Source organism: Tupaia chinensis, unplaced genomic scaffold (assembly GCF_000334495.1).
Source record: "Tupaia chinensis unplaced genomic scaffold, TupChi_1.0 Scaffold146650_1, whole genome shotgun sequence".
NCBI lineage: Eukaryota > Metazoa > Chordata > Mammalia > Scandentia > Tupaiidae > Tupaia > Tupaia belangeri.
The window spans coordinates 1,277,732-1,349,235 of record NW_006206507.1 but is presented as its reverse complement, the minus strand read 5'-3'; the positions used below and the strand labels follow the sequence as shown (position 1 = coordinate 1,349,235).

Genomic DNA, 71,504 nt, shown 5'->3' with positions numbered 1-71,504 from the left:
AAAAAAAAAAAAAAACTTCATGCTTGGGATGGATTTTCATAATACTTATTTTCTGTGAGCTCTTTGAGGACCCTTGTACTACCTAACTAATCATTATATCCCAAACAAGCCATCTAACTAAGCAATTATGTTTTCTAAGCCATGCATTATTTTTATTAAAATCTTCATAAGCAGCATGTGTTCATCATCATCCCAAAATGATCATTATGTTACCATCATATTCTCATTCATTGTCCCAGACTTTATATCTGAGTTGTGTCATCCAACAGCTCACCCTTACTTCCTGTCACCTGACCCCATTCTAAAATCTCTTCCTCTTAATTCAGCTTTACCTTTGCAGTTAGGTGTCCATTTTCAGTAATTTACTTGTGAATCACTACATGTCTTTCTCCAAGAGAACATATAATCTCCCCCCCCACTAGTTTATAAAATAGTATCTTTATTTCACATTTTTCTGAAATTTTCCCATTTATTGGCATATAATACAAAGGGCACTCAATAAACATTCTTAGTTTATTTCTATTTCCTATCTCTGTTCTTCCCTTCACTTCAGAAGTTTTGCCGTCTTGGGGTCAGCAGGTGGCTTGGTGGTTAAAGGCGCTGGATTCCCACATGGCTGACCATGGTCGAGTCCCGGATCTGGCGGCTTGCTCTCTCACTTTACCTTTCTCGCTTGCTCTGTCGGTCAAATTAAATAATAGTAACAAATGGAATTAAATAAATAAATAATTTTTTTAAAAAAAGAAGTTTCGCCGTCTGTATGCCAGTCATACCCCTCAAACCTTTCAGAACTCCAGTGTTACTTGTGAAGAATTTTTGGTTTAATCAGGACAGTAACCTATTCATCCCCCAGATTTCCTACTTTTCAATCAATTAGAAGCCATTCTGTCACCCTTGTTTTTATCCCATGTCTCCTTTATACAGCAGATTTCTCCAGGAAATACAGCCATCATCACTCCGCACAGAACCCAGAAGAACACTCACTCATAACAGGGATATGTTGACTGACTAATGCTGAATGAATATCTACAAAAAGAATTATTTTTCAAGTCATTGACTTTCTGACTCATTATAATGAAAGACATTAATTTAAAACATGTACAATTGCAATTGCCTCTAGTAAACCTTAATAACTATATATTTATCAAAGTGTGATTCAATGACCTTGGGGAAAAAGAGAGCAGGAAATGAAGTTGAAACAAATAAGCATGCTGCAGAAAAAACAAGCTCTCGTTGACTGCTGACTAATTGAAGGGAAAGAAGACATTATTTTTCAGGAACACAGGAGACAAAGATGAACAAAATACTGTCTCTGAAGCAGGAGAAAGAAAAAGGTTTATGAGAGAAGCTGAGAGAAGATCATTAGTCTTTACCCCTTCTAGAAAGGATCATTAGTGGATTTATTTTTTACTGTTCAAGAACAAGAACTAAAACTTTATCTTACAATGTGGAAACTGAAATACAAAAGGTATATAAACATTATATATTCCAGGATCCTCATTTTATTTCTGTGCATTTTTTATTGATTACTCCAGGAATTATAATATATATCCTAAGTTTTTCACAGATTACTTCAACAGAGATAAATATTGAATCAATTCATGTAAAATGTAGAAATCTTGCAAGGTATGAGTCCATTTACCTATTTTTCTATCCTTTTTACCATAGTTATCAATAAAGATTAGAGATAAAAAGTGAATCTGAGGACCAACAGTTGGCGTAATGGCTATGTGGCTGAACTTCCATGTAGTCGACTGTGGTTCAAGTCCTGGACCTGGTGGCTTAACCTCACGCCGGGCACGTGTGCATGCGTGCCCAAGATCCTGTGAAGAGAATGGAGGAGAAGGGATTGTAGTGTGGCCATCCCCCCTGGGGAGTGACTTCTCACTTTCTGTCTCTCTGTCTCTCTATCTTTCTGGCAAGCGCATGTGCCCTATAGCATAAACCTCTCTGGGGGAAAAAACAAAAGTGAATCTGTTATGCAGGCCTATGGTGTGGTTGAGGTAGCTGGATCCCACATGACTGACTGGTTTAGGCCCCAAATCCAGCAACTTGAAAAATATGCCAAGTTTATGTATGTCTGTGCCCAAAATCCCTAGAGAAAAATGGAGGAGAGGAATTGCAGCATGGCTAACCCCCTGGGGGTTGCGCGATCTCTCTCTCTCTCTCTGTCTTTCTCTAGTAAGTGTACCCACCCTATAGCAAAAACTAAAACAAACAAACAACAACAAAATGAAAAAACCTCATGGAACTGAAAAAGCTGTGGGGGAGGGAGGCTGGGTTCTGCCCTATGTGAATAAGATGAGCCAGAATGTCAGTAACAACACGTGCACATACACACACTCATATGCACATGTGAAAAAAGAAGTAATAAAGAGCCCACATCAACCTTCAGAGCATAATGGCTGTTGATTCTCCCTTCAACTCTCACACAAACTTCTCTAATGGTTAACTCTAAATTGAAACTACCATAGGGAAGGACATTCTGGGAACCATAGTTACAGCTAAAGTATTTTCTATTATTTTATGCTTCTCCACTTGTTCTGAAACATTACCATAGTCATGAGCTTCACCAAATATACCATGAGAAAAGTAGTAGTGACTTACCCTAATGCTAACCATGACCCTATTGAAAAGGACAAGGAGCAAGGTTGAATGTATTTAAGGCCTTTAGGGATGATAGGATAAAATAATTCAGTAATCTATTTTCTGGTTCTGACCACCCAATAACATACCTGAAATTCTCAGATATTATTATTGTATGTTATGCCATCTGCTGGTCCTAAAACAATTTTTATGAACTCAGGCTACTAGTTTTAATACAATGCTGGGATGGATGGATCATATCTTTCATTCACTGGTAGGTTCTATGTGGCTGTATAATAAAATGAGCCAAAATTACTCAATTTTATGTCCTATCTAGTTTTCCTTTGGCCTTTTATATCTAGCCTTATGATAATGTTTTATAAGTAGTCTTTATTTCCTTTCATGTTGTAACACTTTCATATCTTAGAAGAAAGTAATGTGAAATTGATGTAGTTATTGGTTTTTATTCTCTGTGAACTATAAGTAATTTCCATAGGTTACAAATTCATCTTAATAAAAAGAGTGTCCATCAACTAATAAGGCACAATGTTTTCTTTGATAAAAAAGAAAAACTACCTTTCATCTATGAGAGAATTTTCTATCAGGAGTCTTACATGGCAAGGTTTACCTGGCATTTTTTTCTAAGATAACATTTCATGTGAAAGATGATTTCCTCAAATGAACAGATGTAATCATTGCTGGTAGAGAGAAAATTTACACCATATGTAGAGTGAAGTCCATGTTTTAAATTAATCTCAGACAGGAGATCAGTTCTCACACAGAAGATCAATTCTAACAGTCCAAGATCAGTCCTTAGAAGTTTACTTGGAGCGTTATTACTTTCTTTACATTTCATAAGGGGGAAAAAGGATAAAAGAGATGGGAAATATCATTTCCAAATAAATATTAGTTATTGAATCTGAGAAAATGGAAGAAATTCATAATAGCACCTTCTCCAGCTCTCCATACCAAATTATCAATTAACTAAAAAAAATGACAAGTTTCAGAACATGCAGAGAAGCAGAAAAGAATAGAACATAATATATTTATATTTCTTAAACTCACCCCCACCCTCCAATTTTATATTCCTCAAAAAGGAAATACATCGAGACATTGAATGACAAGTTCTGACACATCAAGATGAAGTAGTGCTTCATACCAAAGTAAAATATCGAATCCAAACTCTTGATTTTTAAAAGAAATCAACACAACAGTCTGAGACCTCTTAACTCCTCCACTCCCAAAGGGGAAGGAGTAGCATTGGATGGACAGGGTCTCCAACAAGCCTACTGAATTTACTATCTTATCCCTGTAGTGTGAGGTAGTGTAGTGTAAAGACTGTAGTCTATCTCCTATCCAGAGAATTCAAGAGGCAGAAAGATTTGCTCACCAACTACTTTAGTGATAAAGGAGGAGAGTTTCTATTGCTCTTTAGATTGGCCTGCACTACCAAATTTGCTCAGTGTCATAGTTTGAAAATGATTTGTCCCCAAAGTTTCATGCTTTGGAATTTGAAATTGGGAGGTGGTGAGGTCTAGTGGGTGAGATTGGATCAAGGCGATTGTACCATGGAGGCAACACTCTTGTTAATAGACTAATGATGTCTTAAAATACCCAGTGAGTTCTACCTCTCATGAGAAGGGATTAGTTCTCAAGGAGTTGGTCGTTAGAGAGAGAATTGTCTGTAGCTTGCTCTCTTTCTGCATGTGCCTGCTATATCCTCTGCGTTTCTACCAATTATGCTATAGGGAAGCCTCATTATAGGCCTACACCTTTGAGCTTTCTAGCCACCAGAATTGTGAGGTGAGACAATGAACTTTTCTCTTTTCTTTTCTTTCTTTCTTTCTTTTTTTTTTTTTTTTTTTTTTTAGATTTTTTTTGGCTACAGGACTATAGTGAGGATGGCCATACTGCAATCCCTTCTCCGCTAGTATCCTCTCAGGATTTTGGGCATACACACACACACGTGCTCAGTGTTATAAGTCACTGGGTCTGGGACTCAAACTGTAGTCAACTACGTGGAAGTCCGGCAACGCCAGCAACATAATCGTTATGCCATCTGCTGGTCCTAAAACAATGAGCTTCTGTTTCTTTATAACTCCTGTAGTCTTGGGTGTTTCTGTTAGCAATACAATAATGGACTTTCAAACCCACATAAAGTTCACATGAGAATTTCCATGGCCTGAATGTGGGTGGTAATGAAATTAGAGCCCCCTTGAATTCAATTCAGTAAAGGCTATTGAAAAGGGTCAAGGGGCTAGTGAGGCTACTGAAAGTGATCTAGGTGGATTTGATTTCTTTGTAGAGATTATAACAGCATAAAAAGTTTAAAGCCACCATTCAAATAGATATCTGTCCATGAGGAAACCAGAGGTGAGAGGCCAAAGTGATGGGGCTCTTCTAAGAACCCACAAAAGCACCCATGAGAGACTTAACCCTAAATATCTGCCAATGTCAGAAACTCAAATCTAGCCCACCAAAAACAAGTTTAAATAAGAATGTTATGAGGCCAGCAAGTGGTGTGGTGGTTGGGTGCTGGACTCCCACATGGCTGACCGCGGTTCAAGTCCTAGATCTGGCAACTTACTTTCTCACTTTGCTTTTTTCTCTCTCTAGTAAAATTTTAAAAAATAATAATGGTAATAAAATAAATACATTTTTATAAAAGAATTTTTATTATCTTTCTCTTCTTCCCTCTCATGCTTTAATCTGGAATGTCCTGAACCTAACTAGTAAGTGGGCACTGGAATATAGCACTAGCTGGGGGAGTGGAAAAACATATAACTTTACATTAAATTCAGAGTTTTGATTATTATAGCATTTTTTCCCCTGTTAACATTCAGTTTGTTCAACAAAAATGGGGCAGATGCTGTAACTCCAATGGCCTCAGAAACAGACATGTCCAGTTCAGATAAGATATGGGCTGATAAAAGGACCTGATAATTGCTATCTTAGTAAAATAGTAAGAACAGAAATAGTTTTCATGGTTTGAAGAGTGAATGGAAGATAAGGAATAGCTATATGAAATGAATTACAAAATTCCTGGGAGTTACATAGTAATCAAATGAGCAATTCAGTGTGCCATAAGAACTAGATTGAATTGAATAAATGGATTTAAAGATCAAATAAAATGATCACATATCTAATTTTTAAAATTTCATTAAGTGCTCATGGAATTTAAAGGTTGTTTTAACCTTTAAAAAAATTTATTCTTAATCTACACATTTTGAGACCAGCAGATGGCATAATGGTCACGTTGCTGGATTCCCATATGTCTGATTGTGGTTTGAGTCCCGGGCCTGGAGGTTTGAAACTCACACCAGGCGTGTGTGTAAGCATGTCCCAAATCCTGAGAGGAGTATGGAGGAGAAGGGATTGTAGCATGGCCATTCCCCCTGGGGGGTGATTTCTTACTTTCTGTCTCTCTGTCTCTTTGGCAAGCACACATGCCCTATGGCAAAAATCTCTCTCAAAAAACCACACACACACACATTTTATATTCTATATCATTCCCAAACAAAATGAGTTTTCAGTAATCCTCATTTCTGCTTACCCAACTATGTCCTCTAATAAGTTGTGTGCTCAGTACCTTCTCAGAGTATACGCTCTGCCATGTATCTGTGTAGGCCATGCAAATAGTACAAAGTGCACAGATGTTATTCTGCCCCAAAGCTATAGCTTATCATGTATAGAATGATAGTCTACCATACATGCACAAGACAATAAATAATGTATCCTCACGATGACTTCTTTTAAAAAAATTCCTTTTTTAAAAAGTTTGTTTTAAGGCACATGCACTTATAGGAGAGAGAGAAACTGAGAAAACATCTCTCATAGGGGATAGCCATGTTGCAATTACTTCTCCATTTCTCCCTCCTTTGGGATTTTGGGCATGCATGCATACATGCCTGGTATGTTTTTCAAGCTATTGAGTCTGATGCTTGAACTGTGCAGTTGGTCACGTGGGATCCAGTTGCCTTAATCACCATGCCACTGGCTGACCCTAAAGGGAATATTGTAGCTGATTAATTTATGATGTGTGGTAATTAAATTAGTGATTACAATAATAGATGAATATGCTAATATAAACATTATTTCCTTATTTTTGTTTTAATTCAACTAATCTAAAAATTCTTTTTTATTGTTAGTGTTCATTGCCTTATGAAATCTCAGTAACAAGCAACAAAGAAAATGAGCTAGGTAAATGAGAATCCTGAGTACACTACCAACTTTCTGCTGTACAGAGTACTCTCATTTTGGACAAGAAGGAAGCATCATTATGAAAAGTCCTTTTGATAATTCCACTGCCATTCTTAAACCTGTTGATGATTGAAAGAAAATATAAAAAAGAAAGTTATCTATGACTAATAATATAGTAGAAGCCCTTAAAATACTTTTATCTAGTGGTTGACAATGGGGGTACTGAAATCATGATTCAGCTAATTCTTAGGACCTGTAAGTACTTCTAAGTAAGTAATCTTCAAAGATACCCTTCAAATAAAAAACAAGGTACATTAAGAGTAAAGCAAAATCATGTTCAATTATGAACACATTTTTTCTACTCACTATGAATTTAAATATCTGAATGATTAATATTTGCTTTATTCTACCATTAACACAGCCAGTCTGTTTGATTATTATCTCTTAGTTATTCTAGTACCTATTGTAGTGTTCTAGCACATAGTTGAGTGTGTATCTGATGAGTCCAAGGCCTGAGCCTGTCAGGTCTTGGAAAAGCAGACCTCAAATCATGTTAGACAAAAGGTGAGAATCTAAGGGCTGGTGAGATGATGATACAAGATCATCTGAGATAATCTTCAAAGCAGAGAATAAATTCAGAAATTAAATTTTACTCTGTTGACAAAATTAGACAATGCAACATCATAATGTTAGATTCGTTCATTATATTTGTCCAGTTTCTATCCCAAAGAGTACCTGCTGGGGCCAGCACGTGGCATAGTGGTTAAGATACTGGACTCCCCCGTGGTTTACTGCAGTTTGAGTCCTGGATCTGGTGGCCTGAAACTCATGCCAGGTGTGTATGTATGCATGTCCAAAATGCTGAGAGGAGAATGGAGGACAAGGGACTGCAACAGGGCCATCCCCATAAGGGAATGATTTCTCACTGTCTGTTTTTCAGTCCCTCTCTCTCCAACAAGAGCACACTCCCCATGGCAAATAATCTCTCCAAAAAAAAAAAATATCTATGCTAATATATTAGATTAAATGCATTGTGGTCTCCAGTATTAGATTCTGGAACACAGAAAAGTCATAGTTTAAAAACTAATGAGAGGGACCAGCAGTTAGCATAATGGCTATGTCGCTGGACTCCCACATAGTCGACTGCAGTTCAAGTCCTGGACCCGGTGGCTTAAACTCACGCCAGGCACGTGTGCGTGCATGCCCAAGATCCCAAGAGGAGAATGGAGGAGAAGGGATTGCTGTGTGGTCATCCCCCCGGGGGGAGTGTTTTCTCGCTTTCTGTCTCTGTCTCTCTCTTTCTGGCGAGCGCACGTGCCCTATAGCAAAAACCTCTCCAAAAAAAGAAAAAAAAAAAAAAAAAAAAAGAAAGGAAAGGGAAACACAAAAAAAGCAAACTAATGAGAGCAAGGGAAACTATGCTCTAAACTCCATCTTTTAGGCTCTTGAAATATTCAGACAAGAAGCCATTTCAAAGCTGAGGTGTGTCCTGGTGTGTTCAGGGAAGCTATGCTCTAAGCTCCATCTTCTAGGCTCCCAAAATATTCAGACAAGGTAGGTCGACCTCGGTCTTCTCCGTCTCTAGCTGTCCGCCTCTCTGTCTCATACTCTCTCTCTCTTTAAATTTTATTTTATACATTTTTAAATTTTTCAACCACTTCTCCTCACCTTGGGCCTTTTCTTTCACTTGCTAATTTCAGAAGCCATTTTTAAAGCTGAGGTGTGTCCTGGCTAGCAGACCATGCAGTTTTTATTTTTTAATCTTTTTTGGTAGTATTTTTCTAAATTTTTTTGCTTATATTTTTTACCCTTACTTTCCTAAAAGAGCTTCACTCTCCACACACTGAATGTCTAGACAGGCATAGGTACATAGTAGCCAAGCATCTGAATATTTTTAGAGTCATTGAAATCCTCAATGCTTATTGAACCTCCTGCTTTAATGAAGAAATTCATTTTTATAAATATGAACTCCTAATCTGTCGGTGGATACCACAATGGGAAGCACAGTCGAGGAGAGATTTTGTCACAGAATGATCAGAAACAACCACAGAGGCACAAGAAACATGAGAAATCAAGAAACTACCTTTCCCCTAAGGGAAAAGAACAATCCCTCATCATCCACAGACAGTACAGTAGAACTCATGGAAATGTCTGACAGAGAATTCAGACTATTCATAGTGACAAAACTAAACGAGATGCAAGAGCTGAGAGATAATGAACTCCAGAAGATGCCAGAGAAAAAGAGACAATGAGTTCCAGGAGGAGTTGAAGTTCTGCCATGATCTGAAAGAGGGAATACACACCATATAAAAGAATCAAATGGACTTATTAGAGATAAAGGCTGCCATTCAGGAAATCAAAACCTCCCTTGAAAAGTATTAAAAGCAAATTAGTCTGTGCAGAAAATTGAATCTCAGATGTGGAAGGCAAAACCTCTAATCTAGAAAAAATAACCAAAAAAAAAAATTGCCCCAAAATTAGAATACTATACGAGAAACACTAGACAGCATTAAGTGCCCAAACATCCAGATAATCGATATCCCAGAAGGTGAGGAAACTAAGGGCATTGAAAATCTATTCCATGAAATCTTGGAAGAAAACTTTCCAAATCTAGGAAGCATTCAAATATCCAGACCCAAGAAATATAAAGGACCCCTAATAGAATCAATCCAAGATCTTCTCCAAGGCACATCATAGCCAGACTGGTCAAATCTACAGACAAAGACAAGATACTAAAATTGGCAAGAGAGAAACATCAGTTTACTTATAAAGGTTATCCAGTCAGGCTAACCTCAGACTCCTCATCAGAAACAATGCAAGCAAGGAAAGAATGAGAAAATATATTCAAAGTGTTAAGTGAAAAACAGTTTCAACCAAGAATACTATACCCAGTATTATCTTTCATATGGAAAGAAACGATAAACAGACCTGAAAGAATTTGCCAGTAGCAGACCCACTCTTCAAGAAATTTTGAAAGGAGTGCTGTACCAGGAAAATTAAAGACACATGCAGAAATAAGAGAACAAAAGGCAACAAAGAAAATGACCAATTTAATACTAGGGACAAGAAATATCAATAATAATGTTAAATGTTAACTTCCAGGGTTTAAACAGAAAGATCTGACCACAGTAACACTGCTTATTCAATAGAGAGAGTTTGAACATAAGACTGAACTGATGAAGTAGAATTTTATGACTTTTGAGTAAAACATTACTGATTTCTTTTTTCTTTTCTTTTCTTTTTTTACTATGCTTTGTTTTCACAATTTAAACATTTTACTTTCTTTGAGTTGTTGATAGGTTTGGCAATTTTCTTGTTTGTTTCTTTAAATGGAAACAAACTTTTCTTCCTTCCTGAACCCTCTTGAATTGGAAATATTTGGGAGTATTCTTAATATGTGGGTGAAGGGTTATTTGCATAAATTCAATAATGCTTGTTGCATTGAATCAGAAATTAGAAATACTTATTATTGGACAGGGCTTTGACTGGAATGTCATATCTGAAGATTTATTAGAAAACTATCGAACTAAGGTGGATCTCGAGTAAGCCAACAGAAGCTCTTAGAAAGATAGCCTGGCAGAGATGATTAGAGAAGATATTTAAAAGAATTTATAACAGGGGCCAGCAAGTGGCATGGTGGTTAAAGGTTCTGGACTCCACATGGCAGACCTCGGTTCGAGTCCTGGACCTGGCAGCTTGCTTTCTCACTTTCTCTCTCTCTCACTCTGTCCCTCTCTGGTCAAATTAAAATAAATAAATAAATAAATAAAGATAAATAAAATAATTCTTTAAGAAAAAAACAAATTTATAACATAAAATAACCTGGACTTTTCCAGCCCGGCATTGTAATCAGTAGAGATTGCAAAAGAGCAACCACACCAGAGGATTATCTAGAGAAAGACTTTGAAGGAAGAAAAAGAGACTGATCTTTGCTAGCAGATGGTATGTCACAGAATACTTGGTAGGCAGGGCTGAATTAAGACGGTTTATGTGTGACTAGTGTGCTGGGCATTTGCTTTTCAACCATTTGAGTAGTTGACATGTAAATATTTTCTCAAAATACTTAAAACCATACCGTTTCTGTTGTTATAGAGGCAAATCAAGAACTATGGAGTATGGGACCAGCAGTTAGCATAATGGCTATGTTGCTGGACTCTCATGTAGTCGACTGCAGTTCGAATCCTGGAGCCGGTGGCTTAAACTCACACCGGGCACATGTGCATGCGTGCCCAAGATCCCAAGAGGAGAATGGAGGAGAAGGGATTGCAGCATGGACATCCCCATGTCTTTCTGTCTCTCTGTCTTTCTCTGTCTTTCTCGCGAGCACACACACCCTATAGCAAAAACTTCTTTAAAAAAAAAACAACTATGGAGTATGAGCAAAAATTTTTGATATGTGAAGTGTGGAAAAATGTAAAAATAAATGGAAAAAAATGAGATAAAATACAGTCTGTAGTTTAGCTAATAATATTGTGCCAATATTAATTTCCTAGTTTTGACAAGTGGTTACATAACATGTTACCATTGGGGCAAACTAAGTAAAGAATATATGGGAACTTTTGGGCTATCTTTCTAACTTACCTGTAAATTAAAAATGATTGCAAAATAAAATGTTTAAAATCTTTAATACAATACTATTTATATTGAAACATTTTAAAAATCAGTTGTGAGTTATGCCAAAGGCTCATTTAAACTGTAATGCTAAAGTGTAAGATCCTCTAGTGTCACTGAGTTTACCATTAGTCCTGTTTTCCCAATGGCAGAAGTAGTAGTGGTTAGTTCTAGTAATGACTTCTTCTGCATCAGGTCGGGATCATATTCTGGGGTCATTCTGCCTCAAATGGTTTAAGCTGTGCGCTTAAGAGTATTTACTTATTCCTTGAGAGAGTGAAACAGATGAGTAGAAAGAGACAGAGAGAGGTTCCACAACAGTCTTCATGCCATGATCCACCCCTAGTCTCAGTCAGACTGATTAGCAGGCACCCAGAGTATGCAGGGGAGATCCTGGGACCTTTCCATATGGGTCCAGCATTAAAAAGTGTTGTGTTACCATTGTGCCAGTGCAGATTAAAAGACAGTTAGAAGCTTTATTGTTTGGTGGTGAAGAGGGAGGTAACAGCAAAGGAATCAAGACCAAGAGGGATAGCTTTTACATTGTGTATTTCCAAATAATTGCTGTCCTATGTGAAGCATAGAAGACTGTCATTTTGAGATAAGGAAAGGAATTTTAGAAACTATTATGGTCTTAGTGGTTAAAAGAGACTTTTAAGGAGACAACAGGTGGCATGGTGGTTAAGGCACTGGACTCCCACATGGTTGATGGTGGTTCATGTCCCAGACCTGGCTGAGTTTCTCACCTTCTCTCTTCCTATCGCTCTCTCTCGTGAGCACATGTGCCCCATAGGAAAATTTAAAATAATAATAATAAAAATGAAATTAAATAAATTCTTTTTAAAAATTTTAAGATTGGTATGTAGTGAAAGTCATTTAGTATGGCTGTGTACATCTTTCACAGATTGAGGGCGTGAAGAGAGGAGGTGAATGGGGGGGCCTAAGATCCAGCCACTCTGCTCTCCTGCCCAGGCCTAGAAGAGCTAATCTCTTTCTAATTCTAACAAAAGCCCGCTTCAAATGGCAGTTGGATATAAAACTCTTAGCTACGAGACTCCAAGAATCTACCGCCAGAGAGCTGAAGACAAGCTTGTCTTCAACTGCACGTGAGTCTTCTTAAATCACAGATCTTGACATAATTTTCAGTAATACTTTTGAGCCACAGTATTAACATTATTGTTTTCCAGAAGCTTTGGTTAGTGATTACTGAACTCGTCATTGACCTAACAAAATTTCCCCCCAGTTGCGTATTCGCGTTTGATGTCAGTCTGTTGAAGATTTTTTTCAAGTAATGACTCTCGTACTTTTCAGCTTCAATTAGCAAAAATAAATTCCTTCAAGGCATTCACTCTGTACCCTACTGTCCCTTTGCGTCGCATCTTGACAGGATCTCAGTGATTTACTGTTTTACGCCCCCAAGACATAACACCTTTGCTCTTTACCTCCTGCGTCCGACCCTGCGGAAACGCACTATACGACGCATGCGCTTATCCACCCGCCGGTGCAGAAAAAACGCGCGTCGCTTCTGCGCTGACGCAAAAAGGCTGCGCCGGACTCCTGTTGCGGCTGTTTCCGCGAGTTGGACTCCGGTGGCATCGCAGGCATGGTGCATTGCAGTTGCGTGTTGTTCAGAAAGGTCCGTGCGCTGTACCTCAGGCTCAACTGAGTGCTCTGGGTCTCTCTCGTACCCCTTTCTCCTCGCTATTTTCTTTGTTGGAGCCTTTTTCGTACTCGAATTTTTCCATAGCCCTCTTCTCCCTACCTCTCCAAGGAGTTGGGCTTTGTCAGTAAGGTCGGAGAAGGATACCTGACGAGGTTCGGGCTTTTGTTTGGGGGCCAGGTTTGAGATTCATGGCAATTGTGTGCTCTTTGATGAGGAACTGGGGTACCTACTTGTCATTTAGACACACACTGTTTTATGTGTTGTGTAAGGGGACTTTCGAAGGCCTAAATATTGCTTTGTTATTTTCTTTCTAAGTAATGGCCATAGCGTATTACATATTTCCCCCCCACTGGAGTTTTTAAATCTTTCTACTTAAGGCTTTATCTGGAAGCAGAATGTAAGTGACATGCCTTCCTGCAAAACACTTTGATCAGTTGTTTGTAAGGGCTGGTCTCGGGATCTTTTCAGTGAAAAGTTACAGCAGCTCCACAATTTTATAAACCTTATAAGGGCCTTATTAGTCATTTGTTTTGAATACCTGCCTGCATTGTATTTTGGCCATTACGTTATTACTCATGATCAGAGTGAGATTTTCCTTTAAAGTGAGGCTCCTAAATCTGTGAATCTGTTGAATCTAGAGTAGTAAAAAAAAAAAGCCCCATATTGAATGGAACTTCTAAAACTCCTACTCAGAGAAGTATATCAGAGTGGTTAGTATTTCAATATTTTTTAAAAAAAATTTTTTTTCAGACGTTTCTGATATTTAACAACTATCATATGTATCTAAATATGAAAAAAATACGAATTTAAGAAATTGTAAGGTATTTTGATAGCCTGGGAGGTTAATACACAAGATCTGTTCCTACAAGATTTTGAGATAGTGAGGGAAACAGGTGAGCACTAACTGAAGTTTAAGATTTCACAGTGTGCAGTAATAGCGATATAACCAAGTTGCTGAGAGGCCAGTAAAGTCAGGATAAGAGTGGATTCGAGGAATTAAGAAAAGTATCGGGAAAATAAATCCAGGTGGGCTTATGATAGAAAAGAAAATGTGACATTCTAAGTAGAGACATCATGAGCAGAGCAGCATGGAGAGATGGCAGTACCTCATGTAATACAGAGCAAGGAGGAGATAGGAAGAGTTGAACAAATAAAAATGCCATTGGGAGGGTAGATGTTAGAAATTCTAGACCGTTTCATAAACAGTTAAAAAAAAAAAGATTACTTTTAAGTAGGGAAGGACCGTGATTAGAGATCAGATTCATTTCAGAAAAAGCTCAGGAAACAAGAGGAAGGTTCATGAAGAGAATGACTAGAGAAAGAACATTTACTAGGTAAAGTATTGGTCAAGGTACTAGGATAGTGGTACTGGAAAGATAAGAGCTGGCTTCCGGAAAAGAAGCAAGTGTACTCGCAAGATTTTCTTTTGTGCAGTCTCAGTGAATGGGTGAACTATGATTCCATTAATTGAAAGCTTATCAAAGAACAGATTTTGCCTGGGGAAAAGTTTGATTTTATAATGTTAACATTTTGTTTTTGACATGACCATTAATACATTCAACTGATAATCTACAAACTTATTTAAGGAATTTCAAGTATAAATTTAATACAGGTCCTGCTCTTTTGCTTTAAACTGTTAAAAGTGTATATTCCTGGTGGAGCTGCTCAACAGATTGGACATAGAAGATATTTCACTCAGGGTGTAGTTATTGACTAAGAGCCTCCAGAGAAGAAAGTGTAGAGTGAAAGGCTCTGGTCAGAGACCCAGAAGGTAGATGGGACAATAACTGATAATGGGGAGCGGGATGGAGCATCTTAAGAGAGATAATCAAATGGAAAAGGGAGGTCAGACTGGAGATGAGCTAAAAAAAAAAAAGCTGTAGAATTGTAGTACAGAAAGCCATAAGTAATTTTTAAAAATAACTGTTTATTTAATTCCATTTGTTATTATTATTCTTTAATTTGAGCAGAGAAAGAGAGAGGGAAAGTGAGAAAGCCAGTCGCCAGGTCCGAGACTCCAACAGCAGTTGGCCATGTGGGAATCTAGCACCTTTAACCACCACGCCACCTGCCAGCTCCCAACCATAAGTAATTTTTAAAAATAAATTTTAGTGGAACTAGGAAGTACTAAGCTGATAAACACATTTGGTATACACATGTTTTCTCTCTTTTTTTTTAAGTATGGAAATTTCATCGATAACCTGAGACTCTTCACCAAAGGAGGCAGTGGTGGAATGGGTTATCCGCGTTTAGGTGGAGAAGGTGGAAAAGGTGGTGATGTCTGGGTTGTAGCCCATAAAAAAATGACTTTAAAACAACTTAAAGACAAATATCCTCAGAAACGGTTTGTGGCTGGAGTGGGAGCAAACAGTCGGTAAGTACTTAATGGACGACTTTAATCTTTACAAATCATAACCTCCTGGAGGACAAAAAAATGCATAAGATAACACCTTAGTTGATAATTTAAAGTAAATTACAAATACCTGTGTTTGTAGCTGAACAAAAGTCTGAAATATTTCAACTCATAAATGTCTAGTACAAGAATACTTCAGTTTTTAAACTTTTTTTATTTAAAAAAATAAGTTTTTTATTTAAACTTATTTTTCCTTGTCTCAATATCTATCTGTATTTTTGGTACTTCCTCTGTAAAAATAGAAATAATCAGAATCTCCACTGTTTTCTTTTTTTATTATTCTTATTTTTATTTATTTATTTTAAACATTGGAGTGCTATACATCATTTGGCTTGTAAAGAGAATTTACCAAACATGAAATGCTTCTCAGACCAATCCAGTGGAGAATACTATACACATTATCATTAACAGGTAATAAACCATTTCTTTGTCCCACGAATGTCATGCCTCTCTGTTTGTCCTCTTGCTATCCTTCTCTATACTCTTCCCTTCTCCTGCCCCACTCCATATTGTCTTCAGCATCCATAACTATTTTCACTGCTTTTATGTCCTCCAATATTTCAGACTCTATCATAAAGTGCAGATAGTTGGTATATATTAAGTGAATACATAAAATTTCTTTCTTTCATAGCCTGGCTTGCTTCACTCAGCAATAAATCTTTCATATTCAACCACTTTCAATCAAATGCCAGGGTCTTGTTTTTTATGACTGAGTAGTATTCCATAGAGTACATGTGCCACACTTTTTCAATCCATTCATCTGTTCATGGACATTTGGATTAGTTCCATGTCTTAGCAATCATAAATAATGCTGCAATAAACATAGATGCACAAGCACTTTCCTGACTGAGCATTCTCCTGTCCTTTGAATAGATACCCAAGAGTGGAATTGTTGGATCACATGGTAGTTCTATTTGTAGGTCTTTGAGGAACCCCCATATTGTTCTCAGTGACTGGACCAATTTATATTCCCACCAACAGTGTAGGAGAGTTCTCCTTTCACCACAGCCCCACCAGCACTTGCCATTTTTTGTTTCCTTAATCTTTGCCATTCTGATAAAGGTTAGGTGGTATCTCATTGTGGTTTTGATCTGCATCTCCATTATGATGAGGGATGTTGTGCATTTTTTCATATGCTTTTTGGTTGTTCATATGTCTTCCTTAGAGAGTTGTTTGTTCAGCTCATTTTCCTATCTATTATTTGGGTTAGTTTCTCCCCCCCCCTCCCTCAGGTAAACTGCTTGAGTTCCCTGTGTATTCTGGTTATCAGTCATACTTTTATCTGAGGCATAGTTAGACTTCCTTAGTTAGATACCTAGGGAGGTATCTTATACATTTTTGGCTATGGTAAAAGAGATTCCTTTCTTCAGATCTACCTTGTTCAACTTGTTGTTCGTATATAGAAATGCTATAGATTTTTGGATGTTGATTTTGTATCCTGACACTTTACTGTATTCATTTATTACTTTGAAAAGTTTTTTCATGGAAACTTTTGGGTCTTCTAAGTATTCCATCATGTGATCTGCAAATAAAGAGATTTTCAACTCTTTGCTTATTTGAATGCCTCTTATATTATTCTCTTTTCTGATTGCATTGACTGAGACTTCAAGCACCTTATTGAAGAGGAGAGGAGAAAGTGGGCATCCTTGTCTATGTCAGTGACATAGCTATTACGCTAACTGCTGGTCCCTTGATTTTGTTCATCTTTTTGAACAACCAGTTTTTGCTTTCATTTATGTTCTAAATAGTTCATTTGTTTTCTATTTCATTTATTTCTGCTCAAATCTTTCTTTCTTTTCTCCTGGCATTTTTGTTGTTATTTTTGTGGTTGTTGTTTTTCCAATTCCCTGAGACATGATGTTAGGTTGTCTATTTGCCACCTTTACATTTTTTTCTTATGTGCACTAATTTCTATGAATTTCCCTCTTATTACTGCTTTTGCTGTGTCCCACACAAATTATGGATTCTCATGTACTCGTTATCATTTGTGTCCATAATTTTTTTTTAATTTTAGACTTAATTTCTTTGCTAGTTAAGATGCCATTCAGAAGTAGGTTGTTTAGGTTCTGTGTGTTTGTGTATTTTTGAGGATTTTTCTTCAAAATAATGTCAAGTTTAATTCCATCATGGTTAGAGAAGGTGCTGGATATAGTTTCATTGCCTTTGAATCTGTAAAGGCTTGATTCATGTCCTCTCATATGGTCAATCTTTGAAAAGGTTCCATACAAGGGTAAGAAAAATATATATTTTGTGGTCTTAAGGTGCAAAGTTTATAGATGTCAAGCCCGTTTGATTTATAGTATCGTTTCGGTCTTTCATCTCTCTGCTTATTTTTTTGTATAGAAGATCTGTCTAAAGGAGATAATGGGATGTTGAGATCCCCAACAATTATAGTGTTGCAATCTATCTCTCCTTTTATAAGTGTTATGTCTTCTTGATGAATTAGCCCATTTACTACTATATAATAATGCCCTTCTTTGTCTCTTACAGTTTTTTGTTTTGTTTTGTTTTGTTTTTTTGGAGAGGTTTTTGCTATAGGGTGCGTGCGCTCACCAGAGACATAGAGACAGAAAGTGAGAAATCACCCCCCAGGGGGGATGGTCACGCCGCAGTCCCTTCTCCTCCATTCTCCTCTCGGGATCTTGGGCATGCACACACACGCGTCCGGCATGATTTCTAAGCCACCGGGTCCGGGACACGAACCATGGTCGACTACATGGGAGTCCAGCGACATAGCCATTATGCTAACTGCTGGTTCTCTCTCTTACAGTTTTTGTCTTAAAGCTCATTTTGTCTGAAATCAGTATCGCAACTCCAGCCCTTTTTTTCTCTTTTTTGGACACACGCACATGTGCCCAGAGTGATTTTTTTTTTTTTTGGAGAAGTTTTTGCTATAGGGTGTGTGCGCTCGCCAGACAGCGAGAGAGACAGAGAGACAGAAAGCAAGAAATCACCCCCCAGGGGGGATGGCCATGCCGCAATTCCTTCTCCTCCGTACTCCTCTCAGGATCTTGGGCACACACGCACACACGCCCGGCGTGAGTTTTAAGCCACTGGGTCTGGGACGCGAACCGCGGTCAACTACATGGGAGTCCAGCAACATAGCCATTACGCTAACTGCTGGTCCCACTCCAGCCTTTTTTTGATTTCCGTTTTCATGGAGTATCTTTTTTCACCCCTTTACTTTTAGTCTATGTATGTCTTAGAGGGTTTCTGATTTTTTATCCATTTGGCCAGACTGTGTCTCTTGATTGGAGAATTTAATAGACTAACATTCAGTGTTGTTATCAATATTTCCAGACATGTTCCAATCATTAAGTGAGCCACTTTCTTGTTTTTTCTTTTTTTTTTCCTGTTACATTTGTCTATCTGACTTTTTAGTTTTCCTGACATAGCACTCCCTTCAGAACTTCTTGAAGAGCTGGTCTGGAGTTGGTAAATTCTTTCAGGTTTTGTTTATCTGAGAATGTTTTTTTATCTTTTTCTCCCATGTGAAGTATAATTTTGCTGGGTATCGTATTCTTGGTTGAAACTGTTTTTCATTTAACACTTTAACTATATTTCCCCATTTCTTCCTTGCTTGCATTGTTTCTGGTGAGAGGTCCAATGTTAGCCTGATGGGATAACTTTTCTAAGTGACTTGGTGTTTCTCTCTTGCAATTTTATTATCTTGTCTGTGTCTGTGGTTTTGGTCAATCTGACTATGATGTGCCTTAGAGAAGATCTTGGGGGTGATTCTGTTTTGGGTCTTATACATTTCTTATGTCTGGATATTGAGTACCTCTCTAGGTTTGGAAAGTTTTCTTCCAGGAATAAATTATCAATGCCCTTATGATTGTCTTCCTCTTCTGGGATACCAGTTATCTGGATGTTTGGGCACTTGATTCTGTCTAGTAGTTCTCATATATTATCCTCATTTTTCTTGGTTGTTTTCTCATTCTTTTTGATAATTTTTTATAAGTCAGAGGCTTTGTCTTCTACGAATTTGAGATTTGATCTTCTACATGATCTAATCTACTTTTAATACTTTCAAGGGAAGTTTTAATTTCATGTATCACATTCTTCACCCTAACAACTGTTTGATTTTTTTTTTTTTTTATGGTGTCTATTTCTTTCACATTGTGAAGGAACTTTCTCATCTCTTGGAGCTCGCTGTCTCTTTTCTCTTATATCTCATTTAGTTTGGTCACTGTAAATATTCTGAATTGTTTATCCCTAATTTCCCTGAATTCCACTGTGTTGTCTGTGGGTGACAAGGAATTGATGTTTTTCCTTAGGAGAGAGACATTTTGTGGATTGCTCATATTTCTTTGCCTCTGCAATAGTTTGTAGTCATCTGGTGATCTATATGTTCCTTCCTAAAGTCTTCAAGGTATCTCTGAGCATTCAAAGGCCTGCAGGAGTAGGTCATTTGCGATCTCTCTTCTACTCTACCTCCCCATTGTTCACCAGCACCTTGCACTGTTGTCACTGGTCCCAGGTAACCCAAAGTCCTCCCTGATCCTAGAGAACAGGTACGCCTGAAACTGAGGTGCTGAGTTTCAGTTCAGAAACAATAAAGAGATCACACAACATGTATTGTGCTCCATGTGCTATAGAAAACTCTGAAGTCCTGAGAGTTCAAAAGTGAGTAGGGGAGGGGGGTGAGCCATGGGTCCCAGTTGTAAAGCCTTGTAGTCGCAGGTTGCCTGCCATATGGCAAGGCCCTTTGCTGGGATAGGTATCTAGATGGGGCTGGGAGGGGCATAAGATCATCTCAAAGTCCCAAGCAAGGAACCTTAGAGTTCCTCACTTTTTTCTCCTAAAATTATCTTTGGTAGTCTTTTGGAAACATTTCTCAAATCTCAATCATGCTTCTCTACCACACCACCATCCAGAATCAATTACAGAGGCCCAGCTGTGGTAGCATGTACTTGTAGATACTGCCACTAAGCAGGCTAAGGCCACATGGGATTCCAGAGCTCAGTTCTTGGGCCACCTTAAAAGCAGGGTTGGTGGTGTGTACCTATAGTATCAACTACTTGGAAGACTGAAGCAGGAGGATTGCAGCATAGTGAGACTGTCTTTAATAAGTTAGGCTCAGCCTCAGTGGTACAGATTGTCACATACTGAACTGCAATACTGGAAGCTACATGGTGACAGTAAGTTCCGATCCTGAGTTGATCTGAAAATACATTGGATGTGTCTGTGTGTGCCCTAAAGAACTGGAGGGTTAGGAAAGAAGATTGCAGGAGACTGTAGAGAACACCTGCTTAGGGTGTTCCACCCTGAATAAAAAAACTTTAAAAAAAAAAGTGAACTACCTATAATTTTTCCCCCTAAATATAACCACTATTAACTTTTTCTTGATTTTTCTGGCTTTCTGTGTGTTTACACAAATAATTCTGTATATGTATATAAAATTTGGAGATAAAAAATGAGAGCACATATTTACAACCTTCTCTTTTAACTTTACATTTTTTCATGTCAGAAAATTATTCAGAATGGCTTCATAATATATTATCAGAAATAACGGTTTATTTTGCCATTTGTCTACTTGAGTTATGGTTAATTTGTTAATTTTTTTTCCTGTTAGAACCACAGTGCAGCATCCATGTGTAGATATTATTTTGCATGGTTACTCAATTTTTTAAATTTATTTTTAAACTTATCTTTCTACTATTTAAATGTTTATTTATTTATGCCAGAGTGCACATGAAAGAGAGATCACTCTCCCAACAGAGCCTGGTTATGTCAGTCTCTTTTTCTCTCCAACTTGCTATCCTGTCAGGATTCTGGGTTTACATATACACACACCCAGCATGCTTTTAAAAATTTAGTGCATTTTTCTTATTTTAATTTAGCCTTTTTTTTTTTGGTAGAGTTAGTGCACTAAAAGGCTCCAAAGGAAAAGACTGTGAAATCCCTGTACCTGTGGGTATTTCAATAACTGATGAAAACGGTAAAATTATAGGTGAGTATACTCTAATTTCTAAAGTTATGAAAAATGTGAACATTTGATAAAATTGTTTAGAAATTTTGTGGAATAGGTTCTCTTGAATTTCAGGAGAAATTTTTTTAACATTAACGATTTCATTTTCTGATTTACCAAAAAAACTTTCTGAAACATATAAAAGTTGTTGAAATTACTAAATTTAAGATTATGTTAAAGATACAAGAGTAATGTTTTAAAACATATATCTAGGTACCTTTCAGCTGCTTAGAATATATTTTTCTAGGGTCAAACTTTTTTTTTTAAGATTTAGTATATCTAACTTTACTTATTTTTATTTATTTATTTATTATGTATTTATTTTGATTTGACCAGAGAAGGACAGAGTGAGAGGTAGGGTGCCGGAGAATAAGAAAGCCAGCTGCCAGGTCCTGGACTAGAACTATGGTTGGCCATGTGCAAATCTGACGCCCTTAACCACCATGCCACCTGATGGCCCCTAGGGTCAGACTTTAAATGGCAACTTAATCTTGCTTTTTAACCCTTTAGATTTTTGAATTGCAACTTCTTGGCATCTATTTCTGAAAGAAAAATGATTATATTAGTGATTTCACTTAGTAATCATTGCTGTAATTCTCTGGTTCTTTTTAAGGAGAACTCAATAAAGAGGAAGACAGAATTTTAGTCGCTGAAGGAGGTCTTGGTGGTAAACTGCTTACAAATTTTTTACCATTGAAAGGCCAGAAACGAATAATTCACCTTGATCTAAAACTTATAGCTGATATAGGCCTAGTTGGGTAAGTATCATTCATATTTTTACTATTATATTTTCAAAGAGACAATTCATGAATAGAAAATAAATGTAAATGATAAATTATTTCTAGTTTAGTAGGTTATATATTTTATATTGTAGTTTAAGTATATGCCATTAGATACAGTTATTTTCAGATTGTCAACAGAGTCTCATAGTTATTGAAAAGAAGATTAGAATAATATATAGGTCATAGAATATTAGAGAATGAAAAAAGAAAGAAAATTCAATGAATTGCAATATTATATGAAGGTTAAAGAACCTTGCTACATGGGAGTCCAGCATCTTAACAACCACACCACCTGCTGACCTCTATTTATTTTTTTTAGTTTTGCTATAGGACTTGTGTTTGCTGAAGAGAGACAGAAGGAGAGAGGGAAAATGAGAAATCACCCCATATTGGGGTGGCCACGCCACAATCCTTTCTCCTCCATTCTTTTGGAATTTTGGGCATGCATGCACACATGCCCAGCATGATTTTTCAAGCCCTCAGGTCTAAGACTCAAAGTATACAGTTGGCCATGTGGCACTCGGCTGCCTTAACCTCTGCACCACTTACTGGTATATTGTCCTCCTACCTCAGCCTCCCAGCTTGGACTACAGATATATGCCACTGTGTCTAGATTTTAGGTTAGGCCAGGAATCAAGCCCAAGCATCTCATCTGGCCCCAGCCTATGGAACATAGCATCTTAGCAGTACATGCCACTGTGGCTAGGCCTAAACATATGTTTTAATGTGCTATTTCCTCATCTAGAGGAAATCTACACTAATAAAGAGATTTAAGATGTATACAAAAGTTCAAGTATAGTTACAGTATTTTTTTAAAGATTTTAGGAAGACATTAGATGAATATTATTTACTAAGAAAAAATAATAGTTGTCTATTAATCCCACTATTCAGAGATGACTGGTAACAGTATGTCTTTCTAGCTATAGACATATTTTTGTAATGTTATTTATGGGGGTGAAAAATTAGAAAATAAGAAATTGGTTAAGTAAATAAATAACATTTCACATTTCATGAAAGGTGTTCAACTTGGTTAAAATAGGCCAACTTAGTATGAAGTAGGCTTTAAAAGAAAAAAGTCAGACCTGAATGTGATCAGGATTTTACAATTATCAAGTTACAGAAAATCCAGGTTAAGAAAGCATGTTAAGTGATACTATGTAGATGTCAGTAGAAAAAACTACTGTGGAAAAGAAATCTAGGACAAATGACTCAATTTCTTTAAAATAAAATTAGAGGGGCCTGACAGGTGACATGGTGGTTAAGGTGCTGGACTCCCACATGGCCAACCACGGTTTGAGTCCCAGACCTGGTGGCTTGCTTTCTTACTTTTCTCTTCTCTCACTCTCTCTTTGTCTCTTTGGTCAAATTAAAAAATAATAGTAACAATAAATAAAATTAAATAATTTTAAATAAATAAAAATAAAATTGGAAAAGAGAAACAAGATGGAAAGGGAATTACAGCAAGAGATATAAGGGACATATCCAGTTGTAATATACAGACCTTATTTGGTTCCCTGTTCAAACAAACTGAAATTTTAAAAATGTTTCGGCCATGTATTAGTATTTGTTGAAGTCAGGTAATAATTAAATGGAATTCACTACTCCTGTCTACTTTTGTATGTTTGAAATGTCCAGAAAATGTTTTTGTTCCATTTTTTAAAACTTGCTAGAGAGTATGTACACTCACCTGTGAGAGAGACACACAGAAAGAATGAGAAAGCATCCCAATGGAGCACAATCAAACCACAGTCCCTTCTACCCCTATTTCTCTTTTCTAGATTTTGGGCATGTATACATACACACTGCCAAGTTTTTCAGCCCACTGAGGACAGAACTCAGTACAATTTGTCATGTGGAATCCAGCTACCTAACCACCTTGCTGCCAGCTGGCCCTATTATTTATTTATTTATGTTTTAAATTTATTTATTCTAACCCCAATGAGTTTCAACACCACTATCTATACCAGTTTCTAGCCAGCCCTGGATCATGGGCAAGCTTGTACCTGGCATACTTAGGGTGGTCTCCTGACTTGAACCAGGAAACTTATATGGGATTGCCTCTCAAGAGTGTTGAATTTTACCGGTGTGTCATTGTCTGACCCAGAATTTTTTTTTTATTTTTTAAGTAAAAAAATCAATTCACAAAATAATATTTTGGCAGCATTTGACTATAGATAATGGATTGTACTTATTTTTTCTCCTTTTAAATTAGTTCCTTTTTTCAATGATTTCCATTTTTTTTAATAATCAGAATAACAATTATTTTATTCTCTCAGTACTGAAGTATCTTTAATGTCCAGCATGAATTATCTTTGCCTTTTTAATAAATAGCTTTGGTTCTTAAAATTTTCAAACTTATTTACTACTACTAATTTTATTATTTCTAAATAAATATTCAAAAGTCTGCTTCTTGAATTGTGAGGAACTCAGGAAGATAAGTAATAATATTGATATTTGTTGTAATGTATAATTTAATATTCTCATTTTAGATTCCCAAATGCTGGAAAATCTTCTTTGCTAAGTCGAGTTTCTCATGCAAAACCTGAAATTGCAGATTATGCATGTAAGTATAATTTGATTATTTATTTATTTAAATTTATTTATTTACAATAATTCTGTACATTTATTTACAATAATACTGTACATCATTACAGTATACAAAATGAGATTTTCCTTCCAGAATACACTGTATATTGGCTCAATCAATTGCCATGTATGTTATTGTCAACAAGTAAATGTTTCCTATATATTTTACTTTTCTTTTCCCCTTGATTCCCTACCTCTCACCTGCTGCCATTACCCACCTTCACAAACTGTCAGTTGCCTTACATTTCCCTTTTTTCCCCCTCATTTTATTGATTCACAAAAGATCATAATTAACCTAAATACTTTCAATAGGAAGTACAACTGATATATACATATCTGTGAACATATGTCTGACTTCAGGCATAAACCTCAGTGAGTAGAACAAATATACTATAAAGTGGTACCTAGCTGGGGCTATATAGGACTATGTAGCTTACTGTAGTCATTAAATAGGGTTTTTTTCTAATGAATTTTTTAATTTCAAGAAAAACAGTTTTAGTTTTAATAGATCAAAATAAAAAATTGTTAAGAGAAATTTCCTTAAGACATAAAGTCAGGGGACCAGCATTTAGTGTAATGGCTATGTCTCTGGACTCCCATGTAGTCGACCATGGTTCGAGTCCCAGACCCGGTGGCTTAAACTCACGCTGGGCGGGTGATATCTTGCTTTCTGTCTCTGTTTCTCTGTCTTTCTGGCAAACTCACATGCCCTATAGCAAAAATCTCTCCAAAAAAAAAAAAGTCAGGAAAAAGGTTAGGATTCAGTTCAAGCAGTAGGTAGAAGAACCTATCAATAGTTTAAGAGAAGACAAAAATCCTTAAATCTGGAAAACAAATATAGAAAACCAGTAATGTAGGACCAGCAGTTTGCATAATGGCTATGTCGCCGGACTCCCAAGTAGTCAACCTTGGTTCGAGTCCTAGACTTAGTGGCTTAAACTCACACTGAGTGCATGTGCGTGTGCATGCATGCCCAACATCCCAAGAGGAGAATGGAGGAGAAGGAACTGAGGCTTGGCCAACCCTCCAGGCGGTGATTTCTCACTTTGTCTCTCTGTCTCTCTGTCTCTCTCTCTGTGTTTCTGTCAAGCGCACACCCCCTATAGCAAAAATCTCTCCAAAAAAGAAAAAAGAAAATCAGTAATGTTTTAGTCAAAACTCCTAAAATTCTATTTCACCAATTCAATCTCATGTAATTAATCTCTCTTCTGTTGAATTTACAGTGTTTCTGTGGTCCTTTTCATTTAAATTTTGGAAGTTACCATTCAAAGTTATTATTGATCTTTCCAGACTTATCCCTACCATTAAGTTGGCCATTCTCTTGGTTGTTTTTTGTACTCTTATTTCTCTGTGTCTGACTTTAGTTCTCCTGGGATAGCACTCCCTTCAGAACTTCTTGAAGAGCTGGTCTGATATTGGTAAAGTATTTCAGATTTTGTTTATCTGAGAATGTTCTTATCTTTTCTTCCCATATGAAGGATAATCTTGCCAGGTGCAGTATTCTTGGTTGAAAGTGCTTTTCCCTTATCACTTAGAATATATTTTCCCATTCTTTCTTCGCTCATATTGTTTCCGATGAGAGATCTCCTATTAGCCTGATGGTATATCCTTTGTAGGTAGCTTGCTGTTTCTCTCTTGCCAATCTCAGTATCTTGTCTTTGTCTGTAATTTTGATCATATGGCTATAATGTGCCTTGGAGAAGATCTTCTTGGGTTGATTCTATGTGGGGTCCTTTGTATTTCTTGAGTCTGGATATTTGAGTGCCTCTCTAAGTTTGGAAAGTTTTCTTCCAGGATTTCATGGAATAGATGATCAATGCCCTTAATAGTTTCTTTACCTTCTGGGATACCAATTATCTGGATGTTTGGGCATTTAATGGCATCTAGTATTACTTCTGTATTATTCTCATTTTGGGGAGTTATTTTCTCAGTCTTTTTGGTGAATTTTTCTAGGTCAGAGGTTCTGTCTTCTACATCTGAAATTTGATCTTCTGTAAGATCTAGTCTGCTTTTAATAGTTTCAGGAGAGGTTTTGATTTCCTGTATTACAGCCTTCATCTCTAACAATTCCATTTGTTTTTTATGGTGTGTATTTCCTTTTTCAGATTGTGCAAGAACTACCTCACCTTGTGGAACTTGTGTGTTTTCTTCTGCATCTTCTGGAGTTCATTGTCTCCCTTCTCTTGCATTTCTATTAGCTTTATCACTATGAATATTCTAAATTATTTATCTGATATTTCCATGAGTTCCATTGTATTGTCTGTGGAGGATGAGGAGTTACTCTTTTCCCTTGGAGATGATGACTGTGGTCATCTAATGAATTATACTTCTTTTCTAATTTTTGGAGTTAGCTCTGAGCCTTCAGAGGCATACAGGAGGAGGTGATCTGCAGTCTCTTTGCAGTACCATTTTTCTCCCTTTGTGCAGCAGGTTCTATGGTAATTGAGGATTATAGTGATCCTAAAAGTATTCAGATATTTGGCTGCTGTGCACTTCTAAAAACTCAGTGTGTGGAGGCTGAGCAGAAAAGTGAGAAAGGGAAAAGAAAAAGGAAAAGAAAACAAATAAAAAACAAGACAAAAAAATTAAATAAAAAAATTTTTTAAAGCAATAAATGAAAGGGGCCACTCAGAGCTCAAATGGTGGTTGGCCTATATCCTATGTGGGAGGGGGAAACGTGAGAATTAGGAAGATAAAGGAGTCAAACCTAAGAAGAAGTTTAAAAATTAAAAAAAAAAAAAAAATACAGAGAATACAGAGGTGCTCTACTGGCTAGATCTTAGGGTTAGGAGGGTGAAGTCTGTGCAGAAAATCTTCAGTTGTCCTAAACCCTGAAAGAGACCTCTGAGAACTCAAGTGTAGATGGCTTGTGATTGACCTGTCCTGGCTAGAACTTGGGGTCAGGAGGATGAAATCTGGGCAGAAAATCTTCTGTTGTCCTGATTGTGTATTTTAATGTGTGGAAGTAAACTTTAAAGACTAATTTTCCCTGAGTATGTATAAAATGACAACTCAGTTTGAAAATTTGGTAAAATACTTACTTTTCCTTCTTTCTTTCTTCTTCTCTCTTTTTTTTTTTTTTTTTTAGAGGTTTTTGACATAGGGCGCATGTGCTCTCCAGAAAGACAGACAGAAAGCCAGAAGTCATCCTCCAGGGGGGATGGCCACACCACAGTCCCTTTTTCTCCATTCTCTCGGAATCTTGGGCACGTACACATACACACCTGGTGTGAGTTTAAGCCACCAGGTCTGGGACTGGAACCATGGTAGATTACATGGGAGTCCAGCAACATAGCCATTAAGCCAACTGCTGTTCCCACTTGCTTTTCCTATTAATCTTTTAGACTTCTGTATCCCTAACCAAAGTTTCTTGTACTTGTGAGATACTTATATTTTTGCATTCAGTTTAATAATCATTTATTTGACTTAGTTAGAATTTTATAGCCATCCATCCTTTATGAAGAGGATCAGAATCAATACTTTCACTCATTAAGCAAACATTTATTTCTAGGATCTACATTAGTTCTGGGGTTACAAAGACTAGTAAGCAGAAACAGCTACTGTTCTGACTTGTATTGAGCTTTCAGAATAGTGAGGAAGGCATATGTCACTAAAAAATATAAGGGAATTCAAAAGGGTTCTATGAAAGTTTTCATTGAACTATGGAGAATAATTATGAGTTAATAGCAGAGGGATTGTGTAGTGTGTGTGTCTAGAGAACATGAAGTAAGGGGAAGGGAAGTGAGATGAAGCTGGAGATGTAATTAGAGACTATATTACATAGACCACACAGGCCATATTTGATCTTTATATCTTAAGAGCAATTGGAAGCACTTAAACAAAGGTACAGTAATTAGATTTACTTTTCAAAAAAATTCTCTGCCTATAGTGTAGAAAATGAATTGTTGTGGGTAGGACATCAATGGATCTGAGACCAATTAGTACATTATTGCAGTAGCTAGAGGAGCCATAAAGGAAGCTTAGGTTAAGAGTTAATGAGTGGAGGGACCAGCAGTTAGCGTAATGGCTATGTCGCTGGACTCCCACGTAGTCGACTGTGGTTTGAGTCCCGGACCAGTGGCTTAAAACTCACGCCAGGCACGTGTGCGTGCGTGCCCAAGATCCCGAGAGGAGAATGGAGGAGAAGGGATTGTGGCGTGGCCATCCCCCCTGGGGAGTGATTTCTCGCTTTCTGTCTCTCTGTCTCTCTCTGTCTGTCTGGCGAGCGCACACACCCTATAGCAGAAACCTCTCCAAAAAAAAAAAAAAAGAGTTAATGAGTGGATATAATAGTATCTCTGCCATCCTAAAAGAAAGTCACAAAATGGCAATACAAAACAAAGTCAAGCCATTCTAAACTTAGACTCCAATGAAGTAAATTTTGGACTAATTGCTCTAAATGACATCGCAAATTTTACATAGGAGTCTTGGGAATGAAAAGAAAACAAGCAGAAAGTCTTATGAAAGAGGCCATTGGGACCAGCAGTTGGCATAATGATTATGTCGCTGGATTCCCATGTGGTCGACCACGGTTCAGGTCCTGGACCCGGTGGCTTAAAAACTCACGCTGGCCATGGTGGTTGGCCTATATCCTATGTGGGAGGGGGAAAGGTGAGAATTAGGAAGATAAAAGAGTCAAACCTAAGAAGAAGTTTAAAAATTAAAAAAAAAAAAAATACAGAGAAATACAGAGAATCCTTTCTCCCGAGAGGAGAAGGGATTGCCGCATGGCATCCTCCCTGGGGTGTGGGGGTGATTTCTTGCTTTCTGTCTCTCTGTCTCTCTGTGTCTTTCTGCTATAGACTCTATAGCAAAAACCTCTCCCCCCCACCAAAAAAAAAGAAAGGGACCATTGTAGAATTGGTAAGACTTAACTAGTCAGGGATGACTAGAAACATTTCATTCACAGACCCCTTGATAGAAATCTATAGATTTTGAGCTCCCCAGACATCATTACCATGTTTCTTAACTTGCAACAGAGGAACTTAGAGGCTCAATAAAGCAATTAAGCCTATGCCTAATTGTAAATCATAAGTAGATTATAAATACCTTTGTCCTTTTCCAAGTAAATTGTAAATATTGAAGATAATCATAGCTTTGATTTCAACAAATTAGAACTAAATCTGAATTAAACTATTCACAAAACAAATGGTATACTGTGTGTTATCTTAACACAATTTTTTGAGTACCAATCTTTATTTTAGCTTTTTTACTGTTTTTCCTTTAGTTACAACACTAAAGCCTGAACTTGGAAAGATTATATACAATGATTTCAAACAGGTGGGTATTTTTTAATTAAAGCACTTGATTAGAAGTGCAAGTAATTGGTTTTACTACTTTTTTTTTTTATAATATTTGCCTATTTTGGTGGTGTTAAAGGAAGAAAAGCAACAAGATTTTGTTTTATACTAAGTGAAACTGGGATCAGTTTTACTGTCATGGTAAAACATGTAAGAATTCACTTTCTTGTTCTTCCAAAGATTAAATCTAGATTATTCCTATGACATCCTGTCTTCCTTATCTCTTTAATCTGTTTCTTCTCATTGCAAGTCCATATTTTACTACTATATTTGATTATTAGTATTCCTTTATTAAATATTTTTTATTCTTAGTACATTATTGTACTGTAACGGTATCTTGCCTTTTCAAAAATGTATTGATGGGGCCAACAGGTGGCATGGTGGTTAAGGGTGCTAGACTCCCACATGGCCAACCATGGTTTGTGTCCTAGATCTGGTGGCTTGCTTTCTCACTTTCCCTCTTTCTCTTTCTTGCTCTGTCCCTCTCAGGTCTGAGTGAATGAATGGATGAATGAATCAATCAATCTATCAATGTCATTAAAAAATGTATTGGTAGTCATAAATTAAGAGCTGTTTATATTTTGAAATATTGTGAAAATTTTTTAATGTAACTAAACTTGTAGTTTTCATATATTTTTGTTTTTAATCAGTCCATTTAACTTTGTATTAGATATCAGTAGCTGATCTTCCAGGTTTAATAGAAGGAGCACATATGAACAAAGGAATGGGCCACAAATTCCTTAAGCATGTCGAAAGAACTAGACAACTCCTTTTTGTTGTAAGTTATATGCATGCTAATGTAATGTTGCAATGAATGTGACAATCAATTAATTTAATTTTTCTAAAAAATTTTTATAAGTAAGATTTAAAGATAAAGTGGTAGCATATATTGTACTGCCCTCTGTTCACATGTTGGCCAAATACAGTAAATATAATGTGGGGATGGAAATAGCACTGTTTACTATAAGAGATGTAAGTTTGGCCATACTTGTCAAGTTTTAATTCCTTAAGATTTCTGATGTAGGGAGCAGGAGGTGACTTTATGGTAAGGTGTTGGACTCCTACGTGGCTGACTGTGGTTTGAATCCTGGGCCTGGTGGCTTGAAAATCACACTGATTGTGGGTGTGTGCATGCCCAAAATCCTAGGAGGAGAATGGCGGAGAAGAGACTGTGACATGGCCATCCCCCCGGGAGGGGATGATTTCTCACTTTCCTTCTCACTGTCTTTTTCTTGTCTGGTGAGCACACGCAACCTGTGGGAAAAACCTTAAAAAAATAAAAGAAAAGAAAATCTATAACAGTATTTTCTATTAAAATTTTTAAATTAAATGTACTTTTATTATTATTACTACTAATAATAATTTGCTATACAGTACATGTGCTCCAATTCAAATTTAACATTATAGAAAAAGAAATTATTTCTGATATACTATTATGTAGTATTTCTTTCATACTTTATTGATGGTGCTAAACTTATATATGAGATTGTCTGTATTATTAAAAATTATCTGTACTAGTTTCTGATTTTTTTAATGACTATCATTTGAACAGAACAATTATAGTTACCTTGGCACCTCAATTTTTGTTACGTATTTTGAATTACTAAATTATCTATAGAGTATAGATTGAGAAATTGCTTTTAGCATGAGAGAATAAAACATTTCCAAACAGAAATATCTAACCTTTTTATATTAAAGACTTTCTCTTTCCTCCTCCTTTTTTTTTTTTTTTTAGGTTGATATTTCTGGATTTCAGCTTTCTTCAAAAACTCATTATAGAACTGCTTTTGAAACCATAATACTGCTTACAAAAGTAGGTCTTCTGTTTTACTGTGTTCTGTATTTGGACTAATATACATGTGGGACTATATAAAATAACATACTAATTACAGTAAATACATCCTCCACCTTACTTTTAAAAAGAAATGATCAGTTTTACTGTCATGGTAAAACATGTAAGAATTCACTTTCTTGTTCTTCCAAAGATTAAATCTAGATTATTCCTATGACATCCTGTCTTCCTTATCTCTTTAATCTGTTTCTTCTCATTGCAAGTCCATATTTTACTACTATATTTGATTATTAGTATTCCTTTATTAAATATTTTTTATTCTTAGTACATTATTGTACTGTAACGGTATCTTGCCTTTTCAAAAATGTATTGATGGGGCCAACAGGTGGCATGGTGGTTAAGGGTGCTAGACTCCCACATGGCCAACCATGGTTTGTGTCCTAGATCTGGTGGCTTGCTTTCTCACTTTCCCTCTTTCTCTTTCTTGCTCTGTCCCTCTCAGGTCTGAGTGAATGAATGGATGAATGAATCAATCAATCTATCAATGTCATTAAAAAATGTATTGGTAGTCATAAATTAAGAGCTGTTTATATTTTGAAATATTGTGAAAATTTTTTAATGTAACTAAACTTGTAGTTTTCATATATTTTTGTTTTTAATCAGTCCATTTAACTTTGTATTAGATATCAGTAGCTGATCTTCCAGGTTTAATAGAAGGAGCACATATGAACAAAGGAATGGGCCACAAATTCCTTAAGCATGTCGAAAGAACTAGACAACTCCTTTTTGTTGTAAGTTATATGCATGCTAATGTAATGTTGCAATGAATGTGACAATCAATTAATTTAATTTTTCTAAAAAATTTTTATAAGTAAGATTTAAAGATAAAGTGGTAGCATATATTGTACTGCCCTCTGTTCACATGTTGGCCAAATACAGTAAATATAATGTGGGGATGGAAATAGCACTGTTTACTATAAGAGATGTAAGTTTGGCCATACTTGTCAAGTTTTAATTCCTTAAGATTTCTGATGTAGGGAGCAGGAGGTGACTTTATGGTAAGGTGTTGGACTCCTACGTGGCTGACTGTGGTTTGAATCCTGGGCCTGGTGGCTTGAAAATCACACTGATTGTGGGTGTGTGCATGCCCAAAATCCTAGGAGGAGAATGGCGGAGAAGAGACTGTGACATGGCCATCCCCCCGGGAGGGGATGATTTCTCACTTTCCTTCTCACTGTCTTTTTCTTGTCTGGTGAGCACACGCAACCTGTGGGAAAAACCTTAAAAAAATAAAAGAAAAGAAAATCTATAACAGTATTTTCTATTAAAATTTTTAAATTAAATGTACTTTTATTATTATTACTACTAATAATAATTTGCTATACAGTACATGTGCTCAGTGGAGAGAGAGGGAAAGTGAGAAAGCAAGCTGCTAGGTCTGGGGCTTAAACCACAGTTGACTATGTGGGAGTCCAGTGCCTTAGCTACCATGCCACCTGCCAGCCCTCCAATTCAAATTTAACATTATAGAAAAAGAAATTATTTCTGATATACTATTATGTAGTATTTCTTTCATACTTTATTGATGGTGCTAAACTTATATATGAGATTGTCTGTATTATTAAAAATTATCTGTACTAGTTTCTGATTTTTTTAATGACTATCATTTGAACAGAACAATTATAGTTACCTTGGCACCTCAATTTTTGTTACGTATTTTGAATTACTAAATTATCTATAGAGTATAGATTGAGAAATTGCTTTTAGCATGAGAGAATAAAACATTTCCAAACAGAAATATCTAACCTTTTTATATTAAAGACTTTCTCTTTCCTCCTCCTTCCTCCTCCTTTTTTTTTTTTTTGTAGGTTGATATTTCTGGATTTCAGCTTTCTTCAAAAACTCATTATAGAACTGCTTTTGAAACCATAATACTGCTTACAAAAGTAGGTCTTCTGTTTTACTGTGTTCTGTATTTGGACTAATATACATGTGGGACTATATAAAATAACATACTAATTACAGTAAATACATCCTCCACCTTACTTTTAAAAAAAAATAATTATTTATTTTAATTTCATTTATTTATTATAATTTGACCAGAGAGAGATACACAGAGAGAGAGAAAGTGAGAAAGCAAGCCACCAGGTCTGAGACTCAAACTGCAGTTGGCCATGTGGGAGTGTCTAACACCTTAACCACCACACCACCTTCTAGTCCCTCCACCTTACTTTTTAAACCTTTGATATTAAAGAATTTTTATTTTCTCTCTCTTTTTTTTTTTTAAGAGGTTTTTGCTATAGGGTGAGTACGCTTACCAGAAAGACAGAGAGAGACAGAGAGACAGAAAGTGAGAAATCACCCCCCAGGGGGGATGGTCACACCACAATGCCTTCTCCTCCATTCTCCTCTCGGGATCTTGAGCACACACCCAAAAACCCACCCCCGGCCTGAGTTTAAGCCACCAGATCCGGGACTTGAACCACCGTCAACTACGTGGGAGTCCAGCAACATAGCCATTATGCTAACTGCTGGTCCCATCTTACTTAAACTTTGACACATTTTTTTTCTCAACTCATTTTTCATCCTTAGCTTCATGAATCATAGTCTCCTTGTTTCCTTCCTACTTAAGATGTTTCTCAGGACCAGCAGGTGCATAATGGTTATGTCTCTGGACTTTCACATGGTCACTTGCACTTGGAGTCTGTGAACCGGCAGTTTAAAACCCATGCCAGGCACGTGTGCGTACACACTCAATATTCCGAGAGGAGATTGGAGGAGAGGGGATTGCGGCATGGCCATGTGGGGGTGTGGGTAGTGATTTCTTGCTTTCTGTCTTTCTTTCTTTGCCTCTCTGGCAAGCACATGCACCCTATAGCAAAAATCTCTTTCTAAAAAAAAGTTTCTCAATTTCCTCTTAGGCTTTCAACTCATCCTTTAAATACTTTCATTCATAGTTCTTTTCTAACCCTTTGTACAATCTTTTTTTTGAGAGGTTTTTGCTATAGGGCGCATGCACTCACCAGAAAGACAGAGAGAGAGAAAGCGAGAAATCACCCCCAGGGGGGATGGCCACGCTGCAATCCCTTTTCCTCCATTCTCCTCTTGGGATCTTGGGCATGCATGCACCCACGCCTGGCGGGAGTGTAAGCCACTAGGTCCTGGACTCGAACCACAGTCAGCTACATGGGAGTTCAGCGACATAGCCATTATGCCAATTGCTGGTCCCAAGCTTTGTGTAATCTTAATCCATTTCTGTTGCTTTAGTTATAGTTAGTATACTCCGCTAGATCCATATCTGATACCCACCTTGATTGATTATGCTTTATGCCAGATACCTGTTTGTGTTCAACATCTTTGCTTGGATGTCCTATTAGTGACTCAGACTTCATATGTGTAAAGCTGAACTCTTGGGCCACTGGTGGCATGGTGGTTAAGGTGGCTGGATCCCACATGGTAACATTTTTTTTATGGAGAGGTTTTTTTTGATATAGGGCGCGTGCACTCACCAGACAGAGAGAGACATAGAGACAGAAAGCAAGAAATCACTCCCCGGGGGGATGGTCACGCCGCAATCCCTTCTCCTCCATTCTCCTTTTGGGATCTTGGGCACGCACGCACATGCGCCCAGTATGAGTTTTAAGCCACTGGGTCTGGGACGCGAACCGCGGTCGACTACGTGGGAGTCCAGTGACATAGCCATTATGCTAACTGCTGGTTCCCTACATGGTAACATTTTGAGGAGGATAGCTCCATGGCCTTGTGTTTAAGGAAGTCAGATCCCACATAGCCAATCCAATAGACCTGGTGGCTTGAGAAACACATTGGGCATGTGTGTGTGCACACCCCAAATCCCAAAAGGAGTGCAAAATGGAGCACAAGGGATTGTAGTGTGACCACATTCCATATCTCTTCTTACTGTCTCTTCTGTCTCTGTCTGGCAAGAACTTATATCCATGGGCAGAGTTTAAAAAAACAGTTTTTTTAAGAACTGCCCAGCTGTTTTCCAAATTGACTGCACCACTGTATCATTTATAATCCCACCAGCAACATATGAGGGTCCCACTTTTTCACATCAATGCCAACACTTGTTTTTGCCTGTTATTATTCTTTTTCTATCCTAGTAGAAATGCCATGGTACTTCATTATGGTTTTTATTTGCATTTCTCTTATGAGTACTGATGGTGAGCATCTTTTTGTGTCTGTAGTAGCAATTTACATGTCTTTTGGGAAATGTCTATTAGATTCTATCCCCATTTTAAAATTGTACTTGTCTTTATTAAAGGTTGAGTTGTGAGAGTTTTTTATATTTTTGAATATAGGTCCCTTATCAGATACACGATTTTAAAATATTTTCATTCTTTCTGTGAGTTGTACTTATAGTTTTTGTTTTTTTTTTATGGTATCTTTGGAGCACAAAACTTTCTGCTTTTTTGTTTACTGCCCCAGTTTTATTACGGTATAATTGACAAAAGGTATATATATTTGCAATGTATAAGTGATGCTTTGGTATATGTATACATTGTGAAATAATTAAATAAATCTAATTAATATATCCATTATCTCACATACTTACTCTTTCGTCATGACAGCTTTTAAGGTCTATATTCTTTAAACAGTTTTCAATATATAATTCATTTTTATTTACTGTAATCATCATGCTGTACAATAGATCTCCAGAACTTAATCTGGGTGAAACTTTGTTCTCTTTGACCAATACCTCTCCATCTCCCCTCAAACCCCTCACAATTACCATTCTTCTTTCTGCTTCTATGAGTTCAACTTTGTTAGATTCCACGTTAAGTGAGAGGATGCAATATTAGTTTTTGTATGCCTGGCTTATTTCACTTAGCATGATATACTCCAGATTCATCCATATTGTTAAAGGAAAAGGATTTCCTTCTTTTTTAAGGCCGAACAGTATTCTGTTATATGTGTTTTTATATCATATTTTCTTTATCCTTTTACCCAGTGATAGACACTTAGATTGATTTCATTTTCTTGGATATTGTGAGTAATGCTACGGTTAACATGGGAGTGCAGATATCTCTTCAACACACTGATTTTATTTCCTTTGAATATATACCCAGAAGTGGGATTATTGGATACTATGGTAGTTCTGTTTTTTACTTTTTCATACGAGTTACACTAATTTTCATTCCCATCAGTGATGTTCAAGGGTCCCTTTTTTTTTTTCATATTCTTTCCAATACTTATTATCTTTTGTCTTTTGATAATCTAACCATCCTAACAGGTATAAGGTAATACGTCATTGTAGTTTTCATGTTAATTTCTCTGATGATTAGTAATGTTGAACCCTTTTAAAATACATGTATGTATGTATGTATAGATAGGCATACATACACATGCCTGTTGTTTATTTGTATGACTTGTTTTGAGAAATGTCTATTCAGGTTCTTTGCCCATTTTTAGATAGGGTTCATATTATCCAAAGTGATCCACAGATTCAACACAATCCCTATCAGAATTTTTCACAGAAATAGAAAAAATGGTCCTAAAAATTGTATTGAGCTATAAAAGACCCTGAATAGCCATAGCACTCTTGAGCAAAAAGGACAAAGCTGGAGCTTTATGGTACTGAGTTCAAGACCTACTACACTGCTGTAGTAATTAAAACAGAATATAGTACTTTGGTCTGTGCAATATTTTTTTTAATGACTCCAAAAGCACAGACAACAAAATCAGAAATATACACATGAGATTATGTCAAAACTAAAAGGCTGCACCACCACCACCACAACAAAAATAATCAGCAGTGAAAAGACAGCCTACAGAATGGAAGAAAATGTTTATAAAGTATAAGATCTGATAAGGAGTTAACATCTAAAATATATAAGGAACTCAACACAATAGCAAGAAAATAACCCCAGATTTTTAATTTAATGTTCCATTTGTATTATTTTTTTCTTTTCCCTGTCTCTCTGTCTCTCTCTGGTGAACACATGTTTGTGCTTTTCATATCATTGCTAAGAAATCATTGACTAATCTAAGGTCATGAAGATTTACTCTTAAGTACATTCACTTTTTCCAAAAATATTACAGGTATAACCTTAACTTGTCATTACTGATTTTTGAATTTTATTTGTATATAGTCCATATTCCTATATGTGGTTCTAGATACAAAAATCACAACTGTCCCTAGGAGGTCATGTGCTAAAATACCGTAATACATGATCTAAACAAAAACCTTTTGAATTTCTTTTTTAGTTTTGTGGTTGTAGGAATTTATTGCATTTTAGTGATGGATTCTTAGATTATCCAGGTCATTACAGTTTAGAAAAATATTAACAAACATTAATTTATATGTATGCTTCTATGAAGTTAATTTGTTTTTTTCTCTTTTAATTTTAAGGAGTTGGAGTTGTACAAAGAGGAACTTCAGACAAAACCTGCACTCTTGGCAGTTAACAAAATGGACTTGCCAGATGCCCAGGATAAATTTCATCAACTGTTGAAGCAACTCCAGAATCCTAAAGGTAATAAACTCATTAATTTATTTAATTCCAACTTAATAAATACTTAAAATGTTCAGAGAATGCTAAGTGTTATAATTAATGAAAAAGAAAACTGAATGTTTCTATTTTTAAAAACTATGTATAGCTTAAGAAAGAACTCATGTCACATGAAACATTTAAATAACACCAAAACCTAGTAATTATCAAGTTCTAGAATGCATGTTACAAACAATAAGTTAGAAGAGGAAAAAAATAAAAAGGAAGATTACTTTGAATTCAGGTCAGGTTTCATGAACAAGTAAAACTTATTCTGAGCCCTGAAAGGGTACATAGGATTTTTATAAGAGCAAGAAAAAGTTAGCATTGACCTGGGAAGTCTTTCACTTCACCCTACTTCATATGCTCTAGAACTTTATTCCCATAGTACACCAAAAACTTTAAAAACAGAGGTAATAGGCCTGGTTCTGTGACGTGGTGGTTAAGGTGGCTGGATTCCACAGGACTGATCTTATAGCTCAAATCCAGACCCTGGCAGCTTGATGAATACATTGGGCACTTATGCATGTGTACCTAAAATTGCAGCAGGGTGGAGAAATAGAGGAGAAAGGATTGTGGCTTGACCATGCCTTATTGGAGGATGCTTGGTCCCTCTCCTTCTCTGTTTCTCTCTTTGGTACACACACATGCCCTCTGGCAAATTAAGAACAACAGCAACAAAATAGAGCTAATAGTTCTAAAGAGGTATGTTTCTTGGCAACACAAACTCTGTATGTCTTTGATGAGTACGTCTATTTTTTTTTTAAGAATTATTTTTATCCATTTATTTTATTTCAATTTGACCAGATGGACAGAGAGATAGAGAGAGCGAGAGAGAGAGAGATTGAGAAAGTGAAAAAGCAAGTTGCCAGGTCTGGGATTCGAACTGTGGTTGGCCTTGTGGGAGTCCAGTGCCCCTAACCCCACGCCACCTACCACCCCTGAAGAGTACTTCTAAAAAGAACTTGCATTCTCCTGTGTATGTGTGACACAGAAAAATAGATGCTGTTACATCAAAAGATATTTTTGGGGACCAGCAGTTAGCATAATGGCTCTGTCGCTGAACTCCTATGTAGTCAACTGCGGTTCGCGTCCCAGACCCGGTGGCTTAAAACTCACGCTGGGCGCGTGTGCATGCGTGCCCAAGATCCCGAGAGGAGAATGGAGGAGAAGGGATTGCGGCGTGGCCACCCCACTGGGGGGGGATTTTTCGCTTTCTGTCTCTCTGTCTCTCTCTGTCTGTCTGTCTGGCGAGTGCACGCGCCCTATAGCAAAAACCTTTAAAAAAAAAAGAAAAAAACAGATTTTTTTGTCCAAAATTTCCTTAACAGGCCATTTTGTATTAAGGAACTTAAAGGGACTCTCCACAGTTTTGCATCTTGACTTTTGCAGAACTCCCTTTATGCTACAGTGATGAGACTTTCATTTTTCTGAGGCTAGCACAGGACCTTGTCTACAAACAAGGAAAAATAAAGTGCCTGGTTAAGTGGCAAACATGTTTTTAAATAGTGCTAATTTCTGTATGTTTTTATCCTTGAGATAACACTTGGGGAAAATAGATTATAGTGTGCTAGGACTAACAGCGCCAGAAGGTTTTTGCCCTTTCTCTCCTGTCAAAACTCTTTCTGTATAATTTGATGGAGCTATACTTGAGTTAATAAGTTATTCTTGGGATATAAATATTCCCTAATATTATTAAATAATCTTTGTTCCTTAGTGGTTTTTGCTTTGTAAAGTCATTATTTCTGTTTGCTAGTTGATCTTGCAGAGAAAGGAATTTTTAGAAGAGATAGCAGTTGTGAAGTTAACTCAAGAGTTTGTAGGTATTCTGAACCAACATAAAATAAACTGTTAGCCTTTCAATGATGATTCATGAGTTAGGCTATCTGCACTTAATTGGGAGCCTATGTAGCTCAGAAATCAAGCTCTGTGTTGACTTGTGCAATCTTTCAGTCTTGCTTTTTTATAGTTCATAGCAGTGTTAAACCATCCAATCAGCATGCTGTCTCTCTTTCTCATTGCCATGGTGACAAGGAAGGGGAAAAAGTAATAAACTAGCACCTGTGGAGTGACAGGTTGACCTCACCTGAGATGATTTTCCCTCAAACTCTCCTCATTCTCTCTCCAGTTTTAGGATGGAACCTAGGAATAGTTACTGTAAGCCTATATACTTTAGAGAAGTTAAAGGTTTCCTATGTACTAAGACCTGTTAGAATGTCCCAAAATTATATATACAGATGTTATTACTTACACAGAAAATTATTTTCAAAGAATCTGTTCCCTTACCTTATTGAGCCCTTCCAAAAAAGCAAAATTTATTCCGTAAGTAAACTATTTTTTGTGATTCATCTTCTATTTGTACTTAATTTGGTTTAAAACATATTTATTCAAGAAATATTTACTAAGTACTTAACGTGTGCCAAGAATTTTCAGCAGTAAAAGTCAAAAGTTCTGTGTTCATATTAGAGAGAGAAGGGACAAAAGGAATTAAAAATACAAAAATGTCAGTTCCTTGTTTCACAAATCAAACCTCTAATATAGTTCTGAGTACTTTCAAAGACAAAATCAGCTTAGCTTTGTATTCTTTGTTTCAGATTTTCTTCATTTATTTGAACAAAACATGATTCCAGAGAGGACTATAGAGTTCCAACATATCATCCCCATCTCAGCAATGACTGGAGAAGGAATTGAAGAATTAAAGAACTGTGTAAGAGAATCACTGGATGAACATGCCAACCAGGAAAATGATGCATATCGTAAGAAACAATTGTTTAATTTAGAGATTTCCAATACAATATCTTACAGTAGACCACCATCGAAGCATGCTGCTATCAGTTCCAAAATGGATATAATTTAAATCTATTAAAAATGGTACTGATAGAATACTATTTGACCCTAAAAATAAATGAAGGAAAGCCTGCCATTTACGACAACATAGATGAACCTGGAGTCATTATGCTAGGTGAAGAAGTGATACAGTGAAAAACAAATATTGTATAATGTCCTATGTGACACCCAGAAACCTTGAACTCATATAAGCACAGAGTAGGATGGTGATTGGGAGCTGGGAGCAAGGGTGGTTTGGGAGATGTTAGTCAAAGAATACCAAATTCCAGGTAAGAAGAGAAATAAGTTTTGAGACCTGTTGGGTTGTCAGAAAAGTCATGATGCATTTTTACATAGAAAAACAGAAAAATATGACATGACTTTTCCAGTGACCCAATTTTATACAGGATGGTATCTAGTTAATAAAAACATATTTATTCTATTTTGAAAATTGTTAAGAAGGTGGATTTTAAGTGTTCTCACCACAAAAACTAGGTATGTGAGGTAATGCATGTGTTAAATAGCTTGATTGAACCATTCCATAATGTATACATATTTCAAAACATCATGTTGTATAAATATATATAATTTTTATGTGTTCATAAAAATGGTATAAAAATAATGTTGATATTAAAAACTTTTCTACACTTCTTTAGTATTATTGGCTTCTATATATGTACCATCATTTATGATCTGTTTTTAACTTATTGTCTTATAGTTAAATATATCAGCAGTAAATTGTCACAGCTAAAAATTACATTTTACAAATTTATGGCCATTCCATCTATGATAACATTTTTTGATGTTCTGTTCTTTAAAATGCCCCAATGAGGTCCTTTTTAAAAATCATATGAAAGGATTCCCTAGATTATTATTAGAATGAACAACTGTGTTTTGTTTGTTTATATTTGAATCTGTCATATACCTAGTTCCACTAAAAATATAATAATTGTTTTGTGGAAAACCTCAAAACCCTATATTTGAGTATGTTTGGTAATAATAAACATCACAGGACCAGCGGTTGGCATAATGGCTATGTTGCTGGACTCCCTTGTAATTGACAGCGGTTCGAGTCCCAGACCCGTGGCTTAAACTCATGCTGGGTGCATTTGTGTGCGTGCCCAAGATCCCAGGAGGAGAATGGAGGAGAAGTGATTGTGGCATGGCCATCCCCCTGGGGGTTAATTTCACACTCTCCATTTCTCTGTCTCTTTCTGGCAAGTGTATGTACCCTGTAGCAAAAACTTCTCAAAAATAAATAAATAAATAAATCATGACAGTATTTAACAGAAACTAGCAGATAATAGCTTATGATTTTAGTTGGAAAATTTTTCTTTCTTAAATGTAATATTTTAGTAAAGAGAGAAATAGTAATGAGAAAATACAAACTTGAACACTAGTAAATGTGAGAAATTACAATTTCTCAATTTCTTTTTAATTTTTTTTTAAAGAATTATTTAATTTTGTTTTTTCATTCATTTATTTTAATTTGACCAGAGAGAGAGGAAGCAAGAAAGCAAGCCACCAGATTCAGGACTCAAACTGTGGTTGGCCATGTGGGAGTGTCCAGCGTCTTAACCACCATGCCACCTGCTGGTCCCCTCTTCTTATTTTTATACAGTCAATTACTATATATCATTTAGCCTGTAAAGAGAATTTACCCAACTTGAAATATACCCCATACTAGTCCAGTTGAGAACATTATACACATTATTATTAACAGGTAATAAATTATTTCCTTTTTTATTTTTCTTCTGGAGAGGGTTTTGCTATAGGGCATGTGCACTCGCCTGAAGATAGAGACAGACAGAAAGACAGAAAGTGAGATGGCCATGCTGCAATCCCTTTTCCATTTTCCTCTTGGGATCTTGTGCATGCACACACATGTGCACCTGGCATGAGTTTAGGTCACCAGGTCTGGGACTTGAACCAAAATTGACTACGTGGGAGTCCAGTGACATAGCCATTATGCCAATTGCTATGCCCCACCAATCCTTACTTATTTTTTCTCCCTAATTTCCGTTCCGAATCTCTTCCCCTCTCCCACCTCCTTCCACACTGTCTCCAGTGTCCATAACTGTTCTCAGTGCTTTTATATCCTCCAATCTTTCAGGCTCTACCATAGAGTGGACAGCCTGTATATGTTAAGTAGAGACATACAGTGTCTCTCTTTTCTAGGCTGACTTGTTTCACTCAGCACTAAATCTTCCATATTCATTCACTTTCTACCAAATGCCAAGGTCTTGTTTTATATGACTGAACAGTATTCCATGTAGTATATGTGCCACACTTTTTCAGTCCGCTTACCTGTTCATGGATTTGGGTTGGTTTCATGTCTTAGCAATCGTGAATAATGCCACAATAAACATAGATGTGCAAGAACTTTTCTGACAGCATTCTTCTGTCCTTTGAGTAGATACCTAAGAGTGGAATTACTGGATCATATGTTAGTTCTATTTTTAGGTCTTTGAGGAACCCTCCCCCCTCATATTGTTCTCAGTGACTGGACCAATTTATATTCCCACAAACAGTGTAGGAGAGTTCCCCTTTTTACCACAGCCCCACCAGCACTTGCCATTTTTTGTTTCCTTAATCTTCGCCATTCTGACGGGTTAGGTGGTATCTCATTGTGGTTTTGATCTGCATCTCCCTTATGATGAGGAATGTTGAGCATTTTTTCATATGCTTTTTGGTTGTTCATATATCTTCCTTAGAGAGTTGTTTGTTCAGCTCATTTTCCCATATTTTAATTGGGTTGACCCCAGGTAAATCACTGGAATTCCTTGCGTATTCTGGTCCCTTATCTGGGATATACTTTACAAAAATAGTCTCCCATTCTGAGGGTTGTTGATTCATAGTAATTGCTGTCTTTTACTATGCAGAAACTTCTTAATCTGATGCAATCCCATTTATCTATTTTTGGAATTACTGCCTGTGCTTTGAGGGTCTTATTTAAGAAGTCTTTGCCTTCCCCAATTTCTCCCAGAGTTTCTTCAGTGTTTTCCACTAGTAGTTTTATAGTTTGAGGTCTTAGGTTTAAATCTTTGATACACTTTGAGTTGATTTTTGTAAATGGTGAGAGGTAGGGGTTCAGATTCATCTTTCTGCAGGTGGATACTCAGTTTTTCCAGCACCATTTGCTAAAGAGACTTTACTTTTCCCACTGGATTGACTGGTACTCTTTGTCAAAGATCAACTGGTATGTTTTGGGGTTTATTACTGGGGTCTCTATTCTGTTCCATTGGTCCACATATCTGTTTTTGGGCCAATGCCATGCTTTTTTTTTAAAAAAAAAAAAAAGTAAATTTTACTTAGATATTTCCTAGACTTGATTCCAGTTTAAAGTGGTCCTTAAGTAGGCTTTATGTCCTATACTTTGTTATTGTAGGAAGAGCTAACAGCAGGTTCATTTTAAAATAATTCTTAAATAATTTTCTTTAAAGAAAAAAAGAGAGAGCTTCTTCTTTTTACCTCTATGGAAAATTAATAGCTGAAAATAGTATCTAATTAGTACCATTTATAACAGGTATTTTCTAGCTAAGATTTAAGCCACTCTTAGCTTTGAAATTTTAACTGAATTTCAGTTGAACTTTAAGAAACATTAACCATAAACTTACAATAAATGTCCTACTGTCAATTTTATGTCAAATTGCTAATATTCCTCTTGCCTAGACAAAATTGCTGAAGGTCTTCCTTTACCATCAGAGCTCAAAGATGCCTAAGCTATAAGTATATGTGAAAACTGTTTATACCTGCAAAGTTACATAAGAGATTCCAGTTGAAGTTAACACATAAATATGAAGTGCTATATTAGAAAACAAAACAAAAACACAGTTCATTTGAGGGCAATGAAAACTGTTTCATTTTTGAAGATCTGACACTATAAAGAATGAAAAACATATACAAGATTATCATTCTAATTGTTCTGTTTTTCTCTTTTCATTCTAAGAATGTTGTCTTTTTTTTGGAGAGGTTTTTGCTATAGGGCGTGTGCGCTCACCAGACAGAGAGAGACAGAGAGATAGACAGCAAGAAATCACCCCACCCTCCCAGAGGGGATGGCCACACCACCATCCCTTCTCCTCCATTCTCCTCTCATGATCTTGGGCATGCGCCTGGCATGAGTTTAAGCCACTGAGTCCCGGACTCTTGTCCCGGTCGACTACATGGGAGTCCAGCAACACAGCCATTACGCTAACTACTGGTCCCAGAATGTTGTCTTTTCAAGAGTGAATGCTAGCTGGTAAAACTGATGCATAAGACATTTATCTATACTTGACCAGAGGTTGTAGGGCTACTTTGCCAGTTGGATATTTTAAATTCTCTTGTGTTAAATATAAACATTTTCCCAATACTATTACTAAGTCGCATCTCACTCATTTTCCTCCTTAAGAACTGCATAGGCTTGTTTTAAACATGTAATAAACTATAATTTGCTGAGAGTAGAGGTACTCTGGTTAATGATTAATATAGGTGTAACCAGTGGAAAAGTAAGCATTATTAAACGTGAATGTAATCCTTATCAACATAAATGGAACCTTTTTTTTTCTCAATAAAAAAGCTAGTCCACAAAAAGGTCTCATCTATAAAGATTTATTTCCAAATCACAGTGAAAAGAACTGCAATAATTTACCAATTTTGTTTTCTATGTGCCGTTAAGATACCACTAAAAATTGGTATCAGATACAAAAGAATACCTACATTTACAGAATGTAATATTGTAGTGAAATTGCTGAGGTTGATTGTTACAGATCATTAAGCTCTTTGAATATGGTTATATCTTAATTATTTGTACAGAACCTTGGTCCAATAACATAAAAATAGAGAACGGCATCTGAAAATTTATCTCATTCAGTGTTCAAAGATAAAAGAGTTAACAGTTTTTTCTCATTATTCTCTGCAGGTAAGTCCTTGTTCATGATGAAATCTGATAGCAATTAAATACTGGCATTTTTCTAAGCTACTGTATGAAGAGGATGCTGAAGGCATCACTAAAAATCATATAGCAACATATGGGCTCTGCCATTCACCACTTCTGGCACACTTCCAAAATATACCCAACAATCCAATTTTATTTCTGTCCAGCAGGCTGGTTGCCAAGGATCAGATATAAGCACAGGTGCATATAAGCAGCAAGATTATTGTCAACAGACTGAAAATCGAAAATGGCAGACATAGTGAGGCTGCTGGTGTCCCAGCCACATCACCCTTCTGGGCCCAGAGCCCCATGCTGGTTTTTTGTTTTCTTTTTTTTAAAGAGGTTTTTTTTTTAAGAGGTTTTTGCTATAGGGCACGTGCGCTCGCCAGACAGATAGAGATAGAAAACGAGAAATCACCCCCCAGGGGGGATGGCCATGCCACAAATCCTTCTCCTCCATTCTCCTTTTGGGATCTTGGGCACACATGCACACGTGCCCAGCATGAGTTTAAGCCACTGGGTCCGGGACTCGAGCTGCGGTCGACTAGGTGGGAGTCCAGCGACATAGCCATTACACCAATTGCTGGTCCCAACCCCATGCTATTTTGATTATCACAACTTTGTAATAAATTTTGGGGTCAGGAAGTGAGATGCTGCCCTCTCCACTCTTATGTAGGATTGCTTTGGGAATATGGGGTCTTCTATGATTCCACACAAATTCTATGATTATGTTTTCTACATCTGTGAAGAATGTCTCTTGTAATTTTATAGGTTTTACATAAGTATGTAGGTTAATTTGGGTAGAATTGCCATTTTGATTATATTAATTCTCTTGATCCAGGAACATGGGATGTCTCTACTTTTTTTGTGTCATTTTTCAATTTCTTTTTAAAGATGTTCTTAGTTTTCCTTGTAAAGTTCTTTGACTTCCTTGGTTAGACTTATTTCTAAGCATCTTATAGTTTTTATGGCTATGGTAAATGGGATTACTTTCTTCAGTTCTGCCTTTGTCTGCTTGTTGTTTGTATATAGAAATGCTATAGATTTTTGTAAGTTGATTTTGTATCCTACCCCTTTATTGTACTCATTTATTACTTCAAGAAGTTGTTTTTTTGTTGTTGTTTTTGTTTGTTTGTTTGTTTTTGTGAATACCTTTGGGTCTTCTATGTATACAGCCATGTCATCTGCAAACAGATAAATACAACTCTTCTTTTCCTATTGGAATGCCTTTTATTTCATTCTCTTGTCTGATTACATTAGCTAGGACTTTCAGCACTATTTCCTATTTCATGTATTTTTGCTCAACTCTTTATTTATTTTCTCCTGACAGTTTTTGGATTTTTTTGTTGTTGTTTTTTTCAATTATCTGAGGTATGTTGTTAGGTTGTCCATTTGCCACCTTTCCATCTTTTTCTTAAGTGCATTAATTGCTATGAACTTCCCTCTTATGACTGCTTTTGCAGTGTCCTGTACATTATGGAAACTTATGCACTCATTATCATTCGTTTCCATGAATCTTTTGATTTCAGTTTTAATCTCTTCTGTAGTCATGAAGTCATTCAGGAGTATGTTATTTAGTTTCCATGTATTTATGTATTTTGAGTTTCTCTTGAAACTGATATCAAGTTTAATTTCATCATAGTTGAAGAAGATGCTGGATATAGTTTCGATGCCTTTGACTCTGTAAAGGCTGGTTTTGTGCCCTATCATGTGATCAGTCTTTGAGAAGGTACCATGTGGGGGTGAGAAAAATGTATATTTTGTAGGTTTTGGGTGGAAAGTTCTTTAGGTGTCTGTCAAGTCCGTCTGATTTATGGTGGTATTTAGGTCCCGAATCTCTTTACTTATTTTTTGTCTCATTGATCTGTCAAAAGGAGATAATGGGGTATTGAGATCCCCAACAATTAGTGTGTTGCAGCCTATCTATCCTTTTAGATCTAGGAGTCTTTCCTTCACATATTTGGGTACTCCTGAATTAGGTGCACAGATACCTATAAGCATTATATCTTCTTGGTGAATTAGCCCTTTACTATTATGTAATGCCCTTCTTTGTCTCTTTGCAAAGTTTGCAAAGTTCAGATTAAAAATGTATTTAACAAAGGTAAATTCATTCAGAAATTTGCAACATCATTAGAGTACTTTAAAATAATGTTTTAAACAGAATAATACTTAAAACTGTAACTTTAAAAATGAAAATAAGCAGAAAAAAAGTTTTTTAACTTTAGAATTTCTTTTTGAACACACTTAAAACAAGTACCTCTTGGCAATAAAAGCAAAAAACACAGTGGTACCGCTTCTACACTGTGGTAGGAGAAGACTTTGTACACTAACCTAAACTAATGATGGGAAAAATTTTTTATGAAAATTGTTTTTTGTGAATTCAACCTTTTAAAATTTATTTCCTTCTGAAACATTTTTTAAAATTAATTAATTTACATTCATTCTCTGAGCATCATCACAGCATATAAAATGTGATTTCCCATCCAGAATATACTGCATAGTGGCTTAATCATACATGTTATCATAAATAATTTTCCATTTCTAGTTTCATATATGTGTGTGTGTGTATGTATATTTTTTTTACCCGTATTTCTGACCCTCTGCCATTTCCCACCCTCTTCCCACACTAATCTTAAGTGTCTACAGTTGTTTTCCATTCCTTTTTTCTCCACATTTTATCGATTCACAAATTAAATAACTCACTACTTTCAATAGCAAGTTCAGCTGGTATGTATATATCTGTGAATACATGTCTGACTTTAGGCGTGAAACTCTGAGTAGAATGAATATACTATAAGGTAGTACCTAGCTGATGCTATATAGCTTACTTTTTTGTTTTCTTTTTTTGGAGAGGTTTTTGCTATAGGCGCGTGCGCTCGCCAGACAGAGACAGAGTCATAAAGCAAGAAATCACCCCCAAAGGGGGATGGCCATGCCACAATCCCTTCTCCTCCATTCTCCTCTCAGGATCTTGGACACGCACGCACGCACGCCTGGCGTGAGTTTAAGCCGCCGGATCTGGGACCCGAACCGTGGTCGACTACTTGGGAGTCCAGCGACATAGCCATTACGCTAACTGCTGGTCCCACTATATAGCTTACTATGATCATTAAATAGATATTTTAATATATTTTTTAATTTCAAGAAAAGCAGTTTTAACTTTAATAAATTAAAGAAATGCTAAGGAGCTTTGCTTAAAACTTAAGACCAGGAAACAGGTTAGGATTCTGTTCAAATAGTAGGTACATGAACCTATCGTCAGCTCAAGACCGAACAAAATTCCTAAAAATTGGAGAACAAAGCCTAGAAGAAAATCAGTAGTGTTTTAGTCAAAAGTCATAAAATGCTATTTCACCAGTTCAGTCTCATGTACTTAATCCAGCTTCTGTTGTGGTTAAATTCTGGGATATAATATTCAACTCCAGACTTGTCCCTATTATTAAGTTGGCCATTTTCTTAGTTTTTGAACTCTGATTTCTGTGTGTCTGTATTTCATTTTCCTGGTATAGCACTCCCTTGAGAACTTCTTGGAGATCTGGTCTGGTGTTGGTAAATTCTTTCAGGTTTTGTTTATCTGAGAATGTTCTTGTCTTTTTTTCCCTAATGAAGGATAATCTTGCTGGGTACAGTATTCTTGGTTGAACTTGGTTTTCCCTTAACACTTTGAATATATTTTCTCATTCTTTCCTTGCTTGCATTGTTTCCGATGAGAGGTCTGCTTTCAGCCTGTTGGGATATTCTTTGTAAGTAACTTGGCATTTCTATCTTGCCAATCTTAGTATCTTTGTTTGTGGTTTTGGTTAATCTGGCTATAATGTGTCTTGGAGAAGATCTTCTTGGGTTCATTGTATTTGGGGTCCTTTGTATTTCTTGGGACTGGATCTTGCCTCTCTAGGTTTGGAAAGTTGTCTTGCAGGATTTCAGGGAATAGATTATCAACATCCTTATGAATCTCTTCACCTTCTGGGATACCAGTTATCCAGGTATTTGGACATTTGATGGTATCTAGTACTTCTCGTATATTCTTCTTCTTTTTTTTTGGCAATTTTCTCAGTCTTTGTGGTGGAATTTTAAACAGATCCCACTGGGGCTACAAGCAGAGCTCCAATGCTGACTTCTCAGCAAGAGATGGAGCAGAGGAAAACATCAAAAAGCAAATTTGGAATCTATCATAGCTTTCTTCCTCAACAAAAGAATGCAAAATTAGTTTTATGACAACAATTCAGTTTACTAAGTATTTTCTGAAGAGTTTTCATTTAATTATGTATACATAACAGAAAATAAAACTTGTCCACAAATAATCTTAAGACTTACAATTAGCAAAAAAATAACAAAAGTAAGAGAAATATTAAATACATGGCAGGGAGGTCAATTTGTGTTTCTGTGCTTTAACAAAATAAGTCAACAAAACATATAATGAAGTACAAAAACCTGCACTGAATGACAATTGCTGGTGTATTTACTTGATCAGAAACTAAGACCAAGAATATAATAAAGCCCTATGATAATATTGATCCAGAGAATGCATATCAGTGGTGTATACCTTAATATTGGCAGTTTCAGGAGCATTAGCTTATATAAACAGGAGTCCTGGGTTAGCTGTGTTAAATTGAATGTTCTTTTCTGAAATGCATCCATAATTCAGTCTCACTTACAAATTACAAACTAATGTTACTTTACTTTTTCTTCACTGTAGGGTCTGTGCACTTGCTGGAGTGACAGGAACAAGAACTTACCCCCTAGGGGAGAGGGCCGTGTCACAATCCCTTCTCCATTCTCTTGGAGAGAGAACGTATGCACATATACCTGGCATGAGTTTCAAGCTGCCCAGTCCAGGATTCGAACTGCAGTTGACCACATGAGAGTCCAGTGCCTTAACCACCATGCCCCTTGCGGGCACTAAAGTGACTTCTTCAGAAAAATGTCTGTTTGGCAAAGGAAAGAAACACTTAACAGACACAAGAATGTAAAATTCTCCATTGAAAATGATATATGTGGCAATCTTGATTTGATTGTCAAAAATAAAGAAAATAGAAAAAAAAAGAAAATTAACAAAATGAATTATAAACCCACACAAAAATATGACATTTTGCTGAAAGATCAAATAGTGAATTGAATTTAATGTATATTTCTAAATCCTTAACAGTATCTCAAATTTGGTTTAAGTCTATCTTGCCTTGCATAATAGACAACTGCTACAAATCCAGAAAGTTAGTTTGAGTAATGTTCTGTGCTGGTAATCATTTCTAACATGGTAATGTTGCCAATTGGTAGGTACTGGGCTCTGTAACCATCAGATGGTACTAATTTAAAACATGCCTCCTGTCTTGTTTGTTTGTTTTAGTTAGATGTTGTATACATGAAGTTTTTTTTTAACTTTGTAAATTCTTTTATAACTTAGAAAAAAACACAGAAAGTAGATAAAATATATGTAGTTTTGGCCTTAGAAAATATTAAAATTCAGGAATTAGGCCAATGAGATAAGACAAAATTGACATAAAATGTTGGCCAAAAAAGCTATAATTTTAACTTCAAGGTTAAACAATAATATTTTTTATTTAAAGATTTTTACGCCTGTTCCTTTTTTTTTTTTTTAGAGGTTTTTTCTATAGGGCACACACACTTACTGGAGAGACAGAGAAAGAGAGACAGAAAGTGAGAAATTACCCCCAGAGGGAATGGCCACACCACAATCCCTTTGTTCTCAGGATTTCGGGCATACATTCACACATAATTGGCATGAGTTTTAAGCCACTAGGTTCAGGACTTGAACTATAGTCAACTATGTGGGAGTCCAGCAACGTAACCATTAAGGCATCTGCTGGTCCCTCTTTTCTGTCTTATGATGGAAACAAGTCAAGGGAAAATATCTATTAGAGAAATCTGTTAACTTTGAGTGGGTGTCATTAGCCAGTTGAAGGAAAAAGCAAAATCAAACAGGTAATACAAGTGAGAAAGGGAGTAAGGAAAGAACAGAAAATTGGAATGTTTGAAAGTTGTATATCCATGTAAACTACTCAGCAGAACAGTTGGAGTTCTTTCCTCATTTGGCTATTCTAAACATGAAAAAGCCAGGGGGAATTTCAACTACTATTTCTAACCATAACCAATCACTAATTTTTTTTTTTTTTTTTTTGAGAGATTGTTGGCCATAGGGCACGTGCGCTCACCAGAAAGGCAGAAAGCGAGAAATCACCCCCCAGGGGCTATGGCCATGACAATTCTTTTTCCTCTGTTCTCCTCTTGGGACTTTTGGGTACACAGACACATGCCCAGCTTGAGTTTTAAGCCACCAGGTCCAGGACTCAAACCATGGTCAACTATGTGGGAGTCCAGCGACATAATCATTATACCATCTGCTGGTCCCATGAACCACTTTTTAAATTAGAATTTTAAGAAATTCTAATTTAAAAAAAAATTTTTTTTTCCTGTTTCTTACTATGTGACAGTTGCTTAATTTATACTTGGGAAGACTTGAGCGGAAATAATAGTCACTCTTTATATATAATCATGAATGTGTTTATCACAGAAATTAAACTCTTTGGGATGCCCAGATACCAAGCTATGTGAAGCATAGCTATTACCTGAATCATTTCCTTTAAAATACTTTGAATTTGAAGAACAGGACATGCAGTTTATAATATAACTAACTTTGGAGCAATATATGGCAAAGTAGTTTTTTTCCTTTTTATTTTGTTAACTCAGTACATAGAAAATTGAAAGTGAAGGGCAAATCCTCCCTTTGTTCATGGCCCATTTTCCAATACATTTTTTTCCCTGAAATTGCCAGTATTTTCTGATCAGTGCCTTTATTTTTTTTAATTAGTTATCAAACATTATTGATATTATTTTTATATAAAAGGCTTTAATTTTACATACAATTTTATATGGTGTATTTTTTTATAAAGAAAAAGCTTGTGGCTATAATAAACTAAAATGTACTTTCATTTTTTTATATGGCTTGTTGAAAATTGAGGGAAACTGAGAATATTTTAAATCAAGGGCAGATACTGAGTATATGACTGGATGAACTTGAAACATGATTGAATGACTGAGTAAATAAAAGCCCCTGATCAACTGAATCCTAACGGGAGAAATAAAGGTACTATACGGTAATTGAGCTTTAGTTTAAAAAACAAATCTTTCCAGGAACGGGTACCACTTTGGGGACAAGAGAAATTTTAAGAACAATATATCATTGAGCACACATGGCCTTTCCTATAAAAATATAAAACAGAAAAACTCATCTGTCTCAAAGAACCATTAATGTTAAAATACCAAACTTGTGACACATTAATCAAGTTTGACATACAGCCTTTTCTTTTAAAAACTGGGGGAAAGGACCAGCAAATGGCATAATGGTTACATTGCTGGACTCCTATACGTAGTCGACCGTGGTTTGAGTCCTGGACTCAGCAGCATAAATTCATGCCAGGCGTGTGTGTGTGCATGTGCGTGCCCAAGAGCCTGAGAGAAGAATGAAGGAGATGGGATTGAGTCATGGCCATTCCCCTCCAGGGGGGTGATTTTTCACTTTCTTTCTCTGTCTCTGTCTTTTTGGTGAGCACATGAGCCCTATAATAAAAACCTCTCTTAAAAAAAGAAGTAAAAAACGAGTGGGGAGAATAGAAGGGGCTAAAGGAGTGGGTGATGCTTGTGGTAAAAGACAAAGATTTAAAACACATGAATGCAATTACAAGCAAATACTTCCAATTATCCTATTTAAAGGCAGATTCTTCTGTTCCTTTTCTCCCTCCCACCTGCCCCCTTCACTAGTAACTCTATTAAAAATTAGAAGCAAATGGTGCTGTCCAGTTTGGTAGTGCACTACAAATTCTTAACAGGTTTTAAAATGACAGCTCACTAATTTACTCAGAACCTTCTTCCCTTTTACTTCCTTAATTAGTTTGCTAGGGTTGTAACAACGTATCAGCAATAGTGGCGTAAATAAAAGTATAATTTATTGTCTCATAGTTCTGGGGGCTGGAAGTGTGAAATCAAGGTCTCAGCAGGGCTGATTGCTTCAAAGAACTATGAGATAGAATCTATTCCATGCCCCTAAACTATCTTCTGGTGAGTTCCTGATAATCTTTGGCATTCCTCGGATTGTAGAAGCATCACCCCAATTTCTGCCTTCATCTTCACATGGCGTTCTTCCTTGTGTGCATGGTTGTCTCCAAATTGCCCCTTTTCGTAAGGGTACCAGTCATATTAAGGCTCACCCTAATGACTTGATTTTGACTTGATGACCTCTGTAAGGCCCTATCTCCAAATAAGACTCTGGCTAATGGGAGTTAGGACTTCAACATATGAATTCAGGGCTCTATGTGGGACCAGCAGTTAGCATAATGGCTATGTCGCTGGACTCCCATGTAGTCGACCACGGTTCGCGTTCTGGACCCGGTGGCTTAAAACTCAAGCTGGGCATGTGTGCATGCGTGCCCAAGATCCTGAGAGGAGAATGGAGGAGAAGGGATTGCAGCATGGCCACCCCCCCTGGGGGGTGATTTCTCACTTTCTGTCTCTCTGTCTCCCTCTCTCTGTCTGGCGAGCGCACGTGCCCTATAGCAAAAACCTCTCCAAAAAATAAATAAATAAATAAAACAGGGAAATATGTTAACACATCTTTATTTTTCTCTTTACACTTCTCAGTCATAATACACTTTACAATTACATTTCTCTAACTTCCCAGTTAAAAGATACAGTAATCTATGGTTTTGTGTGTGTGTGTGTGTGTGTTATTTGAGAGAGACTTTTGCTATAGGGCACGAATTCTTGCCAGAGAGACAGACAGCAAGAAATCACCAACAGTCCTCTCCCCACCCCCAACCCAAGGGGATGGCCACAGCACGATCCCTTCTTCTGCATTCTCCTTTTGAGATTTTGGGTACACATGCACACATACCCAGCATGAGTTTTAAGACCTCGGGTCTGGGACTTAAATAGCAGTCGACTATGTGGGAGTCCAGCAACATAACCATTACACCATCTATTGGTCCCTAGTTAATATATTTTATTTGAGAGGTCTTGCTAAAAAATATGTGTGTTTTTTTTCCATTGATACATACTTGTTAAATTTCAGTCATAGACTTAGAAATATTCTGGTGAGCTATGGCTAACACATAAAAAGGGAACATTACAAATTAGTTTACAGTTTTGAGTTAATGAATATAACTTAGACAAGATACAAATATTCAGAGAAGGGAAAATGTAGATAGGATTTAGGTGGGTAAAAAAGATAGCATGGGGGCTCGCAAGTGGTGTGGTTAAGGTGGCTGGACTCCTACATGGTTGACTATCGTTCGAGTCCCAGATCTGGCAACTTGCTTTCTCAACTTTCCCTCTCTCTCTCTCTCACTCTGTCCCTTCTGGTCAAATTAAAGTAAATAAAGTTCAATAAAATAATTCTTAAAAAATAACATGAAGTTATTCTAATCTCAGGAATAGCTGAAATGAACATTTTGATTAAGTAGAGTCTTAGAGGTAGAAATCCAAAATAAGGAGGCTAGCATGAATCTATAAAGTTCTGAAAAGTGACAGAAACACTTTACAAGATTCACTGCTTAGTGCTTCTTGATCTGGGTAAATTAACCATTCTGCATCTCAAACTTTTTGCTGTTAATATGGAGTTAAAGGAACTCATGACAAAGAACTCAATGATAACCCATGAAAAAGAGCCCAGTGCTTTGAACAGAATAAATTCTCAGTTAAGATTATCTATTATTTTTATCTGGCATTAGTGTGTGTGTGTGTGTGTGTGTGTGTGTATAAATATACACACACACACACACACACACTATATATATATATAATTGTTGTACCTATTTTGATGTAAAAAAGTGAGGGTGTGGCTGGGCTATAAGAAGAACCTAACTTGGGACCAGCAGTTAGCGTAATGGCTATGTCGCTGGACTCCCACACAGTCGACCGTGGTTTGCGTCCCAGACCCGGTGGCTTAAACTCACGCCGGGTGCGTGTGCGTGCGTGCCCAAGATTCCGAGAGGAGAATGGAGAAGGGATTGCGGCGTGGCCATCCCCCCTGGGGGGTGATTTCTCGCTTTCTGTCTCTCTGTCTCTCTCTGTCTGGCAAGTGCACGTGCCCTATAGCAAAAACCTCTCCAATAAAAGAAAAGAAAAAAAACAAAGAGCCTAACTAACTCTTTATTAAACCTAATACAATAAATTCCTTTTAAATAACAAGATCTTGCATAATGTTTTAACTTGCAAAAACTAATTTGGACTTTAATGAGATTTTTCAGAGACTAGGCCTCGAGACTGCACCCCAAGAAGCAGATGTGTGTGGAGAGATGAGTATGAAGGAACATGCTGGCATCATAGGTGGGATGACTATTACCGAACTCAAATTAGGTTCACTCGCCCAAGCACTATAAAACTAAATCAAAGGGACATGGTATGATGAAGGAAAGTACAGCTTTATTGCAAAGCACAAAGCAAGGAGAGCGGCAGCTCATGCTGAAAAGACCCAGTCTCCCCGAGATGTTCTCCACATGCATTTTTAAGGGCTAAACTAGGGGCAGAGGTCCTAGGCACACGATCAGTTCATTGATTGGTTCAAGAGGGCATGATCATTTTGTGGGCATTCTTGATTGGTGAGGCCTTAGATAATCAAATTCCTCTTCAGGTGTCTGGAGCACTTCATTTAGCCTGGAGTCTTTGAGCTCACAACCAGTAGTTTCCAGCCTACAAAACATCTTACATATTAAAATGAAAACCTTCTTTCCTTTAAGTGAGAGCTTTAGAGGTCAGATGGACCTCACTCATGGTCCATGTTGGTCATTATCATAACCAAAGTCTGAAGACTTACTTCTTACTCTGGGCCATTACAATGTAAATGGACTTTATATTTCAGGAACCTAGAAAATACATTAGGGGATTCTTGCTGGGTTTCATGACCACAGTTGAAACATAATCACCCTGATGCTAGCAAGTCTTCCCATGATCAAGAAAATGATTCACCGCTATGCAAAGCAACAGGTAACTTCCCACATCATTCCCTTATAAAAGTCCTTCTTAGATTAGGACTTGGGAGATGGTTTGGAAACTAAAATCTGCCAAATTTCTACATTGCTGGCTATCTGAATAAATCTATTGGATCGTCAGAAAAGTCATGATGTATTTGTGCGTCATGACTTTTCCAGTGACTTAATATTTTTCCTTTCCACTAACATTTGTTTCTTGAATATTTGTTTTCTAGCAGTGTGAAACCAAACTTCACTTGAGTTTGGCCAGATTCTGGCAACAACAGCATTAGTAGAACTGTGATAATTCTTTGTTGTGAAAAGGGGCAAGTAGATATTCCAAAGAAAGAATTGAAAGGATGTGGTTCCTAATTAGAGTGAAAGGTGTGAAGAAAATATCAAAGAAGAAAATAAAGTGAAATTACTGATAAAATAAATGATAAGAGACATAATGGGTATTTATTAATTTGTATTTGGAAAATGAGGATTTTAAGTAATAGCCATAGAAACTGGTAATTAGAAATAATGATAAGCTTTAGAAAGTCTTGGCCATAGATAAGGATTTGAGAATGCAGAAAACAGGTTGCTTTCTAAGGAAGTTTTTATTGATACAGGGGAGGCCCAGGACAGGGTCTTTTGGTAATTATACTAGGACTAAGGAAGATAACTTAGTCAGGGAACTAATTAGATAAACTAGAAGACAATAGAAATGTTGGTATTTCCAAATCCAAGAAAGAAGAGTTTAGGAAAAAGAGGTGGGGTTGGAATTGTGCAATGTGCATCTGAAGCTGGAAATGATTGGGACTGAAAAGAGGCCTTTGGATTCAGACAGAGAGAAATTATTAGAGACAGTAATAGGCAGAATAATGGCCCACTAAACATGTCTACAACCTAATCCCTAGAATCTATGAATAAGCTATGTCACATGGCAAAGGAGAATCAAGGTTGTACATAGAATTCAAATTACTGATAGGGTTGTCATATACTAACACATTATCCTGGGCTATCCGGATGGGTCCAAGTAATCACAAGAGTCCTTAAAAGAGAGAAGAGGGAGGCAGAGGAGTGTCAGAGTCATGTGATATGAGAATGACTTGACCAGACATTGTTGTTTCTGAAGATGAAAGGGAACCACACACCAGGAAATGCAGGTATTTCAGAAGTTGGAAAGACAAGAAAATAGATTCTCCCCTAAATAGGGGTGGGGTGGGGAATAGACAACCCTGCTAACATCTCTATTTTAGCCCAATGAGACCCTTGTCAGACTTCTGACTTTTAGAACTGTAAGGCAGTAAATTTATAGTGTTAGGCTGGCCCATGGCCTGTGGTTAAGGGAGCTGGATCTTATATGGCTGAACGCAGTTCGAATCCCAACCCTAGAGTTTTGAAAAACATGCCAATCATGTGTGTGTGTGCTTACCCAAAATCCCAACAGGATGGAGAAATGGAGAAGGGATTACAGCATGATCATGACCTTTTGGAAGTGCTTTCTCCCTCTCCCCATCTCTGTACCTCTCTCTGGTGAGCACATGTACCTTCTAGCAAAATTACATAGATAAAGATATGCATATGGAGTTTTAAGCCTCCTGGTTTGTTGTACTTTGTTATGGCTACAATAGAAAACTAATACAGTAACCAAATGGGAATCTCTTATGAGTTAGGAAAGATATTCCAAAGTGAAAAAAGGGACATCCCAAACACCTAAAACCTGACAGATGAGAAGTGGCTGAGAGACTGGGTCTGAACAGCTGGAACTAAGATGGTACCTGGAACAACTGCTACTTAACTTTCAGACTCATTGTACCCTCATTGTACTGTATTAACATGCTAGGTGACACTCATAGCGGTACCATGGCAGTTTGGAATAACCATATCAACAACTGGAATTACCCTAATAAGGTCATAAAGTGGGAGGGACAGTGGTTCCAGGAAAACCACTGCCCCCTTTAAGAATAAGTCATGAATAAAACTGTTCCTTACTTAGCCAGGTATTAAGCCAGGCCATATAAGCCAGATGCACACGGAAGTTCAGGGCTGCCCTTCTATCTTTCCTTTCCTGTAGGTAACTGTTCTCCCTTTCCTCTCTGATGAAGGAATGACTCTATTGTCCCATCTCTTCCCACAGGGCTGCTCCACTCCTGGAGTAGTTTGTCCTCAACACCTTCCTTAATAACCTTGCTTTCAGTCTCCCTCAGTGGCTCATGCTTTCGTTTTTTTTCCTATGCAAAACCAAGGATCTCCACATCCATGTCGAGACTCCCTCATGGGTCGACTCTTCCTGGCAACATTTCCTAGAATTTTGGTGGTGAATGGTATATTGCAGGGAATTTGTTTTAATATTAGACTTACCGACTCATAATTTAAACGATTTCTTGTTGACCTTCTTGTTTAATTCAAATACTAATACAGGACATCAGATTTAAGAGTCAAAACAGGGTAGAAGGGCAGGGCCGTTGCAAATATGTGGGAGTCAAATATCTATTAGCTACATGCTTCCTACCTTACCTATATTAAATCCCTCAGCTTTCAAGACAACTGTGTGACCTACGTAATATTATTCCCATTCTGACCGACAACCTCAGATACAGAAAGGCAACTTGCTCAAGGCCACCAGCTACTATGTGGGCAGCCCCACACAAACCTAGGCTGTTTGGTTCTAGAGTTTGAGCTTTTCCACTTCCTGCCTTTGCACTTTGAGAGAAAGGTCCAGATTTGTAAGAATTTTTGCAAACAAACTTTCTTTCAGGCAAGTCACATTTCATGGGACATATTTACCTGGGTACCCAACTCAAACCATTTAAAATTTTGTTTCGCCTTTAAAAAAAAAAATCCACAGCCCATATCTAGACGGACTATAAGGAGCCAGAAGTCAAGAGAGATGGAACGGCGCTGGAGGGAGGAGGACCGAGCGGGAGGAGGGGGCCGCAGGATGTTGGCGGCGGTCGGCCGCCCGGTGGATTCTGGGAATTGTAGTCCCAGGCATGCAGGGCATTCCTATTTAGGGCCACGGGAGAGCCTGACTGCACTCCCAGAAGCCTCTGGTGCGGCTCTCTGGGAACGCACTTCCTGGGACGCTGAGAGGGAGACGCTCCAAGAGGCTCCTCAGTGTGGGCGAGTGAAATGCCCTGGATGTGAGAAACAGGTAGGTGTGGTCCAGACGGTCCGATTTGGGGGACTTTTTTTTTTAAACAAGTCGTTGAGAGTTTTATGTAAAATAGCTCAGTTGAGGCGAATCGGGGGGCCTTGGAAAAACGCTGACCACGAAAACGCCAGACACGAAAATTGAGTGAGGAGGTATTTGATAAACCTGTGGGGAAAAATGATTTGCGCGCAGGAGTATGGTAACGTCAAGGTGTGTTGCCGGAGCAGCCGAGGGCCGGAGCTCGGCTGCGGAGCTGTGGGATGTGGAGCTGCGAGTTGCTATTTTTGAAGAACCAGCTGATGCTGGTTGTGTAATGATGACCTGCTCGCGGTTCAAACCCACTCAGTGTTGCGGGGATGGGCTTGCTCTGCGAGCGTCAACCGTCGCTGTGTTGCGGTCGCTTTCCATTGGCTCTCACCTGAGGGGCTGTTTCCCTCCCACCGCTTTCTTTCTGCCTGCCCTGCAGCTCCTAAGGACGCAGCTGGAAGAAGGGGAGCAGACGAGAATGGGAGAATGCAGACTGTCTTGGAAACTTGGCTTGTCCTCTGAAGCCCAAGTTCTGTGTTCCCAAAGGGGCCCAACGCTACTCCAGAGAAAAACTAGACTTAGTGACCCTACTTAAAATTGCTCAGTGATCTCATTGTTCCTATAAAACGGTTTCCTTGGATTTGAGGGTGAGCGACTATGCTTGATGCCAACCCAGACGTATTTGGGGAAACATTCAGACAAAAAACCTTGATTAAAATCTCCTTGCAGACTTGCTGACAGCATTCTACATAATGATCATAATAGAGATGGTGATAAATGCCTTCATCAAGGAAGCTCTCAGGTCTTTACAAGTTTTCTCTTCTTCCTTCCTGTTTGAGATAAATAATAACAGTTGAAGAGGAAGTTCCGATGTTTAAAGTAGATTTATGGAAACATTTTTAAATGGCAGGTTGAGCCATTGGTGGAACTAATTAAAAAAAAAGAAGGCATTCTAGTTACAAATTTGGGGATGCATAGGAAAGATAAACTTGGCCTGGTATTGTCAGTATCCTTTTAAAAAGTATGAAATCTTACCAGCTAGTGATGTGGAGGTTAAGACACTAGAACCCTCATGACTGACTTGGTTGTTCTAATCCTGGACTCAGCAGCTTGAGAAACACCAGTGTGTGTGTGTGTGTGTGTGTGTGTGTGTGTGTGTGTGTGTTTGCACATGCCCAAAATTCCTAGAGGAGAAGGGATTGAGGTGTGGTCAACTCCCCATGGTGTCTGCTCTCATGTGCTGTCTCTTTCTGTTGAACACATGTGCCGTATAGAAAAATTACTAAAAGAAAACAAATCCAAAAGCTTAAAATCACCAGTGCATTTTTCTTTTACTTCCAAGACATTGGTATAGTGTTCCCTCACCCTCATTCTTTTACTTCACTCATGAAAGGAGCTTTAAAAATTCAATTAAATACTGGTCATATATTTCCAAGTAAAGTGATTTTTATCCTCATTTCTCCTACCTTCTCAAATCACAAAATGAAAGTTTTTTTCCTTCAGTATCATACATATAAATACTACAATGAGTAAATTTTAGAATAAACGGCCTTTTAAAATGTATTATTTTTATTTTTATTTGGCCAGAGAGGGACAGAGTGAGAATGAGAGAGAAAAAGTGAGGAAGTAAGCCACCAGGTCCGAGACCTGAACTGTGGTCGGCCACGTGGGAGTGCAGCGCCCTTAACCACTTTAGCACCTGCCGGCCTTAAACTGCCTTTTTTGAAAAATTTATGGTCAACCTTTTTGGTACATCATTTGTTTTAGATGATTGCTAATTATTATTATTATTGTGTTTAGTTTTGCTCTTAGGGTATCTGCACTTGCCTGAGAGAGAGAGAAAGAGAAAGGAATCAACTCCCAGAGGGAATGGCCGTGCCATAAATCCTTCTCCACTCTCCTGTTTTTGGGCACATGAGCACATGCCCTGCTGATGTGTTTTTCAAGCTGCCAGGTCTGGGACGTGAACCGTGCAGTCAGCCATGTGGGATCCAGCTGCCTTAACCATGTCACTGTCTGGCCCTATTTTTTCTAATGCATATTCAAATAGAGTCTTTGGAAAAGTTACTAAAGTTAGTTGGGTCGTTTTTCCATTTTTTTTTTTTTCAGGCCCAGATCATCTTTACTGTGTGTTTAGATGTGTGTGTGTTTCTTCTAAGTTGATTAAAGCTGTTTTAGAACTACTGGGTCCCTCAAAGGGTAAGTATATCCTTTGATTATATCTTATTTTCCTTCTGCTACCATGTATCAGTCACTAATGACATTTTTTTTTCTCTTGTTCAACAAAATGAAGTATAGAACAGACTTCTCTTGTAAATGCAGTGACTGATGACACAGTTTCTAAGAAAACCCAAATTGTAGCTAGAAGAGACTCCCAGTGTTACCATCAAGGATTAATTTAGCTGCTATTCAACATGTATTCTCTTATTCCTCGAAATTGTCCCTAAAGAAATAGTAATGGGTTTGAGAATTCTAAAGCTCTCAGTCACTATTCTTCCTCTAGCTGTCTTTGAACTTTATTCAAAACCAAAGAAATTACATCTATTTGAAAATATTTGTATTTGAAATGATATCTTTGATAACATTTCATCGTATACCAAATTTTATTCATCTTCCTTTCTGAAATTTACTGTGGAAGAGAAGGTCAAATGACAGATGTGAAGTGGTGTTTTGAAACACTCTTTATTTGATTTGATCAGTCACCACTCCAAAGAGACTACTCTGTTATTATATGACTATAATTATCTGTGGCTATTTACTGAGAATCCAGAAGAAAAGCATATTCCCAGTTGAAGAAAGTAAATAACCCTGCCATAATATTCCAGACTGAAATTTCTATTTTTTTAAAGAGTTATTTTATTTAATTTTATTTATTTAAATTTGACCAGAGATGGACACAGAGAGAAAGTGAGAAAGCAAGCTGCCAGATCTGGGACTCATACCGTGGTCAGTCATGTGGGAGTCCAGCACCCTAACCACTATACCGTTTCCCAGCCCCTCCAAACTTAAATTTCTGGCCATATAATAGTTTACAAAGGGTTTTGGTATTTATCATCTCACTACTATATGGAGCATTTTACAGGTGAGAAATTTGGGGTTCAGAGGACATAGGTGACTTGCTTGGTTTGTAAATGAGAGATGATGACAGGTATTGAGATCTTTGTACCAAGCTGCCTCTCACATACAGACAACAAGCCCTATATCAGTACAAATGACCCAACTCAAAGCTGCCACCCAGCTAATGTTCATGAGTGCTTGTCAGATTGTTCTTAACCTTACATGTTCTCTGCAATCCTTATATAGCAAAAAGATATTTTTCCTATTGCTATAAAAAAGATATATAAATACAAACATACAGAATTAATTACTTTAATCATTAATTTTATATAGTAACCATTCTTGAAGAGAGTATGTCTAAAAGCTAACACACCTACTAAATTAAAAACAAAAGACTCACCACAGACATGATTGATTGAAATCCTATCGTAAACTAGTGCTGCCAAGCATTTATTTATTTGTTTGTTTGTTTATTTCTAGAAGTATAGTCTTATGTAAGTACTTGAAAACCTTATTTTCCCTGATCACAGATGTCTGGGAGAAGAAAATGAACTTTATTTTATAAAAGTGAGATATTTTGTGGGGGACCAGCAGTGAGCCTAATGGCTATGTCGCTGGACTCCCATGTAGTCAACCGTGGTTTGTGTCCCGGACTCTGGCTTAAAACTCATGCTGGGTGCGTGTGCGTGCGTGCCCAAGATCCTGAGAGGAGAACGGAGGAGAAGGGATTGCGGCGGGGCCATCCCTCCTGGGGGGTGATTTCTCACTTTCTATCTCTCTGTCTCTCTCTGTCTGGCGAGTGCACGCACCCTATAGCGAAAACCTCTCCAAAAAAAAAAAAAAAGGGAGATGTTTGGGCGAATACAGGGCTAAAGACAATGACATGGTCCAGAAGCAGCATGGGTACTTCAAAACACCAGATGGTGTAAGTTGCCTCAAATGAAATGAATTGAACTGACACTAGAGCAGATATATCACTTTTTCTCTATATCCTGACTACACTCATATTGACTGGCCATTTGTTTGTTCATTAACAAGTAATTCAACAAGTAATTAAGTGCCTTCTATGTGCCACTGTTGGACACAGTGAACAAAACAAAAGGATCTCTGTTTTCCTGGAACTTAGTCTGATGAGAGAAAAAACACACTGAACAAGGATAAGCATAATCGCTGCTATCAAAGAAAAAACACAAAGGTGCTACCAGTGAATGTAAGTAGCGACAAGGGGAGGAAGAAGGACATTTAGGGTGGGCCTCCCAGGAAACTAGAAAGATGAATATGTAGGTGTTAGCTAAGTAAAGACTAGCATGGGATTAAGGAAGTTCTAGGATGGGCCCAGCCACTGTGTTGCTGACTATACCTGTAGGTCCAGCTACCTGGAAAGCTGAGGCAGGAGGATTGTGGGCTCGAGGCCAGCACAGACAATACAGTGAGACCGTGTATGAAAGAGCCAGATGTGGCATGTGCCTATGACCTCAGCCACTCCAAATGCCAATGCAGTAGGATCCCGTGTGGCGAGACACTGTCTTAAAAAAAAAAAAAAAAAAAAAAAGCGTATCATGTGCACACATACCCCCCAAAAAGTTCTAGAATGAGGGAAAGCCTTTAACCAAATTAGAAAGAATTTGGGAAGCTGAAAGAAAAGCATTATGGCTTCATAGTAGTGTGAAAGGGAGAATTCTCAAGATAAGGAGGTTAAGAATTTGTCAGGAGCCAGATGGTATGAGCTTTGGGGAGGATTTGAAACTTTAGAGACTTTATTCTGTGGGAAATGGAAAGCTATTGAGTGGTAAGAAATGGAGTGACACAGATTTACATTTGAAAAGAATTCTGAGTTTAAAATTAATTGACATAGCATAGAGGTAGAGGTCTTTTTACCATCTCAAGAGTGAACAAATTCTAGTTTGGAGGTCAGCATTATCTTTTAGTTCTAAAATACTAAATATATAACTTCTCCCAACTCTCATATAAAATCTTACTTTATCTTTCTAGTCATATATATTACTTATTATCAGATCATACATATGTGAAATTAAGAACAGAACATAACTAGAAAAGCAGCCAAAGACAACTATGGAGTATTAGACATTACTTCTAGCACCAACATTGAAATTTAGCTTAAGAATTTAAGTAAATGTTACTTTCTTTGTGGAAAACATAACCGATTGTGTATAAATAGGGTTTGCAGTCAACTCAAGCTAAGAATACATCATTGAAAGCAAGTTCAGGACCGGCTCTAGTGGCCAGGGCACCAGATCCCACATGACTAACCATGGTTCAAATCCCAGCCCTGGTGGCTTGAAAGATGCCAGGCACATGTGTGTGTGCATGCTCATAATCCTGACAGGATGGAGAAATGGAAACGAAGGGATTGTGATGTGACATGCCCCATTGGGGGAGTTGCTTTCTCCCTTTTTCTTTTTCTGTCTCTCTCTCTCTCAGGCTAGCAAGTGCACATACCTTCTAGCAATTAAAAATTATTTAAGGGAAGAAAAAGCAAATTCAGCAGATTGGTGTAACATTTATACTGATTTTGATGCAGGATATACCTAAACACACTTAATAATGAAATAAATGTTTGCCTACCTCTGTTCATCAATGTTATTTGATAGTCTGTGCTAAGAATTATATTTTTTAGTAATAAAATTCATTATGATCTTGTTTCTCATCCGATTTGCATTGCAGAAATCAGTGGCATAGGACATCTTGATTAGAGCAATCTAAATTGCATTGAAATCCAAATTACTTATTCCTCACCTCTGAGAGCAGGAAGGAATTATGATTAGGTTAATTTAAGACTTTTGAGTTATCCAAAGGGATTTGAAAATTTGGAAGAAACAGGGAACTTTTTTCTTGTGTCTTCAATAACTTTAATCAAATGCTTATTTTCTTTGATTGTTTAGTCTTTCTCTAACCCTGGATACTACTTTTTTTTTTTTTTTTATGAACAGGTACTTTATCAGTCACTTTGCTTAATACCTTACAATTATTCCTTTATATGTAGTAATTATACAATTGATTCATTGTCAGCATTTTGAGTTTGCGTAAAACAGCGTATTTTTTCCATAAATCTGTTAACATATTGGAAACAAGGTCTAGATCTCTATGGTTTAGGAGTCCTTCCTGGGTCTGACAGTGTTTTGCATATGCTAGATATTTAGCACAGTGGAAACACTTGTTGAATGAATGATGGCTTAGTAGTAGCTACTTCTTTGTCCAGTCCTGCATTATTATTGGCTCACTTTAGTGAGTTACAGTAGTCTGGAGATAGGGCCCGCTACTCATTTATTCAAATAATCCTAAAGTGGTACCAGTCAAATTACATACACTGTGCAAATTACAGACAGGCAAGTGAATGAGCAAAACCGCAAGGATCTGAGTTCTAGAATTGGACATAATTGATGCCTTTTCCAGTGTAAACATTACCAAATCTGCACAGGAGTTCCATTGCTAGATGTAGGTGTTCGGTTGCTAAAATTAAGCAAGACAATTTTTTTTCTCAATTTGCATGAAAAAATAAACTAGAACTACAATTTCAGTGTTGTAAGTCTTCATCAAATTTTCTCAGATAGTTACTACTCTTGGGGCTGGCAGGTGGGCGGTGGTTAAGGGTACTGAACTCCCACGTGGCCTACTGTGGTTCGAGTCCCTGACTTGGCAGCTCGCTTTGTCACTTTCCCATCTCTCTCTTGTCAAATTAAAATAAAGTAAGAAAGAAAGAAAGTTAGGTAAAAATAATTTTTTTTTTTTCTGGAGAGGTTTTTGCTATAGGGCGTGTGCGCTTGCCAGACAGACAGAGAGAGACAGACAGAAAGCGAGAAATCACCCACTAGGGGGGATGGCCATGCCGCAATCCCTTCTCCATTCTCCTCTCGGGATCTTGGGCATACACGCACACGCGCCTGGCGTGAGTTTAAGCCACTGGGTCCGGGACTTGAACCATGATCGACTACATGGGAGTCCAGTGACATAGCCATTATGCTAACTGCTGGTCCCAATAAAAATAATTATTAAAAAAAATAGTTACTACTCTTGATAATACTGACAGATTAACATAATAAACAAGTAGTAAATGAATATTAATGAAAAAATTGGAATTAACCACATTTTTTCTTTTTCTTTTTTTTGGAGAGGTTTTTGCTACAATACATGTGTGCTCGCCAGAGACCGAGATGGGGGGATGGCTATGCCACAATCCCTTTTCCTCCATTCTCCTCTCAAGATCTTGGGCATGCATGCACACGCGCCCGACATGAGTTTAAGCCACCGGATCCGGGACTCAAACCACAGTCAGCTACATGGGAGTCCAGCAACATAGCCATTACACTAACTGTTGGTCCCACCACATTTTTTCTTAAAGAATTATTTTTCTATATAATTTTATTTACTATTATTATTTTATAATTTGCTATAGGACATATATGCTTGCCAGAGAGATGGGGGGGGCAGGAAGCAAACAAGCCCCCAGGTCCAGGACTTGAACCACTGTCAGCCATATGGGAGTCCAGTGCCTTAACCACCACACCACCTGCTGGCCCTGGAACTAACCACGTTTAACTTGAGGGCATTTAAAAAATGGTCAGATGTTCCTAAACTCTGATTTTACTTTGAACACTTGCGTGCGTATATGTGAATATATGTATGTAAACTTCACACATTTTTCAGCAGTAAAAGTATTCCTAGTTCAAATGATTAAATTAAATATATAAATAATGTATTCTTTGCTAAAGAACATATACCCTAGCCTTGTGGTCATGGTCTTTTTGATCCTGACCTGCTGGGAATGCTGCTCCACTATCTCAGCAGGTCATATTTGATTCTGCAAAGCATGATGGATTCTCTAAATACCACCATTCTGTATCCAGAAATAAAAATTATTCTTAGCTTTGGCCCTTCATCATGCTGGGGCCAAAAAAAGGTCATGTGCTCTTTTGCCTCATAGGAGCTATAGAAGACAAAGAAAATACATTTGAGTAGTGCTTTGAGAATAAATTACTAACCCTTGAAGAAATTAAAACTGAATAATATGCTGGTTTTTAGAGTTTGTCATGTACAGGAAAAGGACACAGCCTTTTGTGAGTAGAGAAGGGTCTGACTACTGTTTTTTTTTTTAATTGCATTAGTAGAGATTTTTCTTTAGAAGTCTTCACATTCATCTTATAAGAACAGTAATAGTTAAATAACTAACAAATGCTATCAGTTTCCCTGAAAAACACTTGAATCATCTTGACTCACCCAGGAAGTAGTTGAGCAGAATAATTTCACTGACCTTTGTTCTCATCTTTTCATTTGACTAACTCATTGGAGGTGAATCCTTTCACTTTTTATAATTTCCCAGTGTACCTAGAATGTAGAGAGGTCAGTTTGCTTTTTCTAATTTAATTCATTCAATAGAATGTTCTTTGAATTGCTCTGGTGTGCACTGAGCAGGTCACACAGAATGCTAAGTAGTAGTTAGTATGTGCAGATAGATCACAGTACTCTAGATGTCTTTTAAGCAGTTGATACTTTAACTCATTGAATCTATAGAATAATTCTGTGAGGTACGGTTATTTTTCCATTTTACAGGTGAGGAAATTGAGATACAGCCAGTATCTCAGAACTGGCTTAGTTAGCTGGGAAGTGAGGAAGTGGGATTAGAGCCCAAGCAATCGAGAGTTAGCTCTCAGCCCATCTACTTTCCTGTAGGGCTTCTTTTCCCATACCTTTGCTTTTATGAGCCACCTTCACTTCTGTTGTGTGTGTGCTAACCTCATTGGACATTTGCCTGAGCATTTGAGATTGAATTCATATTGTTTGTAGCTAACTGATGGTCAGTGAATGCTCTGGCCCTTGGTATATATTTGAGTGCCTGACACATTAAGATGCTTGATATATGTGTGTTGAATAAATGATTATTGACAACTAAGAGAATTTTAGGTGTGATCATCAGAGAGTTTAATATTGATTTGGTTGTTCCTCTAACTGTGAAGAAAAGTATGATAGCTCAAGATTTCAGTTGCTACATGACTCAGTCAGTGATAACCAAGCCCATGTATGTGCTCCTGTGCCCCGAGGTCACGTGCACTTGCATTTACATTTATATTTTTACAGAGAGAAGAAACAGTGGAGAGAGTTTCTCTCTTTTCATTGATATTTCATTGTTAGCTGTGTTGCCAGGTGGTATCACCTTTCCTGCTGTGCTCTCCTGTCGTTCCCTCATGATTTGTCCTCTTGTGTGTCACTCCGTAGTCTGAACGTACTGCACAAGCGGCTGCCTGCCTGCCATGGGCTGTCGGGATGTTCACGCAGCCACAGTCCTCTCCTTCCTGTGTGGAATCGCCTCAGTAGCAGGTCTCTTTGCGGGGACTATGCTTCCCAACTGGAGAAAGTTACGACTGATCACATTCAACAGAAATGAGAAGAATCTGACTGTTTACACAGGCCTGTGGGTGAAATGTGCCCGCTACGATGGGAGCAGTGACTGCCTGATGTATGACACTACTTGGTACTCATCAGTTGACCAGCTGGACCTGCGTGTCCTCCAGTTTGCCCTGCCCCTCAGCATCCTGATCGCAATGGGCGCCCTGCTGCTCTCCCTGATTGGAATGTGTAACACGGCCTTCAGGTCTTCAGTGCCCAACATCAAACTGGCCAAGTGTCTGGTCAATAGTGCAGGTTGCCATCTGGTGGCAGGGCTGCTGTTTTTCCTGGCGGGTACTGTGAGTCTCTCTCCGTCGATATGGGTCATCTTTTACAATATTCACCTCAACAAGAAGTTCGAGCCAGTATTTACGTTTGACTATGCAGTGTATGTCACTATCGCTAGTGCTGGGGGCCTGTTTATGACTTCCCTTCTACTGTTTATTTGGTACTGTGCATGCAAATCTTTGCCTTCTCCTTTCTGGCAGCCACTGTACTCCCATCCTCCTAGTATGCATACGTACTCACAGCCCTATTCAGCACGCTCCCGCCTCTCTGCCATTGAAATTGACATTCCAGTGGTTTCACACACCACCTAGTAGGGAAGTAGTTAACTGGTAGAGAAAATTTGTAGTCTCACATTTCCCTTGTGCAAGAGCTCTTTCGAATCTCTGTTCTCCTTTCTTCCTGACAAGTCAGTGAAACCAAATTTGTATGTCCTGGTAGAATGAAATGCTGCTAGTTTTTATAAGTTTATTATTTTAAATGTGGATCATTCCTTTTATCTTATACTGGAAGGATTTATAACCTCCATATTGATATCTAATTATTTAAGTGGAAAGGACCTGTGTTGCAGTTGAAGTTATTTAGGGGAACATGGTGAAGAACGACAGCTAATAGGAGGTGTATACTTTTTTAATATTTTAGTGTATATTGTTCTTTTTCTGTGATACATTAAACTAGGGGAAAAAGATAATTTCACATACTGTATAAGAAATTTATTCAGATAAGGGTAATATTTTGACAGTAGTCAATAATCTACCAGCCTCAGACTATAACTTTTCTTACTTCTTTCTTGAGGCTAATTGTGTTGAGTAGGCTTCAGTATGTTTAAGGTTACTTTCTCTTGTGAGTTCCTTCTCTTCTACCTCATGCCAGTGTTAACATACAGTTTAAATGATATCAGAATAAGACTAACATTTTAAATATCTATTAGTTAATGGACAAACTTTTAACATAATTTTTTGAGTTAATGATTTCATGAGCTGTATTACCAGAGTTAAAGTGTGCCCTGTGACAGGTCGGTGCTTCTGAGGCAGATAAACCTTTTTTACAGATACCATCCATAAATGGTATGTGATCATGCCCATGTATAATCGCTTAGTGGCTAAGAGAAATAAAAGGCCATAAAGTTTTGTTGTCTTTTAGACATACTGTCAGGAGACAACAGTCTGTTCTTCGGTGACAACATTAGAGGTTCACTCTGGTGACTACGATTTGAGTGACAAGGGAAGTGAGGTGTGGCTCTGCCGTGCGCACATGCACCCTTGACTCTGTTCCCTCTCCATTACTGGTTATTTCCTCGGACATGTATCTCTGCCGAACACTTTAGTGGGTGCTAAAGAGCATACATGAGAAGGATGAGAGCTGGTCCCATTCACTAAGAAATTTTAATCTGTATAATAGAAAAGATCACACTGTTACTTGGCAGTAATGGAGCAGTCTGGCTTCATTGGC

At 37.4% G+C, this 71,504-nt stretch overlaps 2 protein-coding genes across 3 annotated transcripts; both read left to right on the top strand.

Moving 5' to 3' along the window:
* The first annotated feature begins 12,950 nt into the window (after nt 1-12,950).
* On the top strand, nt 12,951-41,856 carry GTPBP10 (GTP binding protein 10). Its single transcript, XM_006168996.3, has 10 exons — nt 12,951-13,033; nt 15,241-15,434; nt 21,335-21,426; nt 22,058-22,202; nt 24,716-24,789; nt 30,040-30,092; nt 30,783-30,890; nt 31,848-31,925; nt 38,278-38,401; nt 41,011-41,856. Exons 1-10 carry the CDS (start codon nt 13,001-13,003, stop codon nt 41,271-41,273), a joined length of 1,164 nt encoding a protein of 387 aa, XP_006169058.1. The 5' UTR covers nt 12,951-13,000; the 3' UTR covers nt 41,274-41,856.
* An 18,329-nt stretch (nt 41,857-60,185) lies between these two features.
* CLDN12 (claudin 12) lies at nt 60,186-71,334 on the top strand. Of its 2 annotated transcripts, XM_006168995.3 has the most exons (3): nt 60,186-60,281; nt 62,418-62,507; nt 69,597-71,334. In XM_006168995.3, exon 3 carries the CDS (start codon nt 69,632-69,634, stop codon nt 70,364-70,366), a length of 735 nt encoding a protein of 244 aa, XP_006169057.1. In that variant the 5' UTR covers nt 60,186-60,281; nt 62,418-62,507; nt 69,597-69,631; the 3' UTR covers nt 70,367-71,334. The 2 variants fall into 2 exon arrangements, with proteins under 2 accessions (XP_006169057.1, XP_014439855.1); XM_014584369.2 differs by lacking the exon at nt 62,418-62,507.
* Nucleotides 71,335-71,504: the final 170 nt, after the last annotated feature.

Coding starts and splice junctions, on each gene's coding strand:
- GTPBP10 (XM_006168996.3), top strand. CDS start 13,001: ATGGTGCATTGCAGTTGCGTGTTGTTCAGAAAG. Junction 24,790..30,039: donor TGAAATTGCAGATTATGCAT/GTAAGTATAATT, acceptor TTTTTCCTTTAG/TTACAACACTAAAGCCTGAA. Junction 30,093..30,782: donor TATACAATGATTTCAAACAG/GTGGGTATTTTT, acceptor ACTTTGTATTAG/ATATCAGTAGCTGATCTTCC.
- CLDN12 (XM_014584369.2), top strand. CDS start 69,632: ATGGGCTGTCGGGATGTTCACGCAGCCACAGTCCTCTCCTTCCTGTGT.